The following is a 72,089-nucleotide window of genomic DNA, read 5'->3' on the forward strand; positions in this document are numbered from 1 at the left end:
GTGGGGGATTTTAGAGGGTATCAAGTTTGCTTGTATGAAGGGCTACACAGAGATAGGAATCCAGACAGACAATATATGCATTTCTGATGCCATAGAGAAGAAGCACGTTAAGGTGAAGAAGGGAATGACGTCTACAATCAAATTCGACATTGCTTATCTGAGATGAGGGATTTCACCATTTCGCATGTGTTCCGTGAAGCTAGGGGTGGGAATAGGCCAGACCGGCCTATAGGGGGCCTATGACCTAGCCTATATAAGGCCGGGTTAGGCCAGACTTATTTAACAAAAAGGTCAGGCTTAATCTTTTTTAAAAGCCTATTTAATAACATAGGTCAGGCTTAGACTATTAAAAAAGCCTATGAAGTCTTATAGGTCGGCTTATATTTTCATGTATATTAAAAATATGTTAAATAGATCGGTCTGTATTTGCATGTATATTAGAAAAAAAAGCTAAATAGGTACGCCTATATATTCATATATATTAGAACAAATGCTAAATAGGCCGGCCTATATATGCATATATAGGACGACTTATAAGATTTCTTAAATAATATGGATTAATTGAAAACCATAATGAAAAATAGACTTTTAAATAGGCTTTCAAACCAAACTTTTAAAAACTTTTAAAAGGGTCAGGTCAGGACAAAAAAGAGAGTCTATTATAGGTCATAGGTCAGACTCAAACCTTTGAAGTTTATCGTAGGTCAGGTCCAGACCTTATAAAACTTAGCCTATTTTCACCCCTACGGGAAGCCAATCAAAACGCTGATGCTATAACAAAAGTTTGTCTCATTATATAGGACTCCATGTTTATATAGTTTGTCCAGATGAGTTGCTAGATGTGATCGAGAGAGAACTTGCCAGGGTTCCCATTGGGTGATAAAATACAATAAATATATTAAATATAAAAAATTTAGAAATTACAGATATAAATAACAAGAAAACATTTTTATTTGAAAATAGACTAAGATAACTAGTTTGATCTTATTTCATACCATTATTTTCTATTTATTCTTTAATGAATTTAAATTTAATTTTGTAGTAATTCTTTTTTTAGTATCCAATGTAACTTCTGGGAATAGAAATCCTTACTTCATTTTTACTTGATTAAAAAATTACGTCAAAATTAATAAACAGATGAAAAAAAATTACGTCAAAATTAACTAACATAAATATATAACTACATGAACCAAATGATTTTAGTTTACAAAACCAATGCAATAAATAGAGACAGCAAGTGAATGTGATGTCGTCTTAGGAAAGAAAGTCAGACTAAGATACCCAAAAAAGATAAGAATGACCTTATACTAATTTGCTATTACATAATTCATATTTGGTAATGTCATCAATTTCTCTTGTGGTTAAGGTGGCAGACACATTGAACACATTGTGGGGTAAGAAGTTTCACATACCCTGCTTTTTAACGCTCATTTTCCTACAACATCCAATGACCTAAACCTTCTCCATAATGCTTTTATTACACTTGTCACGTCCACCTCTAATCCATCATATGTGTTAACCTTTTGTTGACCTTCCATGCTTAATTTCATCTAATGGATATGAATAATATCTATATGTATCAAATCATCACCCAATATGTATCTTTCAAACTCACAAGTACAAGGCAACCCCATTGCTAAAGAGTTCTTAAGGGTTGGTCAGTCCCACATTGCTAAAGAGTTCTTGAGGGTGGGTTCCAGACCAACCCTCAAGAACTCTTTAGCAATAAGTCTCAAATTTTTATGCAGTTGAGAATGCATCATTAGTATCTATTCATATATGATTTTTATCGTATATATGTAAAGGGGTTTCCATATCAGTGAAACATAAAAAAAAAACTATTCATATATGATTTTTATCGTATATATGTAAAGGGGTTTCCATATCAGTGAAACATAAAAAAAAGAAGTCAAAAGAAAATTGAAAATTTTCATTGCGGATAACTTATAAGTAAGTTATCCGGTGAACTTCATGAAAACTAATGAAAAACTTATAACCAAGTTATTCGGTAAAGATTATAATACCGAATAACTTTTATGTAAATTATCGAGTATACATATAACCCTATCGGAATACTTGATTACAAGTTATCCGGTGAATGAAAACCATATACCAACATTCTCTTAGTAAAGTTCTCCAGTACACTAGTATAGCAAAATACTCCAATTTCACAAAAATCAATTTTAACAGTAAAAGTTAAATAATAAAATTATTTAATAGGTGAAAAGGGTAAAATTATAATATTTTGAAAAGTAAGCATGAGGGGGATCATGGTAGGGTAGGGCAAAATTTGAGAATTTAACTTGCCACCCCTTCCTACCATAGCACCCAATCAATGTACAGTCATACATCACACCACCGAAGCACTCAACCATCATATGTCTTTGAAACCTCACAAGAACCATTGTTTCACTTCCAACACGATTCATCAACCCAATTCTACCAACAACCCCACCCACATGTAACCCAACCAAATCGACCCACCTTCGACAACATGGGCATAAATCTCTTTGGAAGCACCATAAACTAGGGAGAAATGGTCACGAATTGTATGGTCCGACTGTTGTTCTAGGACCATAACATCAAGCATCTCTGCCTCAAGCAAATTAGAACATACACCAAACACCTCAGGGAGATCATAATTAGAGACCTCGAAGGCAAACACGGGTGCGTTTGGGTGGAGGCGGTTGGTAAAAGAAATCCAAATGTCTTGTAATTTATTTTTACGATGAACTAGTCGGAAACCCGTGCGTACGCACGGGTTCTGGTATGGTAAACGGAATTAATGTACAGATAGAAGTTGATTCACAATTATGTGTTTATAAAATTATTTTTGTTATAAGAAAAAATTGGAATATTAGATGGAATAAAAATATAAAATATTTAATCAAAAGAATTGGAGGCCCAAACAAAATTATGTTGTGGAATAGAAATAAATATTCTTTAATGCTCATGAAGAAGTAAAAAAAAAAAAAAGAGGCCCAAAATAATGTAATTAAAATGCCAAGATATGGGCCATACAGTAGAAAAACAATAAAATAAATAGGGGGAAGGCCCATACGGTTACTTTACCTAGGGCGAAGGCCCAGAAAAATTTCTGAAAAGAATCAAAACTGGCATCAGAAACGTTTCAAATCACTTACTCTCATTTATTAGTTGTGTTGTTTCCGAAAACTAATTCTAGCATTTAAGAAACGTTTATCGTCTTATTGATACCATCCTTTTGCAAATCAATGGCAAGTCATTTGGGAAAGTCATTCGTATCTGGGTAAGTTCATTGATTTTCTATAACTTTATTTGTTATGATGCAAAAAGGAAAAAATGTTTTAAGTTAGTTAAACCCTTTGCATGCGTTATTTGGTTTTAGATCATCACTTATTATGGAAAAAGGGAAGCAAGCAGTCGGAATAGAAGACAGATTAACGGTTCCTCCGAGGGTAAAAAGAGGAACGAATGGTCGGATGGCTGAGAAATCCGTTTCGTCGGATGATACCAGGTATAAAATATATTTCAAAATCGGTTTATGTCAAAGAAATTAAAATGGTGTGTTATAACTATTATATGGATGCTAAATGTAATGTTATATGTTATAATTTTATATGTGTAGTATATTTACTCATGGTGTTTTGTTTTCAGCTCCGATCCTGATGAGCCTGAAATTGTTGAACACAGATGGGTAAAGGAGATAACTTTTGGTTTTGTTTCCAAAAATATGTTATGGTATGATAAATCTTTTTGTAGTTATAGTCGATCTTAACTGAATGTTGGTAAAAACTTTATTGTTGAAACAGAAACTATTGCTCACTATGAATTTAGTACAGGCTGTGTTTTCAGTCTTTGACAGTGTGGTTGTTTTCATTCGTATTGTAGCTTTTGGATCTGTTTGTATATGTTATTCATATAATTATTTTTGTGGTTTTTGTAGTTTCCATTTCTGAACCTTGCATGTTGTTTTTTTGTAGCATTTTCCCAGTTATGTTTCAAGAAATTTCTTAAAGGTCAACCAGAGGGCAATTGTTTTTGTTGATGAAGACAGTGGGGAGTCACGTAATGCCAGAATAAAGTGTTCTAAGAGAAAAGGAAAGGTTATGAAGTGGGAGAAGTTTATTGGTCCAGTTTGGTATGAATATGCGAAGAAGAAGAATATCAGAAGGCGTGACATTGTGCGTGTAACACCCCCATTTCTATACTAAACAAATAAGGCATACATTTGCATAAATCAGAGTAAAGAAGCATGCATCTCACGAGGGCGTTACACATATTTCAAAATAGAACAAATATTTTATCTTTAAAACATGCAATGGTCATTTCCAAATAACACGGGAATTTTAAACAACATGCAAACCACAACGGAATAATCATCTCCTCAAATAAATGGTAAAATAGGATGATTCCCATACATCATCCACCATGTCTCAACATCTTGGCTCAAGGCCACACATTAGCCAGAATAACATATTCAAATACGAATACAATATGAGTAAACAAATATCTCATAACATCGAGTCATAAAAACATAAAACCCAACTCCCATGTGTTACATATGACCAGAGCACAAGTGACCACTTAGTCACGACACCCTACTAGAGATCTAAATCTCGACGCTAAGCCTCATTCGAAGCATCACTATCCATGAAACCTGCACGTTACCAACAAAGGATAACATTCAAACAGAAGGGTGAGAATTCAACTTCTTATAGATAAACATAATATGGGAAATGTAAAACATAACAAGAATACATTCCAAGAATTCATCACTCTTCATATAAACATGCATCATATGCCATTAATCAAGATTCACATGTTCTTGCCATACAACCTAGTTCATTCAATTCCACATAATCATACATGATTACTAAACAATGTACATAATCATATTTCACCAACATCTAGATTCTAAGTACATATAATTTCACATCTACATCACATATGTTTCAATCACATATATCACAATTATAACACAACAATCATTCATATCAAATGAATCACCAAATTCACTTATCACATCTCATACACACATAACAATCACATAATTGCATACATTCAAACATCACATAACACCAATGTGACTCAATGCAAGACATGTGACTCTATGCATGTGGTACCCAATGTGAATCCAATGTTTCACCGCTTTCCGATTCAATGTTTAGAATCCAAGCCACGCTCCCGATCCGGACAAGATCAAAGCCAACACGCCTATTTCCAATTAAGGATCACGTCTGCTACGCCTATTTCCATTCAAGGATCAACGTCTCTTACCATGTGAACCCAAGTTTCACCGCTTCCACCATAAAGCCGACCATGCTATGAATGTATGTACAATTACCAACAATTTATGCAATTAAGATTATCTCATCAATCTTAACTTACCGCATACCACAATAATCCAACTCTATGAATTATCCGCCAATTGTACACAACATTCACAACACAATTAACAATTACAACAAGGCATAACAACCATCATATATCCAATCACAATCATCATGCATATATTACCACACATCTTACCAATAGTTGTTATTCATTACATACCAAAACGTAACGCACATAAAAGCATTTACAAGTATACAATCCACATCTCAATACATACACCTTTAAATGCTCATTATCAACAAGACACATTCAAATAGTACATATAAATGTATATTTATATTCATTATAACATATCATGGATATCACATCACTTAACACATATATGAATATTAACCACAAGTCTTATTTCATAATACACACATAAGTAATCACATGTTATCCATATATTAACATCCAATTTAAACTATTCCACATCAACTAGCATTTAGAATTCAATCACATAAATCGCGGTTATCATATCACATAATACATCCATGAACACTGATCATGCACAATTCATCCATAACATACACATATAGGTAAATGTTATTCTAAATTATCATCATGATTAATAAAACAAGTGTCAATCCATTCTATTCTATCATATAGACAATCTCATTAGCTTCCTAACGCTTCGAACGGCGCATAAAACGGAGTTACGGATCAAAAGTTATGGCCTTTCAAAGTTTGGAAAAAGTTCTGTAAAACAGGGTTCGCGGCGCCAACTGGGTTCGCGGCGCGAACTGAGCGAATTCAAAAATTCCTAACTTTCTGCCAAGCAGTTCGCGGCGCCAATAGAGGTTCGCGGCGCGAACTGGCGATTTCAGAAACCCCCAAAACACAGAAAACAACATACGAAACCCATCCCAAAACCCCCAAACTCAACCCAATCAAGTTAGAAAACACCAAGCATCACGAATAACAATAGAACACATGTTATAAACACAAATACAACACATATTATGGATCTTCTAACATCATAACATCATTAAACATCCATTAAACACATTCCAAATCATCAATTCATGCATTTGTTCATAAACCCTAACTTTTCTATGTTTCCATGAAATTGCAAAGATGAATAGATAATCACAACAAAACACATTACCCAATCATATAGTCTATAAGAACTTGTATTCAAACCCTTACCTCTAACTCTTAAATCCACCCTCTTCAAGAAATCTACAATTTCCTTCTTCTTCTCTTCTATGTTCTTTCTCCTCTATTCTCTTCTTTCTCTTCCTTTCTCCCAAATTGTGTTATCTCTAAAACCCTAGTTTTCCTCTTCTTACTATCTTTCTCTTAATGGGCTTAGTTATGTTATTACCCACCCATCCAATTATTAATTAGGCCCAATACATAGTATACTACTAATAACCTAATTAAACCATAAAACACAAATATGAATATAATTAGATATTTTAATTAATTAGTAATACCACATAATAATTAAATAAACAAATAATTAATAAAACACACAAATAAGCTAATAAATAAAATATCTAATAAAATCGGGTTGTTACAACTCTCCCCCACTTAAAATAGTTTCGTCCTCGAAAATTCTCTTCAAGCAACTAGCCCCAAGTACAAATCCTTCATTCAACCTTCAAGTATCTTCTCTTCTAATCTCAAATCACTCCGCAAACCTCTTCAAAATCCAAAAGAAAACCTCGGCGTTTATCCAAAACTATACTTGACGGAATACCATGCAAACACACAATCCTCTCGATGTATAACTTAGCAAGTCTTTCCATCAAATAATCCATCCTTATCGGAATAAAATGAACACATTTGTCCGTCTATCCATAATAATCCAAATCGCTTCACAATTACTCGACGTTCTCGGCAAACCTGAAACAAAATCCGTAGAAATACGATCCCACTTCCACTCGGGAATAGATAACTGTTGTACCAACTAAACGGTTTTTGATGCTCAATCTTTGACTTTTGACAAGTCAAACATGAATAAACAAATTCCGCTATATCTTTCTTCATACTTTACCACTAAATAGTTTCCTCAAACCTTGTTACATTATAATAGCATTATGATGTATGCTCAAACCATTACGATGTCCTTCATTTCAAAATTCTCTTATCCAACTTCGAAGTATCAAAAATGCAAACTCGATCACGACCTTTCATGACTCTAATCTCGTCAATCCAAAAGTGATTACCTTTACCTTGATTAATCAATGTCATCTCGTTAACCAATTGCAATCCAATTTCTGACTCTCTAATCTTGTTAAGAACACCAGACGTAGGCTTCAACATACTAAGCTTAACGCAAGAAGACGTTGCTTCACAACCAAACTCAACTCTCTAGATTGTTCCAATGATTTTCAACTCTTGGATCCTCCACATAGAAATATGCAATGATTCCCTACTCAATGCATCGGCTACCACGTTTTCTTTTCCAAGATGGTAATTCAAACCAAAATCCTACTCTCTCAAGAATCCAACCATCTTCTTTACCTCATTCTCGACTCTTGTAGTCACTATGCGACTCAATTTTGATCTAAACAATAATGCTTCCAAAGTTTCAACACAAACACAACGGCGGCCAACTCTAAATCATGTGTCAGATAATTCCTCTCACGAACTTTAACTTGCCTTGAAGCATAAGCTATCACTTGTCCTTTTTGCATCAAAACACCTCCCAACCCAACAATGAAGCATCACAATACACCACAAACGGTTTCAACGGATCCGGCAAAATCAAAATAGGAGCAGAAGTCAACCTTCTCTTAAGCTCTTGAAAATTCGATTCACATTGCGAAGTCCACATAAAAGCTTGTCCTTTCCTAGTCAACAACGTCAACGGCAAGGATAACTTAGAAAATCCCTCAATGAACTTCCTATAATAACCAGCCAAACCAAGAAAACTTCTAATCTCAGAAACAGACTTAGGAGCTTCCCATTGAGATATAGCTTCAATCTTCGACGGTCAACATAAATACCTCCACTAGAGATCACATGGCTAAGAAAACTCACCTCCTTTAACCAAAATTCACACTTCGAAAGCTTAGCAAACAACCTCTTCTCTTTCAACACCGACAACACAATTCTCAAATGCTCAACATGATCATCGCCACTCTTAGAATCAAAACATCCTCAAAACATTACCTCATTAGGACATTCCTTCTTCTTACTCGACAAAACAAGTGAAACCCTATGACTATACACTTAGACAAATGAACCTCTTCTCAACGACTCCTCAATTTGACTCTTCAACTTCTCCTTAGTCGCTTTACACAATACCAAGTTAGTAAGAGAAGTTTATCTCGTCCAATACGATCTCGTTTTCTATCAACAATAGATTAAGGGTGATCAAGTCCTCAATTTGTCAATAGACAGTCGAAAATCATAATGAAACATAAACCATCGTTACTAAACCATAATAGTGTTCCTTCAGAACTCACACTCGAAATTACTTAACACACCAAGATCCAAAATCCTCTTAAGATTACAATTACTTTCTTCAACTCCAAACAATTTATACCAAAATTCTCATCAACTTGCTCTAACAAAATGAACTAAATAAAATCAATTCCCAAAATCTCTACCAAAGATACTCAACAGACAATTCAAACACACATAAGAAGTTGAAACAAAACTCATAGCAGGCGTATCAATAACCATACTTCCACGCATATCAGATAACACAAGATTCAACCTCTTAGCACAATCCAAAGAAATAAATGAATACGTTGCACCACTATCAATAATAAAGCACGTACCTCAGATTAGCTTATCCTTAGTAGTGGTCTTAGCACCAGACAACGCAAGTACTCTCCCATTCACTTGTTCCTTCTTCGGTTTGTCACACTTGGTACTAATGTGACCTTGCTCTCCACAATTGTAGCAAGTTACCCTCGAACCCTCTCTACAATTAGCAGCTATGTGGCCTGGCCTGCCACACTTGAAACAAGTAGTAACCTCTTTCTTACACTCAGCAACACAATGACCTTCAACATCACATCTGAAACATGTAAGTGGAGTAGGATTCCCTCCCCCACTTAGCTTCTTTCCAAAACCAGATTGTTTCCTCTTGACATCATAAGGTCTCCCACTGGATTGTTCTCTTTCTCGTTTCAACTCTAGAAATTCCACTTCTTTCTTCCCACGTACATCTTCTGGAAAATAGTTTTCCAAAAATGCATCACGAAAAAGAGTCCAAGTGACTTCAATACCTTCTCTTTCAAATCTCTGCACAGTATTACTCCACCAATCGTCAGCTCCTTTCGTCAACATGTGAGTACCCAACTGCACCTTCTGTACATCCGTACAAATCATGATTTGAAAAATCTTTTCCATTTCTCTCATCCATGCATGTGCGTTGTCCGGTCCATACTTTCCTTCAAAAGTCGGCGGATTGCACCTTAGGAAGTCTCCAAAAGCACAGAACTCATCATTCCCTCCATAACCGGAATTCTCTTGCGGCACTTGTCCAATCGCACCAGTCCACCTCATCACCGCCTCAACATTAATGTAAACATTCCTTCTTGCAGCCATTGTCCTAAGACATCCAACGACCGACAGACAAACAGTATTGATCGTGTCAGATACACAAATCCAATACAAAAAGGGATAGAAAAACATAAATGACCTGGCCAATTGACCGACCGTGCTTTGATACCACTATGTAACACCCCCACTTCTATACTAAACAAATAAGGCATACATTTGCATAAATCAGAGTAAAGAAGCATGCATCTCACGAGGGCGTTACACATATTTCAAAATAGAACAAATATTTTATCTTTAAAACATGCAATGGTCATTTCCAAATAACACGAGAATTTTAAACAACATGCAAACCACAGCGGAATGATCATCTCATCAAATAAATGGTAAAATAGGATGATTCCCATACATCATCCACCATGTCTCAAAATCTTGGCTCAAGGCCACACATTAGCCAGAATAACATATTCAAATACGAATACAATATGAGTAAACAAATATCTCATAACATCGAGTCATAAAAACATAAAACCCAACTCCCATGTGTTACATATGACCAGAGCACAAGTGACCATTTAGTCACGACACCCTACTAGAGATCTAAATCTCGACGCTAAGCCTCATTCGAAGCATCACTATCCATGAAACCTGCACGTTACCAACAAAGGATAACATTCAAACAGAAGGGTGAGAATTCAACTTCTTATAGATAAACATAATATGGGAAATGTAAAACATAACAAGAATACATTCCAAGAATTCATCACTCTTCATATAAACATGCATCATATGCCATTAATCAAGATTCACATGTTCTTGCCATACAACCTAGTTCATTCAATTCCACATAATCATACATGATTACTAAACAATGTACATAATCATATTTCACCGGCATCTAGATTCTAAGTACATATAATTTCACATCTACATCACATATGTTTCAATCACATATATCACAATTATAACACAACAATCATTCATATCAAATGAATCACCAAATTCACTTATCACATCTCATACACACATAACAATCACATAATTGCATACATTCAAACATCACATAACACCAATGTGACTCAATGCAAGACATGTGACTCTATGCATGTGGTACCCAATGTGAATCCAATGTTTCACCGCTTTCCGATTCAATGTTTAGAATCCAAGCCACGCTCCCGATCCGGACAAGATCAAAGCCAACACGCCTATTTCCAATTAAGGATCACGTCTGCTACGCCTATTTCCATTCAAGGATCAACGTCTCTTACCATGTGAACCCAAGTTTCACCGCTTCCACCATAAAGCCGACCATGCTATGAATGTATGTACAATTACCAACAATTTATGCAATTAAGATTATCCCATCAATCTTAACTTACCGCATACCACAATAATCCAACTCTATGAATTATCCGCCAATTGTACACAACATTCACAACACAATTAACAATTACAACAAGGCATAACAACCATCATATATCCAATCACAATCATCATGCATATATTACCACACATCTTACCAATAGTTGTTATTCATTACATACCAAAACGTAATGCACATAAAAGCATTTACAAGTATATAATCCACATCTCAATACATACACCTTTAAATGCTCATTATCAACAAGACACATTCAAATAGTACATATAACTGTATATTTATATTCATTATAACATATCATGGATATCACATCACTTAACACATATATGAATATTAACCACAAGTCTTATTTCATAATACACACATAAGTAATCACATGTTATCCATATATTAACATCCAATTTAAACTATTCCACATCAACTAGCATTTAGAATTCAATCACATAAATCGCGGTTATCATATCACATAATACATCCATGAACATTGATCATGCACAATTCATCCATAACATACACATATAGGTAAATGTTATTCTAAATTATCATCATGATTAATAAAACAAGTGTCAATCCATTCTATTCTATCATATAGACAATCTCATTAGCTTCCTAATGCTTCGAACGGCGCATAAAACGGAGTTATGGATCAAAAGTTATGGCCTTTCAAAGTTTGGAAAAAGTTCTGTAAAACAGGGTTCGCGGCGCCAACTGGGTTCGCGGCGCGAACTGAGCGAATTCAAAAATTCCTAAATTTCTGCCAAGCAGTTCGCGGCGCCAACAGAGGTTCGCGGCGCGAACTGACGATTTCAGAAACCCCCAAAACACAGAAAACAGCATACGAAACCCATCCCAAAACCCCCAAACTCAACCTAATCAAGTTGGAAAACAGCAAGCATCACGAATAACAATAGAACACATGTTATAAACACAAATACAACACATATTATGGATCTTCTAACATCATAACATCATTAAACATCCATTAAACACATTCCAAATCATCAATTCATGCATTTGTTCATAAACCCTAACTTTTCTATGTTTCCATGAAATTGCAAAGATGAATAGATAATCACAACAAAACACATTACCCAATCATATAGTCTATAAGAACTTGTATTCAAACCCTTACCTCTAACTCTTAAATCCACCCTCTTCAAGAAATCTACAATTTCCTTCTTCTTCTCTTCTATGTTCTTTCTCCTCTATTCTCTTCTTTCTCTTCCTTTCTCCCAAATTGTGTTATCTCTAAAACCCTAGTTTTCCTCTTCTTACTATCTTTCTCTTAATGGGATTAGTTATGTTATTACCCACCCATCCAATTATTAATTAGGCCCAATACATAGTATACTACTAATAACCTAATTAAACCATAAAACACAAATATGAATATAATTAGATATTTTAATTAATTAGTAATACCACATAATAATTAAATAAACAAATAATTAATAAAACACACAAATAAGCTAATAAATAAAATATCTAATAAAATCGGGTTGTTACAGTGCGGTTTAGGATTACACCAGCTGCTGATCATCTTTATGTGAAATTGTTTAAGAATTCTGCTTAGGCTATGGGTGTTGTTGGTGATGAACTCTTTTATTTTGGACATGTTTAAATATTTAGAACAAAATGTATGGTAGTATTATGTTTTGGAACAATTCTGGAAATTGGTAGTTTAAGGATGATGTTATTATGAAGTGTTATATGAAGTAAGGTTAATTTATGTTGAGGCTAATTTAGAGCCTTCCATGGGTGATATTGCTAAATGTTATTTTGAAAGAATGATTATCAGAAATCTTAGTTAATTTCGAAAAAGAAAAAAGAGTAATAGTTGCAAATATAAATTTTTTTGAAAAAAAAAAGTGTTAAATGGTTAGCCTTACTGGATAAGTTTGTTTAGTTTGGTAATAGTTTCAAATAGAAACGTTATTCTATGTTTTGATAATTGAATTACATTAGGGTTTTTAAGGTGTAACAAATATGTTTAGTTTTTATTTATAGAATTGGCCCAAAGCCCAACGCACCCAATAATGATGAAACAAACTGGGCAAATTTGTTAGATTAAATTGAGTAGAGAATTGGGCCAAGGCCCAACGAACCCAAGAAAGATGAAAATACAATATCTGAATTAAATGTTAAATAAAAAAATTATAAACCAACCATCACAATTGTGTAATTTGTTTGATTATATTGGGTAGAGAATAGGGGCAAGGCACAACGAAGCCAATAAAGATGAAAATATAAAATCTGCAATAAATTTTAAATAATAAAATTATAAACCAACCAACAGAAATGGGTAATTTCTAAAGCATGGCCCAAAGGCCCAACCAAAAAATGTACTAAAAGTTTAGGGGAAAAGTTGGATATCTGTGTCTATAAAGTAGGTAGAGCTGCATTTAGATTTTCCACAGATTCACCACGCTCTCTACACAACATCAAGTCACTTCCTACTGTGTAGTTTGCAGAAATGTCAAGCAAGGGTCCATTCAATTCGTTTGAGTTTCCCGTTGAAAGGAAATAATTAGATTTTCCTTTTCGTAAATTGTTTTGAAATACGTAATTTCATTAAGTATTTACCTGACTAACAAATTTATAAAATGGTTGGTTTAATTTTTTAGAACTTTGGAAGATTTGCAAGCGGAAACAGCATGGAGACGTATGAAGATAGAGAAGGCAATTCGCGAGGACATGGAAGATCGTCGCCTAGCTAAGGAGGCAAAGAAAAAAACGGTGACGGAGAAAGCTGTTATGAATGTTGGCAAAGATGATCATTGTAAAGAAAGACGTGTTTTCTCCGCCGTTGATGGTGGTAACATGCAACAGATTGATCGTGATTCAAAAGAAGTTGGTAAAGCTGATCGGCTTAGAGATGTTAAGGGAAAAAACATTGCTTTGGGTGAAAGATGTGATAAGCGCGTGCAAGGTGTTGAGAAGGGGGAGCTGCATGCAACTGATGTTAACAAAGGAAAATTGTCAACGAAGGATGGGCCATCTCAGATCCACGTTTCTTCAGATAGTGAAAGGTATTGTGTTATGTTGTGTTTATAAGATTTCCATGCTGATTTTTTTTTATTTATTAAAATTAATGGTTGATAGTGTCTAATGTGGTAAAATGGAATTTCAGTTCAGATGATGAGTCAAGTGAAGAAGAAATTCGTAGGAGGGCAAGGTATTTTGTATGGAAGAAGAAAATTAAATCTGGAAGGAGTGTTAGAAAGAATGTTTTTGTAAGTAAAAGAAATGTCGAAGTATAAATTTGTTATATATACCTATGTTTTAATAATTATTTTATGTGCAACAACTTCCTCATATGGTTATACGTAGGTGCAAATTGATTGAAAGGCCCATTGAGTTGGTTGGTGCAAAAACAGGAGAGAGCTATGAGTGTGAAATCCATGTTGCTGAGAGAAAATACTGTGTTGAAAAGTATATAGGACATGGTTGGTATGAGTTTTCCCGGGAGAAACAACTCAAAAGGGGTGATAGGTTGTCCTTTAAGCTGCGTGATCCTCCAGCTACAAGATTGGTTGTGACCTTGTTGAATCGCTAAATCCAGGCTGAAGATATTAAGAAGTTAGAAGTATGTTGAATAGGGTGTAAGATATTTAGTATGAAGACATAATTTGTGGTGGTTGGTTAAAAATGTTCAAGCAGTGTTTTTTGTAATACTGATCACTGTTATATTTTGGAACTATGTAAGTTATTGTTAGTGTTATATTAAGTAGGTTGGATGGCAATGGAAATTATGTAAAAGTCTGGTAATTTATATTGAAGTAGTAGTGTATATTAAAAAAAGGTTGTTATTAATCTTATTGAAAGGTATCTCATCTGTTTTATATAGTAATGTTTCTATTAACAAACTGTTTAATTGGCATAATTGGCATAACTTTGATTGTGATTAACTCCAAAAATCTACATATGAAAACTTATAGTAAAGATGAAAAGATATATCAAAAATGAAAACATATATGAAATTAAAGATACGTCTAAAATTCTCATAACAGGAGTTAAAATTTAATTACAACATTTAGTAAATGGTTTTAATTCAACATTGGAGTACTGAATTTGAAATTGAACATATGTAACAAAAGTGTTAAATTGAAGTATAGCTAAGATGATAGATCAATTCTCTGCAACATTCAAAGCCTGAAACAAAATGCAGAAGAAGAATTAGAAATTTTATAATTGAATTAACCAATTATATTGAATGCAACAGTGCAGAGAACTTCAGAAATTTAATAGATGTATTTACCAATTAAATGTTTGCAAAGACTTCTTTGTAGACAACATTTGTTGTTGTAGACTTTGGTCTCTTATCATCATCATGTACCAAGATTTTGATCCCTTTTTTGGTTGTTACCCTTGAAATGGCCACATATAGTTGGCCATGGCTAAAAAGATCCTTTGGTATATAAAGTCCCACCCAATCTAGTGATTGACCTTGCGATTTGTTGATGGTCATTGCATACGAAAAAATGATCGGGAATTGTCTTCTATTTAATTTGAAAGGCCAAGGTGACTGTGATGGAGACATATCCATTCTTGGTATATAGGTTACTTTTCCATGGCCTTTACCACCCATAATTTCTGCTTCCAAAACATGGTTTGCCATTTTGGTGACTATCAATCTAGTCCCATTACACAAACCTTCCGATTGATCAATATTTCTCATAAGCATTATCGGGGTTCCAATCTTTAATGTTATGATATGGTTGGGCAAACCTGATGTTCGTAGGGAACTCAAAAACTCAGGCGTTAGAACTTCCATAATGATGTTATCATGAATTTCGGAACGATCAACTGAATTAGAACTGTAATATTCTTTGGATTCCCCAATAGAGAAAATAGACCATAAATACATTATTATACTAACTTTAAATGTAGAAGTTAAGAATGTAAGGAGTAAAATTATACCTGGCATCATGTTTAGAACATGATTATTAATTTGATCAACAACTTCAATTGTTGATGCTAATATAGCCCGACTTTTCAAGTAATCGAAAGATATAAAGTTTTCCAAGAAAGCAGGGTAGGTACTATCAACAATCGCAACAATAGGATCATCAAACTGTTCTATTAAGATATCACGTGGAATGTCAATTTCAGCATGACCATCATTAGGCTCACAAAGTCGGCCTTCACCCAATTTCAATAGCCATTTTGAAAACTGATCCATTTCTTTTGTTTCCTCATCAGTCCGACCTCCCTTCAAACGCATATTTTTGGTTAAAGTCAAAACCTGACACGAGTGCCATATATAAGACGCATTTATAGTAGCGTGAACAATATCGGATCTACTACCCCTAGGAATAACAGGCAAGATTTGTCTGAAATCTCCTCCAAATACTACTACCTTTCCACCAAAAATAAGTTTAGAATTGCTATCATTACTCATAACATCCTTTTTCCAGACATAATATCAGTAAAAGAAGTGAATTTAAGTGGCTTTGCAGGAATTTGATGTTTATTCTTGTCGGTAACAGATGTACCACCAGTAAATGTCAACATAAACTTGTGATCTGAAGGCTTGAAAAGTAAATCATTAACAGAGACTTGGAAGTTTGAGATTGTATAAGTGTTGCCAACGGTTAAAAGTGAATCATAAGCCTGTTTAAAAGGATGTGGAACCCTGACATGGATGTCACAACCCTGTATAATAGACCAAAAAGCAAAGTTTCAGAGAGCAAGCAGATATAAAAAAAGGAACGACATATGAACATAGTTTAAAAGAGGTAACACATATGAAGAAACATGTTAGTTGAACCAAGTTTAAAAGATCAATCACATTAACCAAGTTTAAAGTAACTAATCAGCGGTGGCAAAACCAGGTTTCCATTAAAACAGAAGTTTGTCTTAACAAAAGCTGAAATTAGAAATACATATGTATTTTAAAGTTTAGTAATCTGAAGAGAAAAATGGATGATATAGCACGAAGAACAAAATGCACATTTCATAGAAAAAGCAAGAAAAAAGTAAAAGGATAAAGAAAAGAAGCGCATTTCACAACCAGCTTGACGTGCGTAGATGTTCATCCTTTGTTAAGTTTCATTCAACCCAAAGTTTTATTAAACCCAAAGTATCATTAAGCCTTCATTTGAGATTTAGAAAAACATCCAGAAAAAAAAATGCAGGAAAAATAACAAAAAAGATGAACAGAAGTAGTAGTAAACAAAAATCGCAGATAGAAGAACTTACATCTTTATCAACGACAACCAACTCAAAATGTTCCTTGTTCTTATTGACAACGGTCCATTTGTGATGGATAAGAACAGCCACTTTCCAAAGCTCCTTTGTATCGTTAATGTTCTTCACCAACTCAAAAGGTCTAGCCATTAAAATCCAGAAAACCAGATAAAAGGATTGAGTAGTGAAGAAAACGTAGATGTGAAAAGTGAAGAAAGAGTTTGGTGGTTGTTAGGGTTGTTCCGGACAGGAAATCTATATGTGAAAAGTGAAGAAAGAGAAGAGGAAAGAAAGAAAGAGAAGAGGAAAGAAAGATTACAATCTGCAAACAGTATGGTCATTGGGAACAACATCACTGAGTACCTGTTCAGCAGTCACCTTTTCTGCATTTTAGGGTTCAAATGCAACTGATTAGTAGAAGAATAATATTATAAAAAAGATGCAGCGAAGGAATAGGCTAAAAGATAATCAATATGCAACTAAAATGGGCTAATGGGCTGACAAATCGTAACTTTGGACCATAATTAACCCCATAAGTGAGATTTGTCACCCAATTAAGCAAGGGTAATGCTGTATTAACCAGCACATATTCCTTTCTTATATTATAGATGTTGTTATAAAATATTTTTTATTTATATTTATTACTTATTTTAAAAGAAAATTAAAAAAACCAAAACAACTGAGTAGTCGCACCGAATGGCTACTGCACCTAAAGCCACATTGCACAACATGACAAAGGAGCATGTATCATGCAGTGTGGCGCCTCTTCTTTATTTACAGTGCATGCAGCACAGAGTGATACATCCTCTGTGTGGCAAACTTTTTTTTGTTTGAATGGTGGTTAGTTTGGTAAATTTTTTGGAATAATGGTTATTTGCTATTTTTTTTGAAAAAAAATATTTTCGTCACTTACATATATTTTTATTTGAAAGATAATTTGGTGAAACATTATTAGGAACAATTTTTGTTTTTAATTTATTTTTAAACAATATAATTTTTATATTATTTTAAAATAATGTTTCATTTTATCTTTCAAATTCAAATATTATTAAAGTCTTTCAATTATGACTTGTGAACATATATAATTGTTGAAAGATTTAAGAGATATAATTTTTTGATCCCACAAATTAAAGTATTTGAAGGGGAATCTTCAAAATTCATTGAGAATGTTGAGATTGGGGAAAGGATATGGTTAAAGAACAAAATTAAATGAGGAAGAATTAAATATAAACCAATTCATATAGAATTATGGTTCTTTCTCTCAAGCAAGTCGATAAATTAATTTATGAAGGTCAAATTTAACACCTCAAAAACTAGGGCACCATGTATTATAAATGGTTGACTTCAAAGAGAACTCAATTTGATTTTCTTGAAAATCTATGTATGTTTAGTCACGACACTATTTACTCGTTATATATATTTTGGAACTACGTGAGATGAATGTTAAGATTGTATTTCTTAATAGAAATATTAATGAAATAATATGGTGGAGCCGTGAGAAAATTTGTGTCAATAGACAAAAAGTATATGATTTGAAAATTAACAAAATTCATTTATGAGTTAATAAAACCATCTCTTTAGCGATACCACATAGTCCTCTAAGTTAATCATCTCATTTAGTTTTGAGATAAACGGTATGATGTTAATTGTCTCATTTGGGTTTGAGATGAATATTATGATAATAATTGTCATATTTGATTTTAAGAAAGGTATTCTATAGTTAAGTTTTCTCATTCGATTTTGAGATGAATAAGAGGAAAATTTGTGGGCAATATAAAGTCAATGGGAGTAAGTTTATGTTTGTTATATAACATGTCAATTTTATTGTATTAAGTGAACAAATAGTATAATTTAGGGTTATTACCATTTTACCCGCTTGCCATATTGGCCATTTCTGGTTTTCCTGAAAAACAACCTTGCCATTTCAAAATACTAACAATTTAGTCCCCTAAAGTCAAAATCCGCAGGAAAATCCGAAAGAAAATTCGCAGGAAACCTGCGTATTTTGACTTTAAGAGTTAAATTGTTAGTATTTTGAAATGGCAAGGTTGTTTTTTAAAAAAACAATTTTACCGGGGGAAAAACCAAAAATATCCTAAATGGTAATAACCCTATAATTTATTATGTGAAACCAAGACATCTCTAATGAAATTTAGCGATGAAAGATCTCGAGAAAACATCTTTTGTATTAAGTTATTTTGGTAATTAGATATTATTCTCAAGAGGTACTCTTCAAATATCACAAAAGAGTTTCATCAATAATGTTGAAAGTAAATTCAACATGAAATACAATAATATTTGAGATATTTCAATTATTAAGTGAGACTACTAGGTCTCAATTATAACTATCTTAAAGTAAATTTAAAATATCGAAATTTGAGTACTTTCCTATGTTTTGGTTGTAAGAATTTTATATATAATTTTTCTTATATGCATATGGAAAATGTGTACACTTGAACAAACCATTATATATATATATATTTTTTTCATTCTTTTGAGAAATCAACAAGCATATGTGTATATTTTATTGTATTCCTTATATGATATTTATATTAATTTACATATCAATAAAAAAATACAATATTATTTAATTATAAATACTGTTAATTTTATTTGAAATGAAGTCACTATATATTTATTTATTTTCATTTTTAATTTGTTAACATTGATAAGGATAAGATTAAAAAAAGTTTTCATATCCCTTTATATATGAAATATAAAAGTATTTTAAATTTTTTTTTAATAATACAATTTCATGTATATTGCTCATTAGACATAAGATAAAATTGTAAGACGCAATTCATATTTATGTAGCAAAGTATAAACTTATTTTGACAATAAATTTATTTTATGATAACGTATGAATGATTAAACATAAAGTTATGTTGTCTTATATATGTATATGTATGACTCAATAAAAATCTCCTAAAAACTGAACCAACTGAACCAATTCAAACCACATTAGTTTGGGTTGGTTTGGTTTTATTTCTAAAAGCCAACCGAACCACGTGTTTTTTTCTCTTGCGGTTCGGATGACTTTTAGCGTAAAAATCACCCAAACCGCACCACGAACATTCCTAACGTCAGTGACGATAGCCGTCGTGGTCCCATTATTGATGTAGGAAGTGGACCAGATTGTAAAATTAAAATCTAAAAATAAATAACATTCAAATGTGCGCCTAAAGAATTGTGATATAATTATTAAAAAATATATTGTCCAAGTGGGAGATTGTTGAAATATTTTATAATTTAAATATTATTTGATTATTATATTCCAGTAATTATTATGTGGGCATATATATATATATATATATATATATATATATATATATATATATATATATATATATATTATATTAGTTTTTTATCAAATTAAGAGCTTATTATGTGGGCATATATATATTTTAATTATATTAGTTATTTATTAAATTAAGAGCTAATTAAGTGGTCAAATAAATTTAAAAGGCTAATTAGATTTATATTTAGTAATTTATTTATTAATTAATTGGATATGAACTCAAATATGTGTGGATTCCAAGATGATCCATTTCACAATAATGGGAACTGTAATTGGTCATCACCTTGTATATAGGCTATGGTCCCCAATATACCATACAGAAGCATTTTATCGCTTCTCCTCATCTAACGAGTATTCAAGGCATTAGGATTACCGTTTGAGAAAGAATCATATAAGCCATCACTTATTCGTTGTTTGTTTTCTAACTTTCGTAATTACCACCAACATAAACTTTCTCAATAGATCCAAGTATTTCTCCAATCTCTTCTCTCATATACTAACATGTCGTAGATCCTGTAACTATATACATGTTTGTATCATCTATTATATTTTGCTCTAAAGTATATGACATAATATGTAGAACATGTATATGTGATTAATTGTTATTGATTTAATTCTAAGATACCTTTCATGCTTAATTTCGTCCAATGATAGGAACAACATTTATAGTTATCAGATCATTATCTAGTCTACATCTTCCTAACACGCAAGCACAAGGAAACCCACATGATGTTCTAAGAGTACACCTGCATATTTGGATATTGGTTCCCACATAATCAACCCTCGAGAATTCTTTAGCAATGTGTCTCAAATTTTTATGCAGTTGAGAATGCATCATTAATATATACTATTATCTTATCTTTATCGTATATATGTAAAGGGGTCTTCATATTAGTGAAACATAAAAAAAGTGAAAATTTGCATTACATATAACTTATAGGTAAGTTATTAGGTGAACTTCATGAAAACTAACAAAAATTTATAATCAAGTTATCCGGTAATGATTATTATACCGAGTAACTTTTATGTAAGTTATCAAGTATACATATAAGTCTATTGGAATTTTTTATTGTAGTTTATTCGGTGAAGGAAAACTACGTACCAAAATTCTTTAAGCAAAGCTCTCTGATACACTAGTGTAGGGGTGTAGAATACTCCAATTTTGAAAAAGTTAATTTTATTTGAAAAATCAAATAATAAAATTAAGACAAATATATTCTTTTTGGTCCCTTATCTATAACACGGAATTCATTTTGGTTCCTTAAATTTTAAAAGACCGATTCAAACCCTTTTGTCTTCAAACAACGCCACGTTAGTCCTTTCTGTTAGGTCTGTTAGTCAAAGTTAAAATAAAGGGGCACTTGGCATACACCTAGCACTGATGTGACATATGCTTATCACTAAGGTCAACAAAATTCCAAAATTTTGCCCTCACCATGGATTCAAACCATGGTCACATTGGTTGCAATACAAGATACTATACCACCAAACCACTTAAACTTTTTTCATTTAAGTTACAAATTAAATATATATATATATATATATATATATATATATATATATATATATATATATATATATATATATATATATATAGAGAGAGAGAGAGAGAGAGAGAGAGAGGAGGGTTATATTGACTCCAAGAGTAAGTTATAATAACTTACTCCACATCTTGACCATTAATTCTTTCCAATCTAATGGTTAAAAATAATAAGTCATTAAATGTGGAAAGAGAAAAGTATTCCTTATTATTTTTAACCATTAGATTGAAAAGAATTAATGGTTAAGATGTGGAGTAAGTTATTATAACTTACTCTTGGAGTCAATATAACCCTCCTCATATATATATATATATATATATATATATATATATATATATATATATATATATATATATATATATATATATATATATATATATATATATATATTAAAATCTTCATTATTTGTAAAAAGAAGATATTCAACCTAACCAATAACATTAAACCTAAAAATACTTTTCTAAGCTTCATAAGAACTATTACTCTTTTCTTAAAATTAAAATCAATCAAACATTAGAGTTTTTGAAACTGTTCCGAAATAGAGAAATTGCCATAATAATTGAAATCAATCAAATATTAGAATTCTTGAAACTGTTCCGTAATTGAGAAATTGTCATAATAACTGAAATCAATCAAACATTAGAATTTTAGATTTCTTAGGCGACAAAGAAATGGTTTTGCATATGAATGAATTAAACCTTCGAGGTGGTGGCATGATCTTGTAGCTTCTGGAGAAGATTGAAACAAAGAGAGAATGAACAAGTATACGTTTTATTCACTGAGAGAAAAAGGGTCATGCCCAGATTTTCATGGAGATTATGTGATACTAGAAGAACAACAAGAACAAATAGAAAAACTCGTGAGCACAAGGATCAAATAATTTAGATCATGAGATTTTAAACCAAATGAACTTTCAATAGTTTCTTCTCTGTCGTTTAGCGTTGAATTAGAACTAGAATTTTCCAACTAAGTTTTTATTATGGTGTTCTATTTTTGAAATTTTTGAAGTTTTAAGGTTGTTACAGAGATTGAGTGTTGGATTTTGGTTGATGAAGTGGTTCGAGAGATAATGAGAATTCATTGATATTTGCCGGTTAGGCATGGGATTTATGAAGTTAAAGCAGTGAAGGGTTTGGTTATGAATGTTGAGAAATATGACAAAATTAAGTTGAAATCTATAGAGAAACAAAGGAAGAGAAATGATGTGTCTGGTGAATTTTTCATAATTTTGCAAGATATGCAGAGGAATTATGTGTATTTTCACAATAATGAACTAAAGCAACATTGAAGATGATTGAAGTTGTTAGAGCAACATTAAATAAAACTTTGTTTGGATAAGTATTGGAATTAAATGTTTATAAACTTGAGAATTTATATCTAATTTATGAATTAAATCATCGAATGTGAAGTGCCCTAATGGTACACCATCTTCTCCCGCCGCTAAGGTGACCTGATAAAAAAGAGATTTTGCATAAAATTAATAGATGAAAATGGTAGAATTGTAATATTTTGAAAAATTGTAGGGGTGAGGGGATAATGATAGGAGTAGGGCAAATTTTGAAAAATTAACCTGCCACCCCCATACCTATACCTGACACCCCCTCAAAGTGTATGAAAAGACCAAAATAACCTTGTTCAAAGTTTCCACAAAGTAAATTGAAATCTTTTGGGCGATATCGAAAATTTCAAGCACATACCAATTTTTTTTAAAAGTGAGATTTTTATCGAAAATTTTGAAATTTCCGGGAGATTTTACCAGAAATTTTGAAATTTCCAGGAGATTTTACCAGCAATTTCAAAAATTTTCAGAATATTATCAAAAATTTATAGGATTTTACCACAAATTTTAAAATTTCCGGAACTAATTGCAACTTACCAAAAATTTCAATTAATTATCAAAAATTTCGTTCGGAATAAATTATTCCTATTTTACCAAAAACATTTTTGAAATAATGAAAAATGGGAGATAGCATTTAAAATTTTGGGTTGGCAAGTAGAATTCACGCGAAATTTCCACCGAAAGAATTTGGGCATATATATGGGCCTACTTGAGCCCAAGGTTCTAAACCCGTAATCCGTATCCATGTCAGTTTCAAGACTTTCACCCGTTTCACTCTCTCTGTCTACAACTTTTCTCGCCGTCGTTCCCAACTTCTTCTTCTCCGTGTAACACCGTAAGTTCTCTACTTCAACCAAACACTTACTTTGCGGTATCTTCAGTTTTCTTCATTTGTTCTCATGTTTCTTACTTCTGAAACTTAATCAATGCATGCCATTTAACTCTAACCTGTATAGTTTTTTTATATAGATTTTCTTACGGAATCACGTGTGTTTTTGCAACAGTTTTCTATTGAGACGAAAAAAAATGATAAAGAGAAGATTTTTTAAGGTTGATCATGGCGATAGGGATGGTTCAGATCATTCTTCTTCATCCTCAGACGAAGATTATGATAATCAAACTACAGAAGTAAGCCAGGAGAGTGATGATGATGATAATGAAGTTAGCTCACCATCTGGTTCGTTCGTTCATTCACTTTGTTTTTTTTCTCTCTCAAAAAGTCTTATTGTTGATGTATTAGCACTTACTAGTTACATGATGTTCTAAATTCATTAAATTTTGTACCTTTATTTAACCTAAATGTAGGGTATAAAAGTGAGGATAGCTCTGCCAATGACATTGATGCAAACACTGTTGATACAAACTCTGCAGGTAGGGTTTGTTTGTAATTTCTGCTTTGAGTTATTATCCTTCAGCTCAATTTCTGCGATTTAGACCCTGGTATAACAGAACGTATACAGAAGTAGGGCTGTTCAAACAACTGTTTAGATTCAAACTAAGCCATGAACTGAACCAAACTGCCATTAGAAAAACTGAACTGTTAAAATAATATACAAATTGAATTTTATTTTATTCTATCAGTTTACTAAGCGAACTTGAGACATCTTCAGTTCCGTGAAATCAAACAAACTGTTAGCCTCTCACTGTTACTCCATGAACCATATAATGAAAGAGTTGTTTTTTAAACTATATTTGAAACTGAAATTTCATGGGTGAGATAAATACCATATTAAACATATAATGATTTCTATCCCTTAGTTTTTCATCACACGGTGATGTCGTTTGAGTGGATTTAAGAAGTTTATTTTTCATAGAATTTCCTTCTCGATAAAATTTCAACTTTTGCCTTTCAAACTCGTGCAATATTCCCACTTAGGTCCAATTCAATGCTGGCAAGTGGCAAGTCTTGCTTGTTCCTTAGTTTCAATTCAAGACTGCAATGCAATAATGGGTGGAAGATAAAGCGGGTTTATAACAAGATAAACTGAATTTTTATACAGAACCAACCATCTTTCTAGCTGCGAGTCTAATAAATAGATGCAAAATGTATTGAATTGAAGGCTAACATCCTAAATTTGCATCTAGTATTTGACTTTTGAATGCAATGCAAATTTTTGAATAGGTAAAATATATCATTTCAGTTCAGCATTGAAACTATATTGCACTTAACCACGGAAGTGGTTTGATTTAGTGTAGGTGAAGCGATTGCAGCTCAGTTCTGTTTTCTCAAACCACTTTTGTGGTTCAGTTCAATTCAATTCAGTTTCTCCTTTAAACAAACTGTGAACTTGGATACAAAAGTGTGTGATTATAATTTTTTACCAAATCACCGAGACTCTACATTTTGGTGTATTATTTGTGTTAAATTCCAACAGTTCTTGGGTTTTACTACTTTAAGACATGGTTGAGAAAAAGAGTGGGACTTCCCATCCTTAGGCACACTAATAACAATGCTTTTGGTGGGGGCAGAGTTTATTTCATCCCCGACAGGATTTATATATTTTTTTTTTATAGAAAGTTTAGTGGATAATCAGAGGGTACATTTCAAACATTGACTATAAGGGACATTTGCTAGACGAGCCACCTTCAGAATCAGAAGGCAGAGGGAGGAATTGAGTTTCACTAGGACCATAAGTTCTTTGATCATATTTATAGCTCTTAACACTGCTCAACAGGTGTCCTAACTGAATATGTTATACATTCGATGAACTGAGGGGCATTGTTAGTTTTTGAATTGTATTTAAGCAGGATTTGGTCATAGATTTTTGTTGAATTTATATTTGATGAAATTACTTAATGACCAGCACACTATCACAAATGCTTCCTGCACATAGGACGTTTGAGTCACCTCAGTCTCTCATGATTGTCTTATCATTGGTATTACTCCAGGTCCGCTATTTAGTGAAGATGATGCTGGAACTATAAATGATAGGGAAGTATTTATTAACAAGTTTTCTAGTGAACGCGACTCCAAGAAGTTTAATGTGGTGCCTGAAAAGAAACCCCTACCAGCAGATATACAGTCTGCTTTTGTCGTACAAATAAAATCAGTATTTAAGTGCAGGCTATGTCCTCGGATTATTTGTTTGACTGAGGATACTTTGCGGAATCATCTTCAATCAAAGGTACTGCACTTTTTCTCTGGTTGCGCAATATCCTTACGCATCAATCTTTACTATTTGTGCTATTATAGCCTGAGAAGAATGTCATAAACTCTCAACTATTGCGGTCCTTCTTATGCATCTCTGATGAAATGTCAAAATTTTACTTGCCTTCAATGTTGATCTAATGATGGCTTTGTTATTACTATAGAGACACGCTCGATCTGAAAAACAACACAAGGAAGGCAGACTGAAGACCATGCTCAACAGCGATGGTGAGATAGAGAACCAAGAGGACTCGGAGAAAGAAACCGAAGATACTGAGGTTGGTTCTTCAACAATATGATTGCATTTGCAACTCGGCTAAATCAAAATATTAGACCTACCCGATTGAAGAACCGGATTTATTATTAAACATGCGGAAAACTAATATTTTATTTACTTTTTTAGGATGATACAATTCCAAAGAATGACAAAGTACCGAATCAGCATAAGGAGAGATTCAAAAAGAAGGTAAAAAAAACACTAGCATTTCAATTTTCAGACAATAATTATATTGATACTTTAAAGTTTAATATAAATCTTGAATGGCAGAATCGTGACAAACCAAACTCAAGGAAAATGCGGTCATCAAAAGGGTCGTCTAAAAGAAGCCGTAAAAAATAAGAACTGAAATACGTCTGTATTCAACATTCTGTCAAGCAAGTTTTCTCGCAACTACCATTTGCCTTTGTGTGCAAAGCATGTGTAACCCTAATGTATGCTCTACATATGGCTTTTTTGATCTCCCTTCATGTCTCTTCAACAATTTTATGCGTTTCCTTTCCATTTGGATTGTAATTGCTCACTACTGCCCTCCCCTTATAGTAATTAATTTCCAACAGCATTTGATTTTTTGTTAGTCTTAACATATTAGTGTAACTTTAAATTCAAAGCTTCCTTGTTAAAGATATTAATATGATTATGATATATTGAGGAAGAATCTTGCTGTGTTTTGGAGATTAGTTGTTGAATTGGATCACAAATATACTGAATCATGATGTGTGCGCATCTTGTTGCTGTTGAAACTTTTATTTTGGTATATGACTTAAATTAATATCTCCAAACCCCACAACTTTTCTTTTGGATAGTTTAATTGGTTTACCCTTGCATAACGGTCATTTCCTATTTATATAACTTATCTCGTTTCTTAAATTCGGCATCATAATTTTCTTTTGATATTGCATCTTTTAAAAAATGAAAATGCTTATTTGTAAAAAAAAATAAAAATTCATAATTTTCTTTTGACATTGCATCTTTTAAAGGAGGCGTCATGTGAGATGGCTCCTACGTGTATCTGTTTTGCACTAAGCCATCTCAGATGGCGCCTAAGTGCATTCCCTTTTTTTTTTTTAATAAATGACAATTGAGAAATGAGACAATAATTTTCATTAAGATAAGACAGTTACATAATAGGAATAAAGTTACATAGAATTTCATCGTCGTTTGAATTTTGAAAACGATTATTGCGAGATCACCTAGTTCGTTGTTGCACTCTAGGACCTTCTTGTTGTGGTTGGATCGAGGGCCCCCATGAAATCAATGCGTTCAGTCTCGCTTGCAAATAATCGTTGACCCATGTTGTCAAAGTTTGTTCGCATCGGTGGGGGTGGGGTCCATGCGAACTCGATAGCATTGCTCATCCGAAAAAGTGGGGTAAGTTGGAATTGAATTTTGTGGAGTTTGGTACACATATGTTTGTTGGCTGCTATGGTGTGATGGTTGGCTGTATGTTGGGTCGGTTGAAGAATATTGTTCATGTATGCCCATGTCTGGGCTTGGGTGAGATGATGAAGGGTCCGCATCGGGATGTCAAAAATATTGTCTTTGTTCTTGGTATTATGGTTGTGTGTGGGGCATGTGGGTGTATTGGTTTTGATATTGGCTTTGGAGTTGGGTGCTTGTGGATCTCTGTCGTCGTTGTGTTTTATGGGAGGTTGCTGCGTGTTGGGTTTGGTGTTGGTATTGTTGTTGGGTGGTGAACGGTTGGTGGTATTCTTGTTGGGTGGTGTACGGTTGTTGGTATTCTTGTTGGTATGCTTGTTGGGTGGTGTACGGTGGTTGGTATTGTTGTTGTTGATTTGATGTCGATACCCAACATGCGCGTGGGTCGACCAAATACCTCGGCTCAGCCACAAACATGTCAGGGTTAGTAACTGATTTGTACCATGTGATATATTGATGTGTGTGTTGCATACGATGCTCACCGGGGAAAACAGGAAACAACAACGCATGTCGGGCACATCTCCTCCACATCTTACACCACTCCGGTGCAAAATCTTGCCAATTATCAATATTCCACTGGTCGTCGACCCTTTTTTGATGCCAAGGATCCAAGCAAGTTGGGTCAGACAGAATATCTTGAAGCATGCCGAACTGCATTTTAACTCGATCAGTGGAAATGGAATATTCCGTCATCTATTCTGGGCATTCCAACCATGCATCAGAGGGTTTGCGTTTTGCAAACCTATTATTGAAATAGATGGAACATATTTGTACGGGAAATACAAAGGCACCCTACTGATGGCAGTCGCACAAGATGACAACAGTAACGTCTTCCCAATTGCCTTTGCTCTAGTCGAGGGAGAGAGCGGTGGGGGTTGGAGTTTCTTTCTCAAAAATTTCAGAACACACGTGGCTCTGCAACCTTGTCTCTGTTTGATCTCTGATAGATATGCTTCTATTGTGAGTGCATACAATAACCCGACTAATGGTTGGCATGACTCCCCTTCTACGCATGTCTTCTGCATTAGACATATTGTACAAAATTTCACGCGAGAGATTAAAGACAGAGCTTTTCGCAATTTGGTTATGAACGCATGGTATGCATTAACTCAACCATCGTTCAAACATTATCGCAGAGAGATCAGATTATCAAATCCAAATGCAGGTAGTTGGATTGATAATATTCCAGTGGAGAAATGGACTAGGTCATACGACAATGGACAACGATGGGGACACGTGACAACAAATCTTATTGAATCAATGAACGGTGTCTTCAAAGGCATACGAAACCTCCCTGTAACCACTTTGGCAAAATCAACATATTTTAGGATGGCTTCGTTGTTTGCACAAAGAGGTGAAAGGTGGGACGCGGTGTTACGAGCTGGACAATTGTGGAGTGAATGTTGCACAAGATTTATCAAGGCAGAAGGTGCCAAAGCCAACACACATATGGTTACGACGTTGACTGACATAACCAAAATTTCATGGTCAAAGAGACAATCGACCATAACGAGGGGCTACCAAGACAAGAGTATAAGGTTCTACTGGAAGAACGTTGGTGCGATTGCGGAAAGTTTCCAGCATTTCGTATGCCTTGCTCCCATGTTATTGCAGCATGTGTCCATTCTCACTTAGATGCATTAACACTTTTGTCTCCCATTTACAAGTCTGAGACCTTGATCCACGTATACAACAATGGCTTTGCAGTGGTAGCAAAAGAGGATTATTGGCCTGCGTACGAGGGGAAAATTGTTGGGCACAATGACCAAATGCGGAGAAATAAAAAGGGCCGTCCCAAAAGTAAGCGTATCACAACTGAAATGGACGAGTTTGACAAGCTAGAAAGAAAATATGGTTTATGTCGTCAAGTCGGACACAATTAAAAAAATTGTCCCACTTGTGCTAGTGGTTCAACCGATTGAAATTTGTATGCACATTTCTTTGAAGATCTAAACATGGCTTTTTTTTCATTAAGAACATTTGTTACAACACATGCGATTGCTAAAAATAAAATGACATAACGACTAAAAAACAACACATACAACGGATAAAAAAATGTCAACAACACGACAAAATATCTATGAAATGACAAGCACCAAAACAATGTCATCGGAACCGTGCATCATCATCATTACGTCTCCGTCTCTTTCAACTTCCTCCAACCAAGTGCGAGACGTTCCAGTTGCAAGTGAGGTGGCGGTTCTTCTTCTCTAGATTCTTCTAATTTCTTCGCCATTTGGAATGTCCTCGTCTAACCCGCGTTTCAACTCTCTCTTAAGACGCTCCATGGAATGGATGTGCCAAAATTTCATTTTTATCGTCGGTTTCAGGAGAGAGAAAAATACATAGCCATCTCTTGTGAAAATCATAGAGCCCATTTTGACAAAAGTTGGGAGGAAATATGAAGATATAACAAGAAAGTGTGAAGAATGGTGGAGAAAGGGGGGGTATTATTTATAGAAAACACATATCCAAGGAGGAGCCATATGACATTGCTCTTCCTCCTAAAAAATGAGTGGAGGCGCCATATGACATGGCTTGGGTGTACTGAATGTGCCATGTCAGATGGCGCCTAGGGAAAAGTTAAAGTGAAAAGGCCATCTTAGATGGCGCCTTGGTGTAAAAGGTTTATGAAACCTGGTTATTTGCGTAATTTTCTCCGAAATGTGGTTATTTGCATAATTTTTTTAATACATGGTTATTTTTAAAAAAAAAATCTCACATTGTCCTAGAAGTGTTATTTACTTATTGGCCTCATTGATCAATTTTTTTCCTAACATACACATTTTTCTATCTTTTTTTTAGTAAGCAAGTTGTATTAAAATGAGAACTAAGGGTTCTCAACACCTGTTTACATCATGAAAGGGGAGACATCCCCGCCAAAAAAACCCGAGAAATTACAAACGAATTGGTACTGCGAAATAAATAACAAAGGATCTTTGTTAAAATCGTAACAACTACAAATGGAATGTGTAATATCTCCTATAAAAGCCCACTTCCACACCAAAAACTTGATGCTCCAAATTGTATTATCCATATTCCACACTTCATTCTGAAAACAAACTCCATTCCTATTAAGCCAAAGAGTCCATAAAGTTGCTAACCAAACTACTCCTAGTTTACCTTCTTTAACTTTCTTTTTTTTACAAAAGGATAACCAATCCATAAAACCCCTCAAGCAATCTACCTCAACCCCTCCATACGGTTTACCAATCCACATAACCACCACACTCCAAACTGCCTTAACCGAAGAACAAGTAAAGAAAGAATGATTTCGACTTTCCGGATTGACACCATCAAAAACACACTTGAAATTATCTACCAAAAAAGTAATGCCTCTATGTAAGAGTAAATCCTTTGTTAGAAGCCTATTCACAAGGAGACTCCAATCAAACGCCTTAATTTTGAACGGAACTTCCGCTTTCCACACCAAACCTAAAGCCCCATCAAATTTATTAAAAGGACCGTAAGGAATACGACAACCGACATAAAACTTATAACAAGAAACAGTGTAGAAAACTCTATCCGATTCGGCTCTCCACACCGCCTCATCACCTACCGCATTACAAGGCCCACGACCCTCCAACAAAACACACAAGGAATCCATCTCCGACTCAAGGTTATGCTCGGCTAAAACCAATGGGTTAATCCCAAAATTCCCCCAAGTCCAAACCCCATTCACCCAACCTCCCATTCCCGCCACCGCCACCTTAAACAAACTAGAATTCTCATATAAATCCGAAAAATCCTTCTTTAAACAAAACGTTTCCAACCACGACGCTTTCCAAAACAGAGTAGAAAACCCATTCCCAATTTTAAAACGACAATAAGACTCCCTAGGATCTCCAACCCCACACTTCCCAAAATTCCCAATAACCATCAAATCCCTCCACCAATATGAAGCAATAGAAGAAGAAAAAAGATGAAGTGGAAGAAGAAAAAGGAAGCATACCTCCACAAAAAGTCTTCATGATTAAGTCGCCATTACGCGCTTTCAACAATTTATACCAGAGAACTTCCTCTCCTTTAAAAATTCTCCACCTCCATTTATTTAGAAGCGCCACATTAAAATCTACGATATTTTTAATGCCAAGACCCCCTTTTTCCACCGGTAAATAAACACTCTTCTAACTAACCCAATGGATCACACATTTTTTCTCCTAATTAAAATTTCAAATTTCTCTCACATTTATTTTCCTACACTTTTTTACTTTCATTTTATTTTTTCTCTATTTATTTATTATCAATAAAGATACTAATAATCAATTTTTATTTATCTCATGGGTCACTATACAACATCAATTTTATTTTAATTAACCATTGTCTTAATTTGAGAGACAAAGTTCTTATTTTAAATATTAATTATTTTCTTTCTCCATCTCATAATATCTTTTTTTCTTCTTTTTGTATGATTATTTAATACAATTAAATTTATATGATTATTATTTATTTTATAATTAAATAAATTATTTCAAATTTCACATTTGTATCTAAATACATTTTATATCGCATCAAATAATTTTTTATTTCTCACAGGTCATTATCAACACAATATCTATTTTATTTTAATAAACAATTACCTTTATTTGAGAGAAAAAATTTATTTACAAAAGTTAAATTTTTTTTTCTGCAGTGTCCTTTTTTTTATATGGTTGTTTATACAATTGAATTTATACGATTATTGTTTATTTATAATTAAGTCAAGTCTTTTCAAATTTACATGTGTCTAAAGATATTTTATACAATATCAAATAAATTTACTTGTGGGGAAGCACTAGTATCTTACTAGTTCCTATTAAAAAAGAAATTAAATTTATAATAAATTAAAAATTATTCTCTAAATAATGACATGTATACATTCTTGTCTTTCTTCAAATTGTTTCATAATACATAACACTACTCTTTTAAAAAACTACTAAAAAATGTTTACCTCGCATTATTTTGTGTTTTCTCTGAAGAAATAAATAGTCAATGTCATAATCCATTACCACACAAGAATTGGTTATTGCATAAATACACATTAAATTGGTACTCAAAAATATACTTTATCCGGTCACTGGTATAAATATAAGATTATTTAAATTATTTATAAATTTATTGAATAATTGATGTATGTAAATTTATTAAATAATTGATGTATGTAGTGTGCTCTATGCATCTCGATGGAAGTATTCCTACAGCCATTGCATAAGACTATTTTCTTAGATGAAGAGTGGTCGTTGGACAATTTTCACCTAGGAATAACTATATCCTAATTTATATTATAGTCAGATAGTACTAGGGATGACAAGCAAACCCAAACCTGCGGGGCTCACCCGCACCCGAACCCGAATCAACGGGTGAAAATTTGAGTTGATTGAGTTTCGCTTCGGGTTCGGGTGCCACTCGATATTTCGGGTGCGGGTTTGGGTAGTATGAAACTCGCACCCGAAATCCAAAATCACACCCGCTTATATATATATATATATATATATATATATATATATATATATATATATAATATTGTAGAAAGTTGTAAGAAAATTGTAGGAAAAATATATTTTGCTGCGGGTTTGGGTTTGGGTGAAAAAACCCTAACCCAACGGGTGTAGGCGTGGGTGTTATTTTGCCACCCGAATAACCTTTGGGTTTGAGTTTGGGTGGTAATTTTGGATGCGGGTTTGGGTATCGTGAAACTCACATCCGATCCGACCCGTTGTCATCCCTAGATAGTACACACAAAACAAACACCTACATTTTTTATATCATATTGAATGAGGTTAATCGAATTATACTTTATGGATGGTAATGACAACTTGGAAAGATAGTACACAAAAATATATTTAGGATAGTTAGTTAGAATTATCATAACTTCTCATGTGTTAGCTTGGAAATATATCCCACCTGCACTATCAGGTCAATTGGTTACTTTTATAAATACAACTGGTTGTTATATTAGGTCAATTGGTTACTTCTATAAATGCAACCAATTGCTCTCTTTTATAACTAATCAAAATTCAATCAATTAAAAGTTAGTTAGAACTAAAAATGAACAGTCTAAGTGCAAATTCTATCACGGTATCAAATTGCTAACGCGATCCTAGGGCATGGCGTATACCATGATAGTGTTGTTTCAGCCCAAGTTTCCACAGCTTTAGCGTCGACAGTGATGTCTACGAATGATGAATTACACCATCTCAATTTCTTGTTCACGATTCCGCATAAATTGGATGAAATGAATTTTTCATCTTTGGCTTCCACAAGTTGAATCTTACATTAATGTGCACAATATCACTGAATTTTTGGTTTGCCCAAGAATTCCACCTCAATTCATTGATGATACGATTCACAACTATGGATATGTGAATCCAGAGTACTCAATGTGGCTTCAAAAGGATCAAATGTTGTTATCGTGGCTTCGAACTATGCTTTATAGCGAAATCCTCTCTCGCTTGCTAGGATGTCCACACGCACACTAACTTTGGGATTGTTTCTTTAGTTATTTTCAAAAGAAAACTCATGCAAGAGCTCATCGATTGTGTGTGGAACATCATCTATTACACTGAATGCTCTTTCAATTCCAGACTATTTGTTCAAGATTAAGACTATTGTTGATGCCTTAGCCTCTACTGGTGATCCTCTACCAAGTTTACATCACATAGATGTGATACTTGCAAGTTATTTTCTCAAATTATGCTCCAATCGTTTCGGTTATTGAGAGTAAGTTTGACATTTTGGACTTGGATGAAGTTGAGATTCTAGTGGTTGCTCATGAGCTTAGGCTTGCCAAGTTCAATAAAACATCAACTATATATCTTGTTTCCTTGAATATCAATCACATTGTGCCTTCTTCACCTGGTCATGTTGATTTTCAAACTTCCAGTTATGAACCTCCTCATCCTCCTCCTCCTCCTCCTCAGGTCACTTAACAAACTTCTGAATATGATTACCTAGCCTTCAGAGGCACCAAACTTGGTCGTCGTGATAAAATGGTAGAGGTAAAGGAGGTCAATTTTCTAACATCTAGTGTCAATTTTGTTTTAGGTTTGGGCACTTTATTTTAAACTGTTTGCATAAATTCAACCAACAATTCCATCTTGCTTCCTTCAATGGCAATCCCCACAATCAAGCTTCTTGTCATAATTATCCAAATTCTTATGGCAACAATGTTTAGACTAGGCCACCTCTACCTCCAAGACATGTTTCTCCTCTTTTAAGTCATCCTAACACATTTGTGGCCAACACTTTACTTTACACTCATGCATCTTCGTTTTCTAGTTCAAGGGCTTCTTATCATGTTATTAGTGATGCAAATAATCTTTAGCAACTTACTTCCTTTAAAGACAAGAACAAATTTACATAAGCAATGAACAAGACTCACACATTCACTCTACTGGTTCTAGCACTTCTCCTTCCCCTTTTCTACCTCATGCACGCCTCACACTTAATAAACTCCTTCTTGTTCCCTCCATAACTAAAAACCTCATGAGTGTTAGCAAATTATTAAAAGATAAAAATGTATATTTAATATTTACTATTGACAAATGGCTTGTCAAATCACAAGTATTTAGTGTTGTCCTTCTAGAAGGTCATGTTGGGAGTGATGACCTTTATGAGTTCCATTCTATAGCCGTGTCTAATCCTGTTAAGTCCCTTATATTTCCATCTCCGTTTTTTGTTAATAAAGTTACCTAGTGTTTTTTTATATAAGTGTAGATACTAATTTTCCTAATGTGTGACATATTAGACTATGGCAACCTAATGTTCATGCCTTAAAACTTGTGTTGCAGAGTTATAATATATATTTTTATAATAAAGACTGCACACTCTATTTTGTTCAGCATGTTGCATGGGTAAAGCCCATAGAATTCACTCACATGCTTCATACACTACATATTTTTAACCTTTAAAACTTGCTTATAGTGACTTGTGGGGGCTCCCTCCTAACCCCTATACCTCAGGCTTTACTTATTAAATGTCTTTTGTAGATGCCTATTCCAAGTTCACTTAGATTTATCTCCTCAAGTCCAAAGTTCTCTATCTTTAAACAATTCAAAATCATGGTTGAACTTCAACATGGTTTCCTTATCAAAGTTATACAATTAGATTGGGGAGGGAATTCATACCTTTTACTAAATTCCCAACCGACTTAGGCATTATTCATAGGATCATATGTCCTCATACACACCATCAAAATGGCACAGTTGAGAGAAAACACAGACACATAGTGGACATTGGTCTCATCATCCTAAGTCAAGCCTTTTTACCTCTATCCTAATGGGATTATGCTTTTTCCATTGATCTGTATCTCATCAATAGACTACATTCATCTTCCATTAACTTCTAAGTCCCTTATACCTTATTATTCAAACTCAAACATGACTATAACTTCTTAAATGTATTTAGATGTGACTGTTTTGCTCATCTCAGGCCTTACAATACATTCATAAACTTGACTTTATGTCATACCCCAAAATTTGCCCAACATATTTATTCATATTTCAGTCCATCTGACTTTCAAATGCTCAAAGACACACTAGAAGAAAGCATGCAGTTTCTCTCCTAAACAACAACCTCTAAATTAGGGTTTCTGATTTAATCAAGGAATTTGAACTTCTGATACCTCAAGTGGATTCCATGGTCTCTCATATGATTCAAAGTACCCTCATGCCAAGCTTCAAGCCCTGATTCAAAAGATTGCTCACTCAATGACCCAAGCGATCAATAACCGACTAGTTGACCTAAAAGTCAAACTATGGTCAAATCACAGTCAAAGTTACTGATTTTTGGTCAACATCCTCATTATGAAGTATCATTCATCATTTGATCAAGAAGTGATCATGATGTATCAAAGAAATCCCTGAAATCATCAAAAACCTAAGTTTCTAAATTAGGGTTTTTAAGGAGAAAGTCAACCTAACTTTGACCAGCCATAACTTTCACATGGAACATCAGAAATTTCCCATCCAAAGCTCATTTTGAAGGACATTGAATTCTCTACAAATTTGTCTCTCACATGCCAAGTCCAAAAATGCTTTATTTGGAAGATATAAGCCAAAACATTACAGGTCCTTCTAGAAGATCGCAAACAAGTCATCTTTTTGCAAAGAAGTGTACATGAACATGAAAACTTCAATGAAGATGAAACCAAAAGGAGTGTTTAAAGGACTCTTTGAGCTTTCTAAAAAGTATGAGAACATTTTCATATGATTAAAAATGAGGGAGATACGCGTTGCACAAGTTGGCTAAAAATCAAGAAGCGCATGAAACCCTAATTGATCAAAACTTAGATTTTGGATTAATGGGCCTAAGTATTGGACTACAAACACATCCATGGCATAAATAAGGGCCTATAAATCCATCCTCACCCTTTTATGATTTTATTTTTTATTTATTTACATTTATATGAATTTTATTCATTTAAATACCAAATAAATTTAATAAAATATAAAACAAATGGATCAAATGACATGGGTTGGTTTATAATCATTTGAAGGCCCAAGCAAAGTCCAAAAACGTGACAAAAGAGGTTGGAAAGATATTTGAGCAAAAATAGAAAGATTAGAGTAAAATTTGAATCAAATCTTTTTCAACTCTCAAGCCATCAAACAACTTGGTATCCAAGCCCATATTTTAACCTAAATATACCCTCTATATAATGCTGAAAAACACCAATCATTAGGGGACGAAAATTGGTGGAAAGAGAATAGGGTTCAAAGTTGCAAAAGGAAATCAAACTAGGGAACGAGCAATCTCCTTCCACAGCTGACCTCAAGCGATTTCAAGGGCCATAAAAGCTTCTTGGGGATCTTGGGAGTCTGTATCAATCATCACTCGAGCCCATAACACGTGGAGAAGCGCCATATCGTTCGTTCTCGGTTTGCACCATTCTCGAATTTGAAACTCATAAATTATGCCATTTAAATTGATTCTTTGCATTCATACATGTTCATGGTGTCCCTTAGAGTCAGTTTGACGTATTCCTTTTAAGGTTTAACGCATGGAGCTCGACCCGCCATTGTTAGGGCATAAGATGTGTGCACGATCGGGTTGTTAGTTGCAAGTGTTTTTAGTCCAAACTGATACCACAGTTGTGCTCAGCAGGCGATTTTAAGTAGATCTGGATCCTTCTCGATTTCGTTTGATGTGTTTTTTTTGATGATTTTCGAAAGATGCAGGTTAGCTACGAGGCATTCATGGAGAAATCGTAGCAATTCTGTAGTTATTTCATGGTTAGATATTTGCAGGTTCAATATAGAAGATGATGACTACCTTGGACTTTCTAGGGATGCGCGTGCACATGTGATTAGGCAGTCAGGAATTCTTGAGTTCCCCACCACTTCTTATTGGTTACGCATGCAGCACACGGGGCCCAGCGGACTTTTCTTTGACTCCATCACTAATTATTATGTTTTCTTATTTATTTAACATCATCGATTCCATTTACAGATGAGCGCCTCAGATCAATTGGCAAGAGGGACGCGCCAATCATCCTCCATGCCAGATCCAAGAACCTAGAGCTGCAACTCCACCATGGAACCTCACAGGACGTCCACACATAAACAGAGCTAAGTTTTTTTTTCTATCTTTTTATTTATTTATTTAAATTACATGTTTCCTTTTTTAGCAAACTATTTTCTTTAGTTTTTATTAACTAATAATTATTATTTTCTTTTCTAGAAAAACACATTAATTTTAAATAATGTTTTATTTTAATTCTTAATTTTAATCGAAAACTCTATTTTCTCCGTAATTTTATCAGTAGTTGTTTTTAAACAATAAAAATCATTATTTTTATATATTACTTTTAATTAATTAACTAATTGAAAATTAATAATTAGTTTTTAGGTTTGTTAACCTCGATAGGTAGGTGTTTTCCGCTAACGCATTTTTAAGGCTTATAAACCTTTTGGGTCACAATAAGTTTTCTTAAAAACCTTGTTTTTAGGTTCATGATTAGGATTTGTAAACCTTTTTAGGTAGGTTCATGATTAGGGTTTGTAAGCCTTTTTAGGATTAAATCCGTTAATGCAGTAACACTTCTCTTCTTTGTGTTTGACCTTTTTAGGGTTAGTCAGAAATTCTCCGATTACGCGCCATGCCAATCAAAAAGCTAAGTTCCGACCCTTTTCTTATTTAAATTTAATTTTTATTAATTTTTATTTTTTCCTTATAGGTTCAATTAGGGTTTACTTCAATAGTCAATGAATCTCTCCTACACTCACCTTTATTTATTTTCTGTCTAAATTCTCAGATGATCAGAGTCAATCAAGGGTTCGAGGAGGATCAAGGCGTTCAAAGATTTTTTCTATTTATTTTTGTTACCCTATAAGGGTTTTCTTCTGCCTTTTAATTCCCCCATCCCGTAGGTGTTTATTGTAATAGCGTAGGACATTTAAATTGCTTTATTTTTCTGTTGTGGTTAGTAATCTTAGGGAGTGCAAGCCTTGAACTGAATTAGATCACTAATTACAAGATAACAATATCTGAATTAAACACGTGATTGTGCCACACACACACCTTTAGGGTAATCCTTCTTATGCTGCCTGTTGCCTTATATTGTTGCCTGGTTGCCTTATTAATTAAAAATAGTCAAGTCTCTCGATTCCGAGGATACCTAAAGCAATGTTGCCTGTCGCCTTCAAAGTTATTGAAACTCCCTCGATGTTGCCTTATAAAATGATTGTCCCAAATTGCTAAGGTATCCTCGCATGATGCCTAAAAAATAAAATGACAATTATATCCTTCCCTTAGACTACCTGCCCTCTTTATGGCATGGGACAGTCTTATGGCGAACGATTATTCTCGATGACCCTTAAACATCCAATTAAAAGACTTCCTGCCCTCTTATGGCATGGATAGATCCTTTCGCCTGAAAAGCTAAAAGAACGATTTTTCAAACTTAGGGTAGTTGCTACTAATTGCTTGCTCTTATTTCAAATTCAAATTCAAAACTCATTTTCCCACTAATTTTCAAATACTTTTCAAAAAGACTACGCTTATTTACAAACTAAAGTTCTTCTTCAAAGTTCTTACTATTCACACTCCGCTTTTCAAACAATTCAAACATTTTGAAAACAAAGTGAGCTAAGCAATTAAGAGCCCATGGATAACCATGGATGCAAAGGGTTCCTTACACCTTCCCTTTTCATAACTTACCCCCCGAACCCAAGTTTTCTTAAAAGGTCTTTTTCTGTTCTTTTTACCTTTCCTAAAATTGGACAAAATAAAAGTCGGTGGCAACTCTTGCTATCCGCAACATTTCTTTAAAAGTCAGTTCACCGTATTACACTTTAGGTCCTAGGAATGTCTCTTTATTGGTTATTTAGCCTCACACGAATGTTACACGTGCTTATCCCCTAGTAGAAGACTTTACATATCTAAAGATGTTATATTTAATAAGTGTAGGTTCCCTTTTTGAGCCTTTTCTCAAGTACACCCTTGATCTCTAATATAGCAAATACTTTACTTTGTCCCCTCTAGTGTTTCATCCTACTCCTTCATCCTCAAGTCCCTCCACTTCCTCTCTTCTAAAAACCTCATCCTCCAAAACCAACCTACCTCAGTCACTTGATCCTATCAACATTCCCATCCTAGCAACTTCTGCTAAAGCCTCCACAAATGAACCTACCTCAGTCTCTTAGTCCTTAAATGCATCCACTTCAGTGTCTGCACCTTCTAGTCCCACATCTGATAATGTCTCTAACCAATATTGTCCTTCACTTTAATCCAGACCTTCTGACCAATCCATTCCCTATAGTACTTCTTCATCTTTAGATAATGCAATCAATTCCTCCCCTAGCTATACCTACTTCATTCGAGCATGTGAACCTTCATAACCTGCAAACCACAACCAAGTATGGATTTGCTCAACCTAGGCTTGAACCTAGGCTTCTTCTCACACACTCTGAGCCTAAGACAGTCAAGCAAGCCCTGCCTGACTTGCAATGAAAGTCGACTATGCAAGTTGAATTTTATTCCCAAATACACAACAAAACTTGGTCCTCGGTTTCCGTTCCTCCTAATGGTTAGACTATTGGTTGCAAATGGATATTTAAGGTCAAGGAAAATCCAGATGGAACTGTTAACAAGTTTAAGGCCAAGCTGATTGTAAAGAGTTTTCACTAGAGACATGGTTTTGACTTTATAAAGACCTTTTCTCTTGTTGTTAAACTTAACACTAATAGGGTCATTTTAGTTATTGATATTACTTATCAGTGATCAATCCAACGACTTGATCTCAATAATGCCTTTTTGAATGGACTCCTTGATGAAGATGTTTACATGGAGCAACCTTAAGGATTAGTAAGTTCTAATCCATTTCTTGGATGCAAATTGCACAAGGACCTCTACGGCCTTAAGTAAGACCCTAGGAAATGGTTTTGAACACTTCAAACTGCACTTCTTAAACTTCAATTCAAGGCAAGCATGTGTGACCACTCTTTCTTCACATAGTTCTCCAATGGTCACACCATCTATCTCCTTGATGACATCATCCTAACAGGTGGTTCTAAAGACATGCTTAACGACATAGTCTATAAACTAAATCTTGCCTTCTCAGTCAAGTATCTTGGTGACCGTGACTAATTTTTAGGCATTGAGGTTAAGCATGCTTCTCACGACTCTCTCCTCACGCAATCTAAATACATTAGGGACCTTCTTCAAAAGACTAACATGATTAATTCCTTTTTTATTTTTGAGTGGGACACTTGTAACACCCCATATTTTCATTAATTGATTTAAATTAGAATTAAAATTATTTATTTGAAATTATTTGGCATTTGATTGGATTTAATTGAAGAATTATGAAAAAGGAGGTTATTGGGCCAAATGTGGTGTTAGTAAAGAGGGGGTGTTATGTTAGTAGGCCTTTTACTAAATTAAAATCTATTTTTCATAAAATAAGGAATGGAGGAAAAAAAAAAAGGAAAATAGATGTGGAAGAGAAGCAGAAGAGTAGAAGTGCTGGTACGTGAAAGAGGAACAGAAGAGGAAGAGGGCTAATCAAGATCCTTGGCTAAGGTAAGGGGGGACTCTTCCGGTTAACATCTTTTATCGTATTATAGATAATAGGACTGATTTAGATGCATTGTTTGTGTCAATTGGTTATATGATGGATTGGGGTTTTGGGATGATTTTGAGGGGATTGTATGATTTGATGAATTGTATGATTATATGATTGTTATAATGATTAAATGATCTTCTTTGTGTGTTATAATTGTGTTATAACATGTATGTGGCTGATATGGTGGTATTTGAGGTTCATGATATAACCTGATTTGGGTTTTGGGGATTTTGGGATGAATCCCGTAATGCTGTCAATCGATGTGAGATCTCTGGTTTTTGCCAGTTCGCGCCGCGAAGGTGGGTGCGCGCCGCGAAGGCGTAACTTTTTCTCGTTCCGCGCCGCGAACCTGTGTTTGCGCCGCGAAGGCGTGTTTTCTATTCGTTACGCGCCGCGAACTGTGTGTGGCGCCGCGTGCTGTAGCGATGATTATTTTCTTTGAAAAATGTAAAAATGTGTAACTTTCAAACCGTAAGTCCGTTTTAGACGCCGTTTTGGACGTTGTTCCTTAAATTGAATGTTCTACCATATAAAATAAATATAACAACAATAACTTGATTTTATTTTGAAAAGTATCGTTTTTCCAAATGTGGTTTATTATTGTTTTGCATAGTTGATGAGGTGCAATGGTTTGTTGTTTGCATAATTGAATATGTGCAATGATGGGCGTTGTTATAATGTGATTGCTTCTGCTTGTTATGCATATGGATGTTGTTCATGGTAAATATGGTTATCATGTGTTTTGATGAATGATGATGTAAATGCTCTGTTATTGTTGGGTTGATTTGTTGTACTTGGTACACGATTGTGAGGGGTGCTATTGTTGTTGCACTGTGTGGTGAATGTTTTATCTGTTATGATGTCGTGGTTGTGACTGGTAATTGATATACATATATTGTTGGTGTAAAATATGTATTTTATTATGGATGTGAAATAGCATAACTGTGTGTGGCTATTGATTATTATGGTGGTTGATGATTATGACATTTGGTTGTTTAATGTTGATGATGAGCATGTTATGGTTGATACATGCATTTCATAATCATGTTGTGGGCTGTATCCCTTATGGTGGTGGGACAGCGGTAGCTAATTCCCATTGTGTGGAATTGGTGAGAGAAGTAGCCGAATCTTTATGGTGGTGGATCGGTGAGATGGGTTATCCCATGTTTGGTACCACATGCATATAGTTGCATTGCATTAGGTTGTTGTGTATAATTATAACATGAATGGAAGATTGTCCAATGTTATAATATTTGATGATGGTGTAATTGTTATGGTGATGTCTTTTGGTAATGTATTCTATTGTTGTTGTGTGTTGATAAGTACTTCCTGACAATCTGAATATAATGAAATTGGATGAATAATGTGACTTGATGTGTTATTGTTTATGATTCGATAACATTTGTTAATTGTGAATGAGACTCACCCTTACTTTGATGATTTCAGATTGGCGAGTAGCGGCTTTTGGCTCTGGTGAGGATAGCTCATAGGCCAGTTTGTTTAAGTATAGTGTCGGTGTCATGCTCTGATATTGTAACACTGGGGGAACGCTAGTTTAGAGTTGATGATGATAATCTATTTTGTTGTTATTGGAGTAATTTTGTGAGATATTGCATAGATGATGTTATGCTTATCTGTTGATTAATGTTCCGCTGTATAGAAACATGATTCTGTTAAATGGATGATTTTCCCCTAAGTGAAGCATGACAATTGATTTATGATAATTTGTTTTAAATCGAATTGTGGCACCCTTGTTTTCATGTTTTACTCTGAATTATTTTATTAATTTCCGCGGGGTTTAGAAGGGTGTTACAATAGTGGTATCAGAGCAGGTCGGTCCGTCCGGCCAATTGTCGAGTCAGTTGAGTTGCACGACGGTTGAATACTGTCGGCATATTATCCCTTGGTACGCAACATGTGAGTGAATCACTGTCGGTACTTTGTTGTTTGTTGTGGAAGTTGGTTTGAAACAAGTGGGGGAGAAGTTTCACTTCTCAGTTATGTTTCAGTTGTAAGATGATTGATTCAGTCGGCTGTTGTTGGCAACAATGCAAGCATTGTTGGAGTTGTTGTTTTCCGAATCGAAGGTGACTTGGAATTAAGACTTGGCTGGGAATTGAGTTGGAACATCTTGAAGGAAGGTGATTAGAGGTAATTGACAGTTATTGTAAGAGAAGGAGATTGGAGAGTTGCGATGTGTCAGCTCTGCTGGTGTGCTGCGAAGTTGTCAGTTGAGTAGCCTTGCGTCTCGGAAGAGGTTCAGTTACGAGTTTGCAATGAGGATTGATGTCGTGATGTTGCAGAAAGCGGACTTCGGCGGGGGAATGTGTCGCTTAAGTTATAAGGATGTTTGGAAGTGAAGAGATACGATAAGGGGCTGTTTGGAATGTGATAGAGTTGAAGAGAATGAGTTTTGGAGAGAGATTTTCGTAAGCAAAACGCAGGAAAATTGCTGAATAGCTGCGGAACTTCGAAAATTCATAACTGGAGTTCTGGACATCCGAATCGAGTTCCGTTTGAAGCGTCGGAAAGCTAACGAGATGAACTTTGTTATAAAAATGGTTGCAGCGGCTGTAACATAATTAATTGTGACAGGATGACGTTGGAAGGAGGCGAAGTTACGGTTACTCTTGTTCTTATAACTAGACTTGTTTATTGGTACTGCACGGGATGTCAGTGTCAGTGTTGAACGGATTGAAGGAACGATTAGAAGGTTGTTGAGAAGTGATTTTAAGAATTGAATATGCCATTTGAAGAGATTTGAGAATACCGTATAGAGAGTGTCGGGGCATGATGTCGGTGTTGGATTTTCGGACAACGATTGGAAAAATCATATCTTGAGTTCCGAGTGTCGGATTAATGTGCCGTTTGAACCTACGAAAAGGAGAGATTATGTTCTACCTTATGGGAGGGTTATAAATACAGTAGATTGATCCTATAAGGAGATATTGTGGAGTCGGTTAAGGAAGCGTGAAACTGGTTGAATAGGAATGCCTACTACCGTGATTGTTTGAAACAAAAGTTGAGTAAGACATGTTGTTGATGAATAAGTCGATGAGATATTCGGTAATAAAGATGATTTGAGTACCGATGGATTTTAGTGAGGATTGGATTAGTAGCAAAGACGGAATAAACTTTAGAACTCTTGGAATAATATTTGTGATGACAAAATGACGATAAGTATAAAAGAAGAATTGTAGGGAATTTCTAACATTTGTTGACGTGAGGAAGACTTTGTTGAGATTCCGAGTGGAATGATATTTGGACGTGAAGGATGTAATAGAATTTGGATTAAAACCACGAGTTATGAATGTTGTGCTATTGTGTTGCGTAAGAAGTCTTTAAAATGTCGGTGCTAAGGATGAATGAGTTGGATTTAATTGGACAATTTAGAGACTTGAGTTGGTATGTGGAGGTGATCCTAATAGTGTTAGATTGAGTATGCTAGAAGATGACTAGTGGTATTCTTAACGAGATTAGAGAAGATTAGAAAGATGATGTTGAGTTGATCGATAGGTTGACTTTGAATTACCAAGGTAAAGGCGGTGAATTCAGAATCGACGGGAATAGTATAATGAGGTTGAGTGATTGGATTTTTGTAACTGGTGTTTTGAGCTTCGGAAGAATATTCTAGAAGAAGGACACCGTAGTGGATTATTGAACTATGACGATGTTAATGAGTTTGGGTGCAAACTCGGAAAGGGACACTATTATGTAGTAACGACGGTTTATGCTTAAATATGATTTTCGACTAATATTGACAAATTTAGGACTTGATCACCCTAAATCTCTTGTTGGTAGTAGATGAAATCATATGGAAGAGATAAGCTTGTTTTGTTACCTTAATGGTTTAAGATGTGATGAATACTAAGCCGTGAGAATAATCACTCACTATGTTGTGTGAACTTATGAAGAAGTGAATATGGAAGAGTGCAACATGGTGGATGATGACTTAAGACGGGCAATCAGAGTCGCGCAGCGAAAGTGCGATGTGGAGTAGTGTTATGAGTACTACTTGAGGGAAGTGAGGAATTAATATGTCAGGAGCTTACCTGGAGAATATGTGTCGATCAATATGTTGGATTTAGAACCCAGTGGATGTAAGGATGTCGGGTCGAAGAATTATAAATCTTTTGAATAATTGTCGAGATGATGAAAATGTTATTACGGTTGTACGTAGTTAACGAGTATGTATTCGACGAAATTAAAACGAAGAGTTGATACTATATGATGCTGTAATAATTTTGTGTTGTTATTAAGGTGATATTGTAAATTCCAGATATAATGAGTAATTACACTCTATGAAGGACGAAGTGGATTTAATTCTTAAAGAAGAGTGGGATTCAGTTTGAGCTATTATGTAAGCAATGGTATATCGAGGCTGATGAGTGTGATTATAACTACTTGTGTGCACTCATTCCGACGGTTGGGATGTTTAATAAATGAAGTGAATCAGGAATTTGTTTTGAGTGCGAGTAAGTATTACTGAGTGGTAAAATGGTACCATGAATGATGATGAATGATTCTTGAAACGAATGAGTAAAGAGAGTCGGAATCGGGTAAAACTCAGAAATCTATTTGGTATAGATGATTGTGATGAGTAGTCAGAGTATTGCGGAAAAAGTAGAATGTAACGTGTTGGATAATTACTGGTGTGACTTAAGAGGAGTCAGATAATTAGAATTCAATGGTATAAGAATATGAGTATTGAGTTTCTTGAAGCAAGCGGTTGGTGAAAAGTGTAAGTATTACCTTATCGCTCAGATGGAAAAGCGTGTCTAAGGTTGGTACGTTCGAATATGGAATGCATGGTTGCAGTGTTGATCAGGTGTGATCATACCACGGGTTGCGTGATTATATTATTCAGTTATTGGGCGTATTGTATGGGTTGCACTTCAATGTACTATTGTTGTTAACCTTTTGGAGGTATAACGAGTAGTACACCTTTGGGCAGTCAAATGTGACGTAAGAGCTGAGATTGAATGCGTGAGACGTGCTTTCTGTTGGTTATATCAGATGAATTTGAGGATTGAAGACCAAAAGTTGAAGTAATTGCGCGGTAAAGAGATAGCATTGGTCAGAGTGGCTTAGGGAGGACCAATCATGTGGTAATGTTAATTAGGAGATGGAGAGTCAGGTGAAGGACTCTTATGCGAGCTGGTTGCTTGAAGTATGTTTTCGAGGACGAAAACTCTTTTAGTGGGGGAGAGTTGTAACACCCCATATTTTCATTAATTGATTTAAATTAGAATTAAAATTATTTATTTGAAATTATTTGGCATTTGATTGGATTTAATTGAAGAATTATGAAAAAGGAGGTTATTGGGCCAAATGTGGTGTTAGTAAAGAGGGGGTGTTATGTTAGTAGGCCTTTTACTAAATTAAAATCTATTTTTCATAAAATAAGGAATGGAGGAAAAAAAAAAGGAAAATAGATGTGGAAGAGAAGCAGAAGAGTAGAAGTGCTGGTACGTGAAAGAGGAACAGAAGAGGAAGAGGGCTAATCAAGATCCTTGGCTAAGGTAAGGGGGGACTCTTCCGGTTAACATCTTTTATCGTATTATAGATAATAGGACTGATTTAGATGCATTGTTTGTGTCAATTGGTTATATGATGGATTGGGGTTTTGGGATGATTTTGAGGGGATTGTATGATTTGATGAATTGTATGATTATATGATTGTTATAATGATTAAATGATCTTCTTTGTGTGTTATAATTGTGTTATAACATGTATGTGGCTGATATGGTGGTATTTGAGGTTCATGATATAACCTGATTTGGGTTTTGGGGATTTTGGGATGAATCCCGTAATGCTGTCAATCGATGTGAGATCTCTGGTTTTTGCCAGTTCGCGCCGCGAAGGTGGGTGCGCGCCGCGAAGGCGTAACTTTTTCTCGTTCCGCGCCGCGAACCTGTGTTTGCGCCGCGAAGGCGTGTTTTCTATTCGTTACGCGCCGCGAACTGTGTGTGGCGCCGCGTGCTGTAGCGATGATTATTTTCTTTGAAAAATGTAAAAATGTGTAACTTTCAAACCGTAAGTCCGTTTTAGACGCCGTTTTGGACGTTGTTCCTTAAATTGAATGTTCTACCATATAAAATAAATATAACAACAATAACTTGATTTTATTTTGAAAAGTATCGTTTTTCCAAATGTGGTTTATTATTGTTTTGCATAGTTGATGAGGTGCAATGGTTTGTTGTTTGCATAATTGAATATGTGCAATGATGGGCGTTGTTATAATGTGATTGCTTCTGCTTGTTATGCATATGGATGTTGTTCATGGTAAATATGGTTATCATGTGTTTTGATGAATGATGATGTAAATGCTCTGTTATTGTTGGGTTGATTTGTTGTACTTGGTACACGATTGTGAGGGGTGCTATTGTTGTTGCACTGTGTGGTGAATGTTTTATCTGTTATGATGTCGTGGTTGTGACTGGTAATTGATATACATATATTGTTGGTGTAAAATATGTATTTTATTATGGATGTGAAATAGCATAACTGTGTGTGGCTATTGATTATTATGGTGGTTGATGATTATGACATTTGGTTGTTTAATGTTGATGATGAGCATGTTATGGTTGATACATGCATTTCATAATCATGTTGTGGGCTGTATCCCTTATGGTGGTGGGACAGCGGTAGCTAATTCCCATTGTGTGGAATTGGTGAGAGAAGTAGCCGAATCTTTATGGTGGTGGATCGGTGAGATGGGTTATCCCATGTTTGGTACCACATGCATATAGTTGCATTGCATTAGGTTGTTGTGTATAATTATAACATGAATGGAAGATTGTCCAATGTTATAATATTTGATGATGGTGTAATTGTTATGGTGATGTCTTTTGGTAATGTATTCTATTGTTGTTGTGTGTTGATAAGTACTTCCTGACAATCTGAATATAATGAAATTGGATGAATAATGTGACTTGATGTGTTATTGTTTATGATTCGATAACATTTGTTAATTGTGAATGAGACTCACCCTTACTTTGATGATTTCAGATTGGCGAGTAGCGGCTTTTGGCTCTGGTGAGGATAGCTCATAGGCCAGTTTGTTTAAGTATAGTGTCGGTGTCATGCTCTGATATTGTAACACTGGGGGAACGCTAGTTTAGAGTTGATGATGATAATCTATTTTGTTGTTATTGGAGTAATTTTGTGAGATATTGCATAGATGATGTTATGCTTATCTGTTGATTAATGTTCCGCTGTATAGAAACATGATTCTGTTAAATGGATGATTTTCCCCTAAGTGAAGCATGACAATTGATTTATGATAATTTGTTTTAAATCGAATTGTGGCACCCTTGTTTTCATGTTTTACTCTGAATTATTTTATTAATTTCCGCGGGGTTTAGAAGGGTGTTACAACACTTACAACACTTTTTTTTTTGATTTCGAAGATGTATCTCCAAATTAGTTTTTGACATAAATTGAGTGTGACTCACTCGCAATACCTTTTTGTTTTTTATATTAAATACGTCATATTTTTAGTGGACTTGCTCTCACTCAATTGGGCGGATAAAGTAATGAAAAAAAAAAAAAAACAACTCAGAAGCTTAAATGCTCCCTGAAAGGGTCCGTGATATCAAGAAAGAATGTCCTACATGTTCAAAAAAATAATTCTAAGAAAAAGAAGAAGAAGAAAATAAAAAAAAGGAGAATTGTGGTAGCAAAAGGAAGAAGTTTGTTTTGGCGCCATAGGTTAACCACCCTGTTCAAAGGGGAAGCATAACTCATTCTCCTCATCATTCGGCCGAAGCACGAGCCTGATTCTTCTTCCACTTCCCATTTCTTTACATTTCCACTCTCAACCCCTACATCATCACCACAAAATCTAATCCATTGTGTCAATTTCATGGCTCCCAAATCCCAAACCCTAGACTTAAACTCCACCCAGTTATTCACCACCGCTCTTCAATCCCTCAATCTCCCTAAACCCTCCCTCCCACTCCCTCCACTCCCATCATCATCTTCCTCCATTCCCCACTCCAAACTCATCCCTAACACCCGCTTCCTCATCGACGCATTCCGCCACTCCGGCGACTTCTCCGTCTCCTACTTCCTCTCTCACTTCCACTCCGATCATTACACCGGCCTCACCTCCTCCTGGTCCCGCGGCATCATCTTCTGTTCCGCCACCACCGCCACACTCCTCATCCGCATCCTTAACATCCCTCCCTCTTTCATCTACCCTCTCCCTCTTCACCAACCTGTCCTAATCGATGGCTCTTCTATCACCCTCGTCGACGCCAATCACTGTCCCGGTGCCGTCCAGTTCCTCTTCCATGTTCCATTGTCCGAACAACAACAATCCATGAGGTATGTTCATACTGGCGATTTTCGGTTTACTCCTGAAATGAAATTGGATCCTGCACTTGGTTCATTTATTGGTGCTGATGCTGTGTTTTTGGATACAACTTATTGTCACCCTAAGTTTGTTTTCCCTTCGCAAGACGAGTCTATTAATTATGTTGTTGATGCTGTAAACCAGTGTGATGGTGATGATGTGTTGATTCTTGTTGCCACTTATGTTATTGGTAAGGAGAAGATTTTGCTTGAGCTTGCTAGGAAGTTTGGGAAGAAGGTACATGTGGATGCTAGGAAAATGGAGGTTTTGAGGGCTCTTGGGTATGGGGAGAGTGGTGAGTTCACGGAGGATGTTTTAGAGACTAATATTCATGTTGTTGGGTGGAATGTGTTGGGGGAGACTTGGCCTTATTTTAGGCCTAATTTTGTTAGGATGAAGGAGATTATGATTGAGAGAGGGTACTCTAAGGTTGTTGGTTTTGTGCCTACTGGATGGACTTATGAAGTGAAGCGTGATAAGTTTGCGGTTAGGTCCAAGGATTCTTGTCAGATTCATCTTGTGCCGTATAGTGAGCATTCGAACTATGATGAGCTCAGGGAATATGTGAGGTTTTTGAAACCAAAGAGGATTGTTCCGACTGTGGGTTTAGATGTTGAGAAGAGTGATAGTAAACATGTTGACAAAATGAGGAAGTATTTTGCTGGTTTGGTTGATGAGACGGCCAATAAGCAAGAGTTTTTAAAGGGGTTTAAGCGGTGTGATTCTGGTGTAGTGGGTTTTGAGACTGGGAAGGATGTAACTGGTGATTTGGAACCAGGGTCGAGCATCGAGAAAGAGGTCAAGCCATCTGATGTGGGGAAGGATAGTAGTAATCCAAATGTTATTGTGAGTCTGCCATCTTGTATGGGAGAAACTTGCATGGAAGATCCTACATTGCTAAATGAAGAAGAAAAAGAGAAGGTCATTCAAGAACTGAGTAGTTGTTTGCCCACGTGGGTCACCCGAAGCCAGGTGTTAGATTTGATCAGCATCTTTGGGAGCAATGTCGTTGAAGCAGTTTCTAATTTCTTTGAACGTGAAACTGAATTTCATGAGCAAGTAAATTCTGGTCAAACTTCAGTTTCAACACCCAGGTGTTGCCCATCGAATGACTCCAGTCCTATTTCAAAATCAAACCTCAACAATACAAACAGCCCTTTAAAAAATTTGGACATTTTTCCAAGTCAAGACTCTAAATTGACCAACTCCAAATTGACTAAACTAAGGCACACACTACCAAATCAGATTTCCCCTTCCAAAAGAAAGAGGAGTAGTGAAAGTAAGCCAAACAAGAAAGTAAAAGTCAAAGCAAAATCAGAATTGAGTGGTTCAAAGCAGGCAACAATAACAAAATTCTTCAGCAAAGCAATGCCTGAGATTCCCGGTGATACCCAATCTGATCAATGTGGAAAGAATCCGGGGGAAAGCCCCAAAGTTGAAGAATTGTTGCCAACTGCAGCTGGAAACTTGTACAAGCATGAGATTGATCAGTTTATACAAATAATAAATGGGGACGAGTCATTAAAAAAGCAAGCGGCTACTATAATTGAAAAGGCAAAAGGAGATATTAATAAAGCATTGGATATATATTACTGTAATTCTGGCAATCTTGGTGAAAGTGAAATATCAGTTCAAGGGGAGTTCAATATCGACAGACCTTTAGAGAAGAAGAACGTGTCACAAGAATTGAGAGTTATACCTGATATATCTATGCATAGAGTGTTAAAAAATAATGTAGATGTAACTCATGTATCTTTACCATCTGAGAAATACAACCCCAAAGAACATGGTTTGTGTTGATTTTATTCCCCTTCTCTACCACTAAATTTACTCCCTTTATAAATTAGAAGTAATTATTCAACTTTATATTTGCACTTTTTAATCAAGATCTGTTTTGTAAAATATGTTTACAACTGGCATAAATGAGCAGCGTGTTGGAGTGATGGACAGTCTGCACCATATTTACATCTTGCACGAACCTTCAACCTGCTTGAGGATGAAAAAGGAAAGATAAAAGCTACTTCAATGCTATGCAACATGTTCAGAAGGTCCTTTCATACCGATCATACTCTTTGTATTATCCATTTCCCCTCCATTTTTCTTGGAATAATGAAATAGTTTTACCAGCATTTGGCTGATTGAGAAACATTATCTACATACAATGTTTCTATAGTTTGTTGGCCTTGTCTCCAGAAGATGTGCTTCCTGCTGTGTATCTATGTACAAACAAAATTGCTGCAGACCATGAAAACGTGGTAGGTTTATTTTCAGTCTTGATATTTTGGAAGTTTTTACTTTCACCATATTTAGCCTTGATGATTGAAACTTCACTTGAAAGTGCCAAACCGTTATACTGTTCATGTGCTTTTTTATGTGTGGTGTCAAGACTTAAAAGCTCTCTTCGCTTGAAAGTGCCAAACCGATTCCTAAAAAACACATTAATTTATTGCATTTTAGCCCTTCATTTTTATTGCCTCTTTGGATCAAAACCCACCCTTTTTCATCTGTTAGCTTTTGAGTTTTTATTCCCTTTTTGTTTTGATCCTCCCTTTCTTTGAGTCATGGCCGCAAGGAGTGTAACCTTGGTTTCAAGACAACAGTTACTTATTAATTATTTGATGGTAAATAACACATGGGCACGAAGCAGGGATTCATAGTACTAATTAAAAAAGTTGTCTCTGTAAATCCAGAGGCCAATTTAATGGTCAATTTATTGAGGTTTCTTATGGAAAAGTACATCACTATTTCTGGTTGTTAATTATTTATGTTTCTTTAGCTTCTTCAAAATGAGAAACGTCATGTTTGGCACTAAATATAGGAGTTTACTATATGGCAACGAGGGTTATTATACACTAATGAAGTTCTGCGCGGCATGCATTTATTGCAGGAACTAAATATTGGTGGAAGTTTAGTCACTACAGCACTTGAAGAGGCGTGCGGGACAAATCGATTGAAAATTAGGGAGATGTATAACAAACTTGGCGACCTTGGTTGGATATTATCAGTGTTTTGATTTTTTTAACTAAACCTATTTAGCTCTTGAGGATTCTGAATAATTGAAATAATCTGGTTTTTTAAAGGTGATGTTGCTCAAGAGTGTCGTCAAACACAGAGATTGCTGGCACCGCCTACACCACTTCTGATTAAGGATATTTACTCTGCTCTACGAAAGATAAGGTGTCAACAGTTGTTCTGTTTTGTATTGTAACTCGTAACCTTACTAGGGGTATTGTTTAATATACCGCTCAGTGGTTTGCTCCTCAGATGTTTAGTAGAGCATTGTTACTGTGGACTTAGGTTCAGTATGAACCCTAGATGTGGTAGTAAGATGTCATTGACTTAGATTATTTAAGTTATATACATTTTAGTAAGTGAACCATGAACGTGAGCTTGTTCCAAAATCAAACAATTATGAAGTAAAGGGACCATAAATGTATTAAACCTAGTTATCTGTAGCATTTATTTCTGTTGTGATTTTATTGCTTTTCCTTTTCTACTAATTCGTTTATTTTCTATTTTTGTTCTTATATAATGTTCATCAGTGTGCAAGCAGGCAATGGAAGCACATTACGAAAGAAAGGCATCATTGTTCATCTCATGCGTTGCTGCCGTGAAAAGGAGATGAAGTTTCTTGTCCGGACCTTGGTAATTATCCCCCATTTTTTTGGGTTTATAGTAGTTTAGAGGGAGGGGAGGTTATTCCATTTCAAGGTTATAGCGAGCCACAAGTCTCATTAAGGGCTTAGAATTTAATATTGTTAGGTTATTTGGTTTATATTTTAGTCAAATTTGTAGATATGTGTAAACTAATTGTTTGTGGAAAAGAAGAGATATTGTTGAGTCTAAGCATTTTGGATTTAGGTCTATCTGATATTGGAGAAAATGAGAATGTCATGTTTTATGCAACTTTTCTGATCAGTAGAGAAAGAGAGATAGTCCAAGAATGAAGCGCACCACAGCTTATGCCTATCCGCTTATGAACCCATCCTATGTGCTAGTTTACTCTTCAATCCATCGCTCCACAATCAATCACCTAGAGTTTTTCCCCAATTTATCACTCTTGATTCTAGGGTCAATACTAACTTGATTTACACGACTTTCCTTAATAGTTTTGTACTTTGGTCCTGTTAACTAGTTTCCTGAGGGCTTTGTTTAAGGTTTCTAAACAAGGTAATTATTCCTTGAAAAGTTAGACATTTCTCTCTCAGGAATAAAAACACAACTTCCCATAGAAGTATACTTTTTTAGACTTATTAAACAATGCCCTTAGGGCATTCAATAGCATTTGCCTTTATTTTAACATTGGGGTTCTCTTGTTATGGTCTTATTCAGCTTCTTAATTTTTTTTTACTCTTTGTTTTTCTCCATTGTATAATGTATATCATTTGTGTATAATTAATCCCAGATATTTTTACTGAAGAAGCTTGGAAAATATGTTTATGTTTTTGTTTATGGTGATGTGAACAACTTCCTTCTCTAGTAAGTCTACCAAGGAACGATAAATAAATTATATTTTGCTATAATCAAGTTGAGAACTAGACAGTGCCCTTGCATCCCATATCTATCTTTTGTCCACCTTCAGGTTGGAGTTCTGAGAGCTGCAATTGTTGATGCTAAAAATGCTTGTTATACCTTACGTTTTCACCAGAGTTATAAATTACTATGTGAAGTTATATCATATCCTGGAACTATGTGAAGTTATGGGCCAGTTTGTTTCAGCTTTAAAAAAATAGATTTTTTCTTTGTATTTTTGAAAATAGATTTTCTAAAACCGTTTTTCAAAATATTACAAATTTTTTTATATTCGTTTTTTCTAAAATGAAACACTAATTTTGACATCTTATAACATAAACATACATAACTGAAAACCAAAACTTACTCAAAATCATAATTTTTTCAAAAAGTTGTATTTCAAAAATTATTTTTATGAAAATCTATTTGAAATAGCTTCAAAATTAAGTGATTTTTTGAAATTTTGATATCCAATTTTTTTCATAAATAGATGAAATACCTAAAATCACATTTTAAGAATAATTATTCAAACAAAATTTTCATTTGAAACTTTTATAAAAAGTTTCTTTGTAAAAAAATTTTTCACAAAATTTGATTACACTATAAAAATCATGTTTAAAAAAAAGCCAAAACAAACGGGCTCTATATTATATCACTTCCCATTCTCTGTTTTATCTCAAATCCTGGAACTATGTGAAGTTATTTCATAAATTACTGTACCTGGCTAGATTGATGGTCTCCTCTCTCAACACATCATATTTCAAGATTTACTATTCTGAGTAAACAAATATGATGGTGGCTGATTATATTTATCAAATATCCTTTTTTTTTTCTAGATTCTATCGGTATGCAAGTGTCTTTGCTTCTCAAATTTTCTTTTTGTGTAGGTCAGGAACTTGAGGATTGGAGCAATGCTTAGAACTGTTTTGCCTGCATTGGCTCATGCTGTTGTTTTGAATTCTCGCCATACTGTGTGCCAAGAAGGAACGGCAGAAAATTTGAAAGCGGCGCTTCAGGTTCATTCTGGAATCATTTTCTTTTTTTACTATGACCAAGCTTACATATTAATATGCTATTTTAGTATTCTGCCTATTTTGCTATGGTTGATATTATTTTTTGTCATAATGGTTACTTTTCATTAGCCATTTTCTGTAGAGGTCTAGAAGAGCTTTCATTTAGTGGGACATTAGGAAACAGGATTACCTCATTGGAGAATCTATGATGAAAGATATACATGAATAACACACGCTGACATCAATTATATAAAAATTCCATCCATTTGTATACCTAGGAAAGTGATACTTGACAAAAGTAGAAGCATGATGAAATATACTACAAAAAAGAGGTTCAGGAACAGATGATTGTAAATTGTAGTTAGAGAAAGAAAAATGTAATACAAGATGATAAAAAAGAAAGCACATCAGTTATGCAAAGTTTGCCAATCCTATCTATACTGTATAATCATGTACTTAATCTGAATTATTATGTAATTCCGATGAAAATGTGATTCCACGGGTAGATGCCCTAGGCCCCAAATTTTTCTGAACCCCCTCCAAATAAATAAATAATTCAGTCCAAAGGGGAAACCAATGAAAGGAACTTCTTAATTATTCATTCGCCATGCTCTCACCAAGTAGCAGCAAAAATATTTCACATTCATGAGATATTTATCTTCTACATTCCTGCTAAAACCTCTACGACAAACAAATCATCTTATCAAACCCAGAGGGTAAGCCTAGATTTGTGAGATCCAAAAAGTTATTCTTTTTGCATTTACTTCCAAGGTATTGGAAAAACAATTGTATGGCAGCTTCCAACTTTCTGTCTAACTTCAATGATTTGGCAATCTATTGATTATGTTTAATTATTAGGTTTCTGGGTTCCTTTTTATTTATCTAACATTCCTGTTGGTCCAAACTTTGAAGGCTTACCATTCTTGTTTTGCCTCGTCAATTTTTATATGAATATATTATGACTTGTAACCATTCTCCAAAATAAGCTTTAAAAACTTTGTGGAAAGATGAATCCTCGTGCAAAGTTGTCACTTTTATTTGGGATGCAGTGCTTATTAGGATTGACGGTAATAGTTTGTTACATGTTCACAAGGTTCACGGGGCTTGTTTTGTGTGCCAAAAACACTCCAATTGAAATCGATCTATATCTTTCATAATGAATTTTCCCATCTCTCCAGGTCCTTTCTGTGGCAGTTGTTGAAGCATATAACATACTGCCAAATTTGGTAAGTATTTAATATATTTGAAATTTTGAATAATTAGTCTTACCTACATATAGATTGAATAACTAAACTAAGAGGAATGTTAGTGACACACTCTTAATTAGTGGATGAAATTTATGTGGATTCCACTCTCTTTTTAGTAGAGTTCATTCCTTAATCGGTGAGAGCCACATGAATACCAGTAAATAATAAAAAGGTGTTGAAAGAATGTATTGCTAGCATTTCTCTTGAAACTGTTGTATTTTGCGCTCATCAAGCCATTGTACGTTACTCTTATGAGGAGTCATAGTAACTATATTTTGAACACTCCCTCACTTATTGGATACAATTTATTTTGATTTTTATTATATTGAAAATGACTCCCAAAAGTGGTGAGAAGACTCACATGGGCTTCACCCACCAAGGAGGAAGTGTTGAAAAGAGTATTAGAGAGTGTGTTGCTCTCACTTTTCTTACTCTCATATTAAAAGATATATAGTTTGGTGCTAAATGTTTGTGTGCATGTATTTGTGTTTCTAAAATAGCTTTGTTAAAGGTCGGAATACATAAACATTATAGGTTTATGTCACCAATATTAAATGTGACCAAATAGTTATTTATGTTGAATATAACTTTTACTAGTAATTGCTGATTTGCTTATTATGCATCTTAGAATTTGTGTTTGTTCCAACTCAACCCTAGAAAACTAGCTCATAAGGTGAGAAATGACTCACTTATAAACAAATTTTCAAGTCATATCACAGTCTATGTGAGACTTTCAACACATAGTCTTCATGTCCAGGATTGAACATTTGGAGCGTGATCCGAACAATTTGTTAGCGGGTGGTACAACAGATTTTGAATTGGAATTCCAACTTAGAATTTGGGTTTCACTTATAAGATTTTTCAGGCTATATCACATCTAATGTGAGACTCTTAGCAATGTGAATATCCTATAACTTCGTTCATGTTAAAACATTCTTAATTTCTCTTGATGGTCTTCTTAGAATTTATGTTGGGCCTAACCCAATCCTTACAAAATCTGCTTGTAAGGCAGGATTGTCCACCACTTGTAAACATATTTTCTAGCAATATATCATTCAATGTGAGACTCTTAACAAGTCTTATTTGTTTGTGTAAATAGTTTTGGCCTTATATGACCAAGAATGCAGTATTCTTGTGATGTTTCACATTTTCATTGTCTTTTTATGCAGGATATCATAGTCCCATCTCTCATGAACAAAGGCATTGAGTTTTCAGTTTCAAGTTTATCAATGGTTCCAGGAATCCCAATTAAGCCTATGCTTGCAAAGTATATACCATTCCATATTTTGGCCCTTTTTTGAGTGCTTTATGATTAATTTCAAAGTTTCTAGAATCTTCTTCTCTTAACACAAGAGTACTCACTTTGATAATAACCTCTGATTTTTTTACTTTGTATTTTTCTTTGTAGGATCACCAATGGCATTCCCCAAGCATTGAAGCTATTTCAAAATAAAGCCTTTACATGTGAATATAAGTATGTCTTTATTATTGAATATGTTACTTTCCATTTATCTTTATTCTCTTCATGTCTCCCTTGACATCTCATTGCACATAACCATGGACACAGTGTAGCAAGTAGTCATTTAAAATCATGTTTGGACTTTGGATATAATAATAATAAAAATAAAATAAAATAATAATAATAATATTATTATTATTATTATTATTATTATCACACTATTACATTTAGTTATATTTAAACCAACATATACATTTATTTTCTGACATTTCATAAGCCCAATTTTGCACATTTGATGATACAGTCACCAAAAAATGGTAACACTTGTTGTACATAGACTACTTCCACTGTTTTACAAAAATGAAGTGGTAAGAAATGCAAAAAATTAAACTGTAACATTTGTAATTTAAGTTTTATGTGCAACAAGTATAAACTCTTGGAACTCGTAAGTACTAGTGGGAAAACTTAAAATTTCTGATCTTGCTTATTCTTTTCGCAGGGGACATATCATGTGAGAATGACTTTTTTTATATGAGAATGAAAAGAATAACTAAGAACCATTAGATTAACTTGGATGGCTAAGATCAATACATTTTTTTAAGTGAATCATATGCCATTGATGTTGAATTTTGAATTTGCATGATTTGAAGAACTTCTATTTCAATTATTCCTATCAAACTCCACATGTATGGCACAAGATTGAGCACGGACACCCCGAATTTGACCCCGACACTGACACGGCGACACTTGTAATAATTTGAAAAAATGAATAAATTAAACGTAATCACAAGTGTCGGTGCAAGTGTCTGATATTGACACGGACACACCGTTTTTCAGAGGTGTTGGTGCTACATTAGATTCACTTAAAAAATGTTTTAATCTTAGCCATCCAATTTAATACATTGCTCCTATTTATTCTTTTCATTCTCATATAAAAAATCATTTTCACTTGATAGGTCCCCTCTACTGGCAATACTTTTAAATTTAGTGATTTTATTAAATATATTGAGATCCTTTGGCATTACTTGCCTCTCTGTTGCAAGGGACGAATCATACCTCTTTTTCGTATGACTTGCTAAACTAAGATAAACATAATTCCAGGTATGATGGTCAGCGAGCTCAAATTCACAGATTAGTCGATGGATCAGTTCATGTTTTTTCAAGAAATGGAGATGAATCAACTTCAAGATTCCCTGATCTGATTGATACGATAAGGGAATCTTGCAAGCCTGTTGCATCAACTTTCATAATTGATGCAGAGGTGTACATAACTGTTTTCTTCCATATAATAATTTTTATTTTTCTTGGTTAATTATCTTCTTTAATTCCCTCCTAATTTTTCGGTTTATGTTCCTTTCAGGTTGTTGGTATTGATAGAAAAAATGGATATAGAATTATGTCTTTCCAGGAGCTATCTTCACGTGAGAGAGGAGGCAAAGATACTTTAGTTACTAAAGAGAGCATAAAGGTCAGTAACTTGCATGCACAAAAGAGACAAAAAAGAATTCCATGATAGAGAGAATTATGGAAAGAAAATCTGAATCTGTGGATTTATTTCGAATTATGTGCTGAATAATGTTAGTTATTTCAGATCTAACTAGGTCTTTAACATATTCATGAACTCACTCATAAACAAAATGAATATTTTTAGAGAGAGAAGCTCACCCCTCTCTAAAACTAGGGCTTCACTTTGTGGGTGAGTGCCGCCGCTTCTCCGATCTCGGAGCTTCTCTCCTCCAACATGGAGGCTCTTTCTTCCCCAATGGAGGTTCCTCTCTATTTGTGGGCTGTTCTTCTCTTGCTTCCGTTCCGTTGAACCATCCATCCCTTTTGGTTTCTTGCCATAGTCTACCTTCAACCTCCATCGTGTTCTCGCCTTTCTCCGTCAATAGCTACCCGGTGCTCGCAGCAGCAATTTCGTGTCCATCTTCTCCAACATTTGGGCCAAAGTTTTGGAACAGTAAACATGGTGTTCTTCCGCCACCAGAACCCTCACCACCGGAAGTTTCGGATCTGCTAGAACATGGTGTTTGGGTATCTGTTTCTGTTGTTTTGTTAATTGTTATTATGTTTAATGTTATTCTGGTTTTATGTTTGATTCAATGGTATGTGTTGCTCATTTGTTTTGTCTACTTTAAGTGTGTAGTCAAGGTGTTTGTTGTAATGTTCCAAAGAGGTTTGGATGTAGGTACTGTGTTTTTGAAGAAAAATCTTAGTGTGGTATTTGCAAATCTGACTCTTTTTTCCAGTCAACAAATGCTTCTCCCTGAGATGGTGAGTTTTATCAAGATAGAGAACCTGTATAATCGAACTGTGCGTGATAAAGCCAAAGATATGATCCGTAACTGGATAGATTTAAAGATTGTGGTTCCAAAACTCCTTTTTGTCTTGTGGAAGATTTGTTGCATGGTGGCTTGGATTAAGGAATTGGATTGAGGATGCTCCATTAAGTTTTATTCTCTCAAAGTATATTGTTGTCCAAATCTTAGTTGGCTTAGCGATTAGTGTTGTTTGTAGAATGTGGATGAGAAATGCCGTTACACAATGTCTTTCGTTATGTTTGTACTCCTTTTTCATCTAATGAAAATGATGTTTACTGTCAAAAAAAAAACTAGGTCTTTAACATAATTACCACCACTAACAGTCAATACTTCGCTAAGTTTGATGTTTTCTCGAGAGTCCTAGAACTTGCATACTTATTACACCCAGTATTTAACTGGATGCATGATGAGTAACTCTTATCATTCTCTGTTCAAAGTCAGGGTGGTTGAGAAGTAGTCAATCAACCGAGTTTGTCTATGATTGAATTGAAACATGGATGAGACAATTGTCTTCGCAAGGATTTATCATCCACTGAGTTTTTTTTTCTTATCAAATGTTTCTTGGTAATGTTGGCGGTAAGATCTATCTTTTTGTAGAAAAAAGAAGAAATTTATTGAGAAAGGAAAACAATTTCATAGAGAAAGAAGGGTGACAAATCCTCCTAAATTATCGTCTTTTTATTCAAGAAGTGGAATTTGAAATACCGAGTCCCTAAACTAAGTTCTAGGAAATATTGATACATTAAAAGTACAATTATGGACACTGATTTTGAGGCAACTTGGAAAATAAAACTAGACAACTAATTAAACATATATATGAAATGGATAAACCACCTTTAGGATGGTGGAGTATCATTTATTATTATGTACTCCTACTAAAACTCTTTTAATTGAGTAGTAGGATTGATAAATACTTAATGGAGTATCATTATTATTTTGTACTCCTAAAACTCTCATAAGAATATAAGATCATTCTGGTAAGGCACAGCACGCATTTACCAATTATTGCTTTTCTGTTTCATGTGCCAATGAGTGGGAATCACGTGCCACAAGAATTCTACTAGCCAAATTCGGTTTCATCACAAACATCTTAGATACTGTCCCTTTTCTATTAAAGTGTTCATTTCATGAACGACAATTGAAACTTCCATTGTGGTATCTTAGTTTATAAGCATCACGGCACATCATTTTCTCCTACATTTAATAGAAGTGTTGAGCCTTTGCTGCTGTACTAGGGAGATTTCTAAAACTTTTGTATTTCTCTTCTTTGACTCTTTTTAGTTGAATTCTCAGGATTTGTTTCTAATATATTGTTTTTACAGGTGGGCATTTGCATCTTTGTCTTCGATATCATGTTTGCAAATGGAGAACAGTAATTATCTAAAATTTTCTTTTACCCAATTTTATGAGAATTATTTGCTAACTTGTTAGAAATTTTGATGGACCATAAACAAGTGACTTTTGTTGCATTGGCCATTTTGGTTCACTGTACTGTATAAGGCAGTGTAATATAGTGAATCAGTATTAGAAAAATAGTATATGCTAAACAAGTGTTGTTAAATGACAACCCTATACTGCCATAGCGCAGCAAAATTTAGACTAACAACTATTGTTCTGCGATATGCCATTTGGTACAATATATTGTTAATAAGCAGCTATACAGGCATATAGCCCTATTGTGCAGCAGATTTTTAACAATCCGCTATCCACGATTGACAAGACTGCTAAACTGTTCACCTAATAAGCCTCTAGTCTATCATATTTTTGGTGTATTGATTGATAGAATGCAAGATGGTGTAATTAATGTTATCTTGTGTTTAGATCTAGAAAATAGGGCAATAATGTGACATTTTCTATACTTATTAATTAGTGTTGCAGTTAATCAATAATAATTAAGATGTGGATCTCAAGTTAAAGGAAAGTAGATGTATTTAGGCAGTGTTAATTTTTTTATAATATTTAAGACACTAAGATTATTCGTGTCAAGCAGTGGATATTGCGTTTCAAATACAGTCTGTGCTGATCCATTGAAGTGCTGTTTGCAGGTTACTGGGCTTTCCACTCCGCCGAAGACGAAAGTGTATGCATATCTGGTCATTTAGATTATGAATTTTCTGCATTTTCAGGCAAGACAATAACTTACGATAGCTCATCATTTTACATCCAATAATGCTTTTTCATCTCTTCAAAATTATCAGATCTGAAGGATTTGTTCTATGATGAACGACCTGGGTATTTTGAATATGCAAAAGAAACAACTGTAGGTGTTTCAATTTATTATTATTATTTTCTTTTTTCTTTCTTGAGTGAAACTCATTTAATGTGCTAATGTATAAATGAACACTTCAATTTTAGATCGAAGCAGATGATGCTTGCTTAACATGTGAAGCCACATTAACTAGAATAAATGCTTTCCTTGAAGATGCCCTCCGCTCTTCATGTGAAGGAATTATGGTGAAAACATTGGATATTGATGCTGGGTATTCTCCATCGAAGCGATCTGACAAATGGTTAAAGGTTATTATTTGTCTTACAGGACTTTTGTTGCTTTATACAAGATACACACAGAGATAGAGGTATTGCACCTGTCTAATATCCCATGGCTTCATTTTATAGGTCAAGCGAGATTATGTAGAAGGATTAAATGATACTCTTGATTTAGTACCAATTGGTGCTTGGCATGGAAATGGAAGGAAAGCTGGATGGTAGTTTATCATTCTTTTGTCTTTTGAAATCTTTAAGACACTGTAATGAAACTGGCCTAGAATTTAAAGCATTTTCTCTCACATTACTACATTAGTTCTATCAATAAACAGCTCTCTAAATGCTTAGACTGTTGGATGGAGACCCGAGAATGGTTTTGCATGTTGAGAAGCTCTGTGGCATTTAAAGGCACAAATGATAAAGGAAAGAAATATAATTGGAACAACTTTATGAATAACACAAGTTACTTCCAATCAGTAAAATTGGTGATTGTATTTAGTTCTGGGCCTGACCAAACACGAGATGACCCAAGAAAGAATATTTGTTAGATATTAAATCATAAAAAAGAGGCTGGATAAGAAATTCCAAGTTAATTAGTTTAGGTTAAACTGTATTTCATGGTGAGCATCTCCTTTTCACAACTCTGTTCACAATTTCATTGGATAAACAACGTTAGAACTGCATGTAATATTTAAGAACTTCGTTAACATACACCAAATGGAAAAGGAAGCGGCAGAAAAAAGACTGCATTTTTCAGCGGCTTTATGATATTTTGTTTTAAGGGAGCTTGATGCTGTTACATGTAACTAGAGGTCACGGGTTCCAGTTCTGGAATCAATCTCTTCCAAAATTGTATGATAAGAGATGTCAAGAATGGATGTGCAATACCTCTGACCCTTCCCTAGATCTTACCATGGCAGGAGCTTGATGGCATTATATACCCTTTTCCCCTTTGTTTATGATAATCCTTTTTTATAAGTGAGTGAATTGCTGCACTGTAGTTGGTCTGAATATTTTACTTTGCAGGTATAGTCCATTTCTCATGGCATGTTTCAATCCTGAAACTGAGGAGTATCAAAGTGTATGCCGAGTGATGTCTGGGTTCTCAGACTCTTTTTACATAGAGGTACAAGTAGTTTTGACATATGCTTTAAAATACTTTGGGCGTGCTAATTATGTATCTGTGCAGAAGACGCTGCCAGCTAACCCTAAAGTACGCTAGACATATTTTCATCTAGAAAGTTGAAGGATATTATCATAATTCTTTATTTGAAGGTCCTTTCACTTTACTTAAAGTCGTCAATCGTATCAAATATCAATGTTACTTTTGCTTGTGTAGACTTTTACAAGCTAGTAGTCATTAATATTCACTAAAGTAGAACTCGAGGTAAAGACCAGAGCAATTTTTCATGGCAGAGGAAACAACCTATGTTGTTACATAATTAGAATATATTCAAAATTAAATTGCAGAAAATCACATATTTTGGATACCCCCTGGTCGCTATCTTTGGGACATCTTTGAGGAAATTGTGTTTTTGAAATTAGTTTGTAATCATCTGTAGAGAATATTTTTGCGGTTTGGAGTAAGTGAAAATTTGTAGAAATATTCTTAGAACTAACTTATTATGAAACAAAATTTGACCTGTGAAGGTCATTTACTGTTTAGTGTTTACTATGTATTTGCTTCAGCCCACTAGCCGCATTTGGCATGAACTTGGGCTTAGGTAGGAGAAAGAAAAATGAGGCCAGGGATGAGGAAGTGAGATCAGAGCCAAAGGAGGACTTTAGTGTGAAGCTAGTTTTTACTGTTATCATGAGTTATATCCAGTTACTGTTGTAATTGCACAAGACTAAATTGACCCCTCATCATCAGTTTTTAACTAGAGTTTCAAGACACTGCATAAATGCTAGTTAACCGAAAATGCACAAAGTGCTTGCTATAACTTCTCTTTTTGAGACTTTTGATTTGGTGGCAACATTCTTTTATCATCATTGACATGATTGATATTGTGATGCAGATGAAAGAAATCTTTTCTGGGGACAAAGTCTTGTCAAAAAAGCCACCATATTATCAAACAGGAGAGACACCAGACATGTGGTTTTGTCCACAGCTTGTTTGGGAAATAAGAGGTGCAGACTTCACAGTATCCCCAGTTCATCATGCTGCTATTGGCTTAGTTCATCCATCTCGAGGCATCTCAATCAGATTTCCAAGATTTATTTGCAGCGTGTCAGACAGAAATCCAGAAGAATGTAGCACAGCTGCCGATATAGTTGAAATGTTTCATTCGCAGACTCGGAAGATGGATGTCACAACCGAAGGCTGAACATTGGTTTGTTTCTTATATACATACTATGTTCTCATTGTAAAGTATTTCTAGGCAGCTTACTGTAGATGTTTTAATGTTTAGTATTTTGGCGTTACATTAGAGTGTATCTAACATCTTTCTTGGCTTTTTTGCTCCCATGTATATGTCTTTGAAACTTGATTAATGCCAATCCACTATGATGAAACCTTTTTTGACCTGGCTGTTATTTTGAGCACGATATTTCACTCTGCCATTGCCTGGGAACAATTCTCATGTTTTTGGCAAAACCGGAATTTTGATTCCCTATTGTAATGACGTAAGTACGAATTCTTTCTATATTGGCTACTACATAAAAAAAAGTCATAAAATAGATATGCCAGTGACTTTAAACTTCCAAGCTCCACTGAAATCACCATTACCAATATTATCATCATTTTCATCGGTATCTTGACTATAATCATCAAACTTTGCCCAGATGAAACACGTTCATAATTAACCAAAGTTGAATTGTTTGAAGTTTCACTTTCTCCTAATTCAACATTTTCACCACGACTTTGCACAATATTAGTAACAACAACATTAGTTAGTAAGAGGATTTAACTTGTCGTCTCCAAGTTGTACCTGACACCCTCCATTAATAGTGATTTCACAATTATACCCTCGTGTAAATATGGATTTTCTAAAAAATATTGTCTATTACCGGAAATTTACAAAAAAATTTATAGTTTTTACTGTAACAGATGTGATAGTATTGGAAATTTGAAATTTACGGTACTGGAAATTTGAAACTTACGGTACTGGAAATTTGAAATTTTTTGCTAGAAGAACCATCTTACCGGAAATTTACCAAATTTACCAAAACAATTCCAGAAATATGGAATTTCCGGTATAGCATGAGATTGCCAAAATCCACTTTTGCTATTACTTTTTCTCGAATAACTGAATTGATAAAAAAATACTCGATAAAATATATACATACAAAAATTGTGCTACATATAAGGATACAAAACAAATTAGGATGATTCCCAATGCCTAAAGCGACCTGCATATGTTGATTCCTATGCTTTTGCATCTTCAGTATAATTTTGTCTCAAACGGCCAGTGACGGGAGGCAATGAGCAATCAAGTTTCAACTTTACTTGAACCCAATGATTATTGTTGATAAAACCAACATCAATGATTTTATGTTGCTCGTATACATAGGTGGAGCTAAGGCAAGATGAAAAAAATGTGATGTTAAGTCTTTTGGAAATGGAGATAAATACAATACTGTATCTAGAAGCAATATGGTAACCCATATAAGGAATCGTCATCCATTTATCGATACCCTGCACACCCAAATAGTCTACTCGTAACACATTCCTTATAGTAGAAACCGTGTCATAAAACAACTTGGAAAACAAATGAGTGTGTTGATGAACTTGAGTATCTAACTACGTCCGTATCAAAGGCCATGACTCTTCACCCCATCCAAGTAAAGGTGTAATAACACAGAAACTACAATTTCCATAATCACCAAGATCAATAATATCATCAATGTATGGATGTAAGAAATCAGGAAACTGTGATAAGTAAACATGTCTTGAAGATTTGGTGGACAATTAGCTACCAATCAGCATACTTGATGGTTGACTTGCAGTTGGTTTTGTGCATGATCTCTTCGTAGTCTGACTCTCCTGTGAGCCCTCATCATTCTCCCAATGAGCAGTATACACTGTCTTGAACAAAACCGTGCAAGTTGGCATAGAATAGAGCATTATAACGATGCTCAATGTCGGCAAAACTTTTTTGAAACGACACTCTGATTGAACCTAGATGCAACTTCAACATGATATTCACAACATCCCAACTTCGGCATAAATCTCTCCAACTTGTAGGCAACATAATTTTTAGTCTCCAATGAGCAGACTTCTTCCTAAAAACCATAAATTGACATATATGTTAAATTATGATTAGTAATGTAATAACATAAAATTGTCATGTTCCTTGTACTTATTTGTTGTTGTGTTCTCTACATGAGTGACTCTGTTAGTCCAAGCAGCAACAAGCCTTTCTTTATAAGGTATCAGCCACGTTTCATTCACATACTTAACAAATAAAGGAATATCAGCACAAACAGTCTCAATTAAAATGCTACAATGAGATAATAATATAGAAAACAATGAGAATCCTGAAGATGGTGATAGTGACGATCTAATTGAAATGCAACAGAATAATGAGTCACTTCAAGAAAATAGATTTGAATTAGGAAACATGGCTTGGAAAGGGAAGTTTTTGTGAAAAAACACAACAAAGAAAGGGATGAGTTCATATCTCAACATTGTTAGAAATCTTAATTAAGAAATGATTAACCTCCTAAGAAAAGGAAAGGTAAGTCTATCTCTGTTTCTGAGAGTCATACTTTGTATCCTTATACATATGATCATGTTGCCATTAGAAAACCTGTTAGATCTTGCACTAAACACCCCATGTCCAATTTTATATCATATTCAAATTTGTCTTCATCTCTTCCTGCTTTCACCTCAAAATTGTCTATTGTTGAAATTCCAAAAAATGTACAGGTTTCTATAGAAAGTCCAAAGTAGAGGGAAATTGTACTTGAGAAGATGAAAGCTCTTGAAAAGAAAAAAGTTTGAGTGTAATGACACTACCAGATGGCAAGAAGACATTTGGATGCAAATAGTTGTTTACTACGAAGTATAATTCAGATGGGTCAATTGAAAGGTACAAGGCTCGCTTGGTGGCTAAAGGTTTTACTTAGAGACATTTTCCCTTATTGCAAAATTGAACGATGTCATAATTATTTTATTTCTTACTGCTAACCTGGATTGACCCCTATATCAGTTAAATTTTAAGAATACCTTTCTCAATGGCAATCATGAAGAAGAAGTATATATGGACATTCCTCCTAGCTTTGTAAACAAATTTGGATTAAATGTATGCAAACTAAATAAGTGTTTGTATGGATTAAAGCAGTCCCCTAAAGCTTGATTTGAAAAATTCACCCAGTTCATGAAGAAACAAGGATACATTCAAGGACAGGTTGACCATACCTTGTTCACAAAGTTCTCCCAAGACGGGATTGCTACCCTGATTGTTTATGTTGATGATATTGTCCTTACTGGAGACGATATAGTGGAAATGACAAGGACTTGGGATTCATGAGATATTTTATTGGTATGGAGGTTGCTCGGTCAAAGAATGGTATTGTTCCTGTTGATACTGTAAGATATCACAGATTAGTTGGAAAATTGATTTATTTGTCACACACCCGACATGATATTGCTTTCTCAGTTAGTGTAGTAAGACAGTTTTTTCATTCTTCTTACGAGGAACATCTCAAGGCACTCAATAAAATACTGATTTATTTAAAGGAAAATCCTGGAAAAGGCTTATTTTTTAAGAATACTAGTGAAATAAATTTTTCTATCTTCACATATGCTAATTGGGCAGGTTTAGTCACAGGTACAAGATAAACCTTTAGATATTGTACCTATGTTTGGGGTAATCTTGTGACATGGAGGATCAAGAAACAAGGAGTTATAGTAATAAGTAGTGCAAAAGTCGAGTTTAGAGCTATGTCTCAAGGTATTTATGAAGGATTATGGATCCTTAAAGTCCTAGAAGAACTTAAGATAAAATTTGAGCTTCCATTGAAATTATACTTTGACAGTAAAGTTGCTATTAGCATAGCTCATAATCTAGTTCAACATGATAAAACCACGCATATTGAGATTGCTCGACACTTCATAAAGGAGAAGTTAGATGCTGGAATCATATATCTATCTTTTGTCACATGGAATATTAAAAAAATATATTGCTAAGCTATTTCCTACATCACAAGTAGGACTTATTTTCATTCATTACCTAGGCCTCTTAACCCAATATTAATTGAGACATTCCTTTATAAATTATACAACATGTTTTTCACACTTGACCACACAATTCTTAATCGTATGTGGCATTCGTTTAAACCTAATTCCTAATGATAAGGGCCATGTAAAGTTCAAAGATTGTCTCACATGTGCGCACACAGGGAACACAAGCGCGCGCGCACATAAACACACACACACACACACACACACACACACACACACACACACACACACACACACACACACACATATATATATATATATATATATATATATATATATATATATATATATATCTATCTTATGATCCCCAAACATTAATGTTAAATGAAAATATGCTTGTAAAGGTTGGGATGGATTAAATATCGAAAATGAACGATTGTGAGTTTTAATTTTTGGAACCTAAGTTTAGCCCCAATTACCTATCAAGTTTTTTTCTTCAATTTATCAACTATCTCTCTAATATTTTTCAGTTTAACAAATATAGTAAAATTGACTCCTAATGGAGGTAATTTGTCAAGTTCAATACCAGAGAATCTCACGTCTTCAAATCAACTTGGACTTCTTAATATTTCTTATAATAATTTGTCCAAAAAAATTCAAACATTTTTATCTAAGAAATTTAATTATCATCATAAATACTCTAATTGTTAATGAGAATCTTTCCTCTTTGATTATTTGTGTTACGCATCTTTTGCGAGTATGTTATATTTTTGTGATATGGTTACTTAAGTTTAATACCCTAATTATTTATATGAATTTAATTTTTATACTCTGATATTTGTACTTATATGCTTGGGTAGAATTGGGGTGTTATATATATATATATATATATATATATATATATATATATATATATATATATATATATATATATATATATATATATATATATATATATATATATATATATATATATATATATAACACCCCAATTCTACCCAAGCATATAGGTACAAATATCAGAGTATAAAAATTAAATTCATATAAACAATTAGGGTATTACACTTAAGTAACCATATCACAAAAATATAACATGCTCGCAAAAGATGCGTAACACAAATAATCAAAGAAGAAAGATTCTCATAAACACTTGATAGTATTCATACTTATATATATGCATCGGTAAACAGAATATCCACAACATTCCTCCAAAATACAACGTATGATAAGGTATCCAAAATACATAATATGAATACCTCCAAAGGATCAAATATACATCAAAAGGATCCTATAAGCATCATCTACAAAATAAGTGTTCGATCCCCCTAGGTGTTACGTATCACGAGCGGACGACACCGAAACGGACGACTACTAAAAGAGCACCTACACTTGCGGATCACCTGCATATTACCCACGAGTAGATAACATTAAAGCAGAAGGGTGAGAATATAATTTATAATTAAAAAGCATGATAAATATAGTAATGCCAACAAGTATCATCAAGAATCATACAACAAAGTAATCCACTAAGTCAACCACAATCAATATATAAGTAATGCGACACATGAATGATAACATAAATTATAAAGACAGACGATGATGAATGAGACTCGACTATGCATATGCATGTGGTACCAAATCCAGAGTAAACTCCTCCTTGTCATTATGACAAATATACCTTGCCGAGCATTATGCTGGGACTTTATTCCACTCAGGAAGCCCGCGGGCTATTGTCATCGAGCATGTAGCTCCCACTGATGACCTCTTGCCACTCAGGCTAATGTACCGTTACCGAGCATTAAGCTCTTACTGGTAACCAATGCCCACAGGCCACCTGTTAATAGCATTCCGCCATTAACGTATTGGAATGTTATGCTGTGCATACAAACGACTCGATTACATAACAACAACAACAACAATAATATAACTCGGTCACATATCCACATCACACCGGTTATATTAATCCACACGGATACATCACCAAAATTGCCACCCAGACGTTCATATTCACACAGCACGCATATACCATCAAAACATACTTGATTAGCAAATATCGTTTCACAAAATATATTTATGAAAAATCATTCAACC

At 34.5% G+C, this 72,089-nt stretch overlaps 4 protein-coding genes across 6 annotated transcripts; 3 read left to right on the forward strand and 1 right to left on the reverse strand.

Annotated features, from left to right (window-relative positions):
* Positions 1 to 24,302: 24,302 nt before the first annotated feature.
* On the forward strand, positions 24,303 to 27,562 carry LOC131626940 (SAGA-associated factor 73-like). 2 transcript variants are annotated; one of them, XM_058897775.1, is made up of 7 exons: positions 24,303 to 24,402; positions 24,572 to 24,744; positions 24,873 to 24,938; positions 26,457 to 26,692; positions 26,880 to 26,993; positions 27,119 to 27,181; positions 27,263 to 27,562. In XM_058897775.1, exons 2-7 carry the CDS (start codon positions 24,594 to 24,596, stop codon positions 27,332 to 27,334), a joined length of 702 nt encoding a protein of 233 aa, XP_058753758.1. In that variant the 5' UTR covers positions 24,303 to 24,402; positions 24,572 to 24,593; the 3' UTR covers positions 27,335 to 27,562. The 2 variants fall into 2 exon arrangements, with proteins under 2 accessions (XP_058753758.1, XP_058753759.1); XM_058897776.1 differs by lacking the exon at positions 24,303 to 24,402 and adding an exon at positions 24,408 to 24,438.
* A 1,344-nt stretch (positions 27,563 to 28,906) lies between these two features.
* LOC131626960 (uncharacterized) lies at positions 28,907 to 30,315 on the forward strand. The gene is made up of 2 exons (XM_058897793.1): positions 28,907 to 29,963; positions 30,047 to 30,315. Exons 1-2 carry the CDS (start codon positions 28,907 to 28,909, stop codon positions 30,313 to 30,315), a joined length of 1,326 nt encoding a protein of 441 aa, XP_058753776.1.
* Positions 30,316 to 31,283: 968 nt separating this feature from the next.
* LOC131626961 (uncharacterized) lies at positions 31,284 to 32,312 on the reverse strand. The gene has a single exon (XM_058897794.1). It carries the CDS (start codon positions 32,310 to 32,312, stop codon positions 31,284 to 31,286), a length of 1,029 nt encoding a protein of 342 aa, XP_058753777.1.
* Positions 32,313 to 50,056: 17,744 nt separating this feature from the next.
* LOC131626973 (DNA ligase 6-like) lies at positions 50,057 to 66,395 on the forward strand. 2 transcript variants are annotated; one of them, XM_058897809.1, is made up of 19 exons: positions 50,059 to 52,624; positions 52,766 to 52,883; positions 53,009 to 53,090; positions 53,723 to 53,825; positions 53,916 to 54,012; positions 54,378 to 54,480; positions 56,235 to 56,363; positions 57,539 to 57,586; positions 58,777 to 58,874; positions 59,016 to 59,081; positions 60,168 to 60,327; positions 60,427 to 60,534; positions 62,710 to 62,759; positions 63,433 to 63,467; positions 63,586 to 63,647; positions 63,743 to 63,904; positions 64,004 to 64,092; positions 64,898 to 64,997; positions 65,890 to 66,395. In XM_058897809.1, exons 1-19 carry the CDS (start codon positions 50,344 to 50,346, stop codon positions 66,196 to 66,198), a joined length of 4,200 nt encoding a protein of 1,399 aa, XP_058753792.1. In that variant the 5' UTR covers positions 50,059 to 50,343; the 3' UTR covers positions 66,199 to 66,395. The 2 variants fall into 2 exon arrangements, 1 of the variants encoding a protein (XP_058753792.1); XR_009291359.1 differs by lacking the exons at positions 63,743 to 63,904; positions 64,004 to 64,092; positions 64,898 to 64,997; positions 65,890 to 66,395 and having other exon boundaries at positions 50,057 to 52,624; positions 60,168 to 60,329; positions 63,586 to 63,637.
* The last annotated feature ends 5,694 nt before the right edge of the window (positions 66,396 to 72,089 follow it).

This window comes from Vicia villosa, unplaced genomic scaffold (genome assembly GCF_029867415.1).
Source record: "Vicia villosa cultivar HV-30 ecotype Madison, WI unplaced genomic scaffold, Vvil1.0 ctg.000339F_1_1, whole genome shotgun sequence".
Taxonomy (NCBI): Eukaryota; Viridiplantae; Streptophyta; class Magnoliopsida; order Fabales; family Fabaceae; genus Vicia; species Vicia villosa.

What these genes read in the sequence shown, in the direction of transcription:
- LOC131626940 (XM_058897775.1), top strand. Translation starts at nt 24,594, where the DNA reads ATGATAAAGAGAAGATTTTTTAAGGTTGATCATGGCGATAGGGATGGT. An exon ending in TGTTGATACAAACTCTGCAG is followed by an intron (nt 24,939 to 26,456) that starts GTAGGGTTTGTT and finishes GTATTACTCCAG; the next exon opens with GTCCGCTATTTAGTGAAGAT. An exon ending in AGGAGAGATTCAAAAAGAAG is followed by an intron (nt 27,182 to 27,262) that starts GTAAAAAAAACA and finishes CTTGAATGGCAG; the next exon opens with AATCGTGACAAACCAAACTC.
- LOC131626960 (XM_058897793.1), top strand. Translation starts at nt 28,907, where the DNA reads ATGCTCACCGGGGAAAACAGGAAACAACAACGCATGTCGGGCACATCT. An exon ending in GAGGGGCTACCAAGACAAGA is followed by an intron (nt 29,964 to 30,046) that starts GTATAAGGTTCT and finishes ATGTTATTGCAG; the next exon opens with CATGTGTCCATTCTCACTTA.
- LOC131626961 (XM_058897794.1), bottom strand. Translation starts at nt 32,312, where the DNA reads ATGGTTATTGGGAATTTTGGGAAGTGTGGGGTTGGAGATCCTAGGGAG.
- LOC131626973 (XM_058897809.1), top strand. Translation starts at nt 50,344, where the DNA reads ATGGCTCCCAAATCCCAAACCCTAGACTTAAACTCCACCCAGTTATTC. An exon ending in TAACAAACTTGGCGACCTTG is followed by an intron (nt 53,826 to 53,915) that starts GTTGGATATTAT and finishes GGTTTTTTAAAG; the next exon opens with GTGATGTTGCTCAAGAGTGT. An exon ending in AATATGCAAAAGAAACAACT is followed by an intron (nt 63,648 to 63,742) that starts GTAGGTGTTTCA and finishes CTTCAATTTTAG; the next exon opens with ATCGAAGCAGATGATGCTTG.